The 60,948-nt window shown below is 46.2% G+C and overlaps 1 protein-coding gene and 1 long non-coding RNA gene across 4 annotated transcripts in view; both read right to left on the bottom strand.

The window, feature by feature from the left end:
- Positions 1-12,000: 12,000 nt before the first annotated feature.
- LOC144689266 (uncharacterized) lies at positions 12,001-31,224 on the bottom strand. Its single transcript, XR_013578612.1, has 3 exons — positions 31,104-31,224; positions 30,157-30,257; positions 12,001-12,977 (listed from the first exon to the last, which is right to left on the bottom strand). It is a non-coding gene; the product is annotated as an uncharacterized LOC144689266 (long non-coding RNA).
- Positions 31,225-46,037: 14,813 nt separating this feature from the next.
- Positions 46,038-60,948, bottom strand: part of LOC144689021 (vascular cell adhesion protein 1-like) — an 18,123-nt gene continuing 3,212 nt past the window's right edge. Inside the window, exons 4-7 of one of the 3 annotated variants that reach the window (XM_078556127.1) lie at positions 59,545-59,826; positions 58,059-58,331; positions 47,768-48,040; positions 46,038-46,992 (exon numbers count right to left, since the gene is read on the bottom strand). In XM_078556127.1, coding sequence (XP_078412253.1) covers positions 46,805-46,992; positions 47,768-48,040; positions 58,059-58,331; positions 59,545-59,826 — 1,016 coding nt within the window. In that variant the 3' untranslated portion in view covers positions 46,038-46,804. The remainder of the gene's footprint in view (positions 46,993-47,767; positions 48,041-58,058; positions 58,332-59,544; positions 59,827-60,948) is intronic. The other 2 variants (XM_078556128.1, XM_078556129.1) reach the window with 2 other exon arrangements.

The raw sequence follows: 60,948 nt of genomic DNA, 5'->3' as shown, positions 1-60,948 counted from the left end.
CGAGAGTACATGGGAACATATGAATTAGGAGCAACAATAGGCCATTCAACCCCTCAAGCCTGCTCCGCCATTTAATAAGATCATGGTTGATCTGATTGTAGCCTCAACTCCACATTCCACCTATCCTGATAACCTTGTTAGCCAAGAATCTATATACCTCTGCCTTAAAAATATTCAATGACCCTGCGTCCTCCTAGGAAGGGAGCTCCAAAGACTCATGACCATCTGAGAGAAAAAAATTCTTCTCATCTCCATCTTAAATGGGAGAGCCCTTATTTTTAAACTGTGTCCCCTAGTTCAATCTCTCCCACAAGGGGAAACATCCTCTCTGCATCCACCCTGTCAAGTCCCCTCAGGACCTTATATGTTTCAATAAGATCACCTCTCATTCTCCTAAACTCTAATTGATGCAGGCTCAAACTTTCCTCATAAGGTAACCCCCACATCCCAGGTATCAGTCAAGTGAACCTTTGAACCTTCTCTGAACTGCTTCTCCTGTATTTATATCCTTTCTTGAATAAAGAGACCAAAACTGTACACAGTAGTCCAGATGTTGCCTCATCAATGCCCTGTACAACTGTAGCAAAACTTCCCTCCTTTTATATTCCATTCCGCTTACAATAAATGACAACATTCCATTCACCATCCTAATCACTTGCTGTACCTGCATACTAACATTTTATGATTCATGTACCAGACCACCCAGATCCCTCTGTACCTCAGAGTTCTGCAATCTCTTTCCCTTTAAACAATATGATGATTTTCTATTCTTCCTGCCAAAGTGGGCAAATTCACATTTTCCCGCTATTAGGAAACCCAAGAACACTTACCTAAATCAGGCGTTTGGGAACTACAGTTCCCAGGGGGCCTCAGGCTTCCTGCGCATGTACTGACCAGGGAATGGCTGCACATGCACAGTTTGTTGATTTCACTGTATTCAGGCTGCGAATCAGCCCTGCGTGCCTGCACAACAGAAGAAAAGTGAAACAGCACAAAACTGCCGGTCAGGTGACCTGAAGAGGAGCGCCATTCAAGAGAAAGTGTCCCAGGGAGCAGGACATGGGGAAGGGGATAGGGAAAGTCCCAAACAAAGAAGAAGATCCCAGACCAGGGAGTGGGGCAGAAACAGGACCCAGAAGAAGGTCCCAGGTAAGGAACAAGGGCAGAGATCAGAAACAGATCCTGTTAAGTAAAATTGAGCAAAAGGAGCACAGTAATAGGCTCAGAATTAAAGAGAGACAGCTGCAGGGAGCAGACTTGAAGCAAAGTGAGCTTGAGAGAAGCCTGAAGATCTGAGAGAGCAGCTGAAGGTTGATGACTCTGTGCTGAGGGCCATAATGGCAAAAGCACCCATTTGGAGCAGTGGTGTTCTGCTTGGCATGGCTGAAGATCTGTAAGTGTGCTTGGAAGGTGAAGCTCAAATCTACGTGGAGGTCCAGAGGAAAGGAATCTCAGAATGCGAGATTGAAACCCTGGAGGTGAATCCTGGTTGAAGCTGTCCGAGCGGGAGTGATGTTTGGGGAGAATTCAAAGGTGAGTTCTTCAAACGTGGAGATTGGAAACCGTCGTGGGAAAGACAGAGTTTCAGTGAGCTCATGGTGTGACAAATGTCTGGGTGGGTTGTTGAGAAATCCATGGAATTTACTTTGGAGTGTGGTGCATCTGACCACAGTTCGTCAGTTGGTTCACATATACTGTATACTTATCCTGAGTGTAAACAGATATGGTAAATTGCTTTATCTTTCCAAATTTGCATGTGTCTGTGAGGAGATAGCTGGGGTGACTAATGAATACTTTAATCATTTTCTGCTGTTTTATTGAGATATTTCCAACCTTTTTGTCTAGTGTAATATAGTTCTTTTTTTTTCTTAAATAAATGTTTTGTTCTTTTTGTTAAAAGTTCATATGCAGAATCCTGTGAATTTGTTCAGTAACTTACCTCCACGGTTTCTGAAAAAAAAGTTAGGATCTATCAAGCCAGGCTTCACTCTGGGATCTAACTTGTCCAGTACTAACATCAGCTGGGATCGTAACAATACTCTGCCAAATGTTTGCGTACTCACTTAACCTATCTAAGTCCCTTTGCAGACGCCTTATGCCCTCTTCACAACTTACTTTCCTACCTAAATTTGTGCCATCAGCAAATTTAGCAACCATATATTCAGTTCCTTCATCCAAGTCATTGATATAAATTGTAAATAGTTGAGGCGCCAGCACTGATACCTGTGGCATCCCACTCGTCACATCTTGCCAAGCCGAAAATGTCCCAATTATGCCTACTGTCTGTTTCCTGTTAGCCAACCAATCCTCTACCAATGCTAATATGTTACCCCCTATGCCATGAGCTCTTATATTGCAGAGTAACCTTTGATATGGCACTTTGTCAAAAGCCTTCTGGAAATCTAAGTACAGCGCATCCACAGGTTCCCCTTTATCCACGTTGCTTGTTACTTCCTCAAAGAACTCCAATAAATTAGTCAAACCTGATTCCCCTTTTACAAAACCATGTTGACTCTGCCTGATTACATTGAGATTTTCCTAGCACCCTGCTATAACCTCCTTAATAATAGATTCCAGTAATTTCCCTATAACAGATGTTAACCTAACTGGCTTGTAGTTTCTTATTTTTCTGTCTTTCTCCTTTCTTGAATCGAGAAGGCACATTTGCTACTTTCCAATCTGATGGGACCTTTCCAGAATCTAAGGAATTTTGGAAAATTAAAACCAATTCATCTGCTATCTTAGCAGCCACTTCGTTTAAGGCTCTAGGATGAAGTCCAGCAGGACCTGGGGACTTGTCAGCTTTTAGCACTAATAATTTTCTCAGTACCATTTTCCTGGTGATTATACTTGTTTTCAGTTCTTCCCTCTCTTTCACTTCCTGCTTCACAATTATTTCTGGGATGTTATCTGTATCTTCTACAGTGAAGACAGACGCAAAATATCTGTTCAATGCATCTGCAATTTCTTTATTTTCTGTTATCAATTCCCCATTCTCACTCTCTAGGGGACCAATGCTCACTTTTCTTACTCTTTCCTTTTTAAATACCTATAGAAACTCTCACTATCTGTTTTGTGCAGAGTGTTGAGATAAGCAATGACCATTTGCTTGTGAGGCACAGAGTTGACCACAAATAATAATCACTGAGCTCAGCAAACACAAAACTGAAAACAGGAAGCAGAGGCTTCAAGTGACGTGGATCCTTCTGGTCTATGTGTTTCAGCACTGCGTATTTCCTCATTGAGACACATTAAAGAACTCAGTAGGACTCATCCAAATGATATTTTAATGTAAAACATGTTGCTAAGGGGCAGCCAAAGGACAATGTACAAATATAACACATGGTGGAGACTATCAGAAGTCATCAGTAGATAGAATCCTCACCAAATATGTGCAATTAAACCAAAACTTATTTATCCTTTTTTATTCATTCATGGGATTGTGGACTTTGCTGGCTGGGCCAGCATTTATTACCCATCCCTAGTTGCCCTTGAGAAGGTGGTGGTGAGCTGCCTTCTTGAACCACTGCCTGAACACCACCATAATGTGAAATGGTTGTGCAGTGATTACTTAACTAATTCAAATCCCACCATGGCAGTTTGAGAATTTAAATTTAATTTTTTAAAACTCTGGAAATTAAAAAGGTGTTTTCAATAAAGGGGCAATGACATTGTCAGACCATAAAAACCCAAAAGGTTCACAATGCCCTTTAAGGAAAGAAACCTGCCATCCTTACTTAGTCTGGTCTGTATGCTGGGGCCAACAATGTTGACCTTTAAATGCTCTCTGAAATATCCCAGCAAGCCACCCAGATATATTGAAGGAAATTAGAGGTGCATGTAACAAGGGTGATACAAGGGACTTCAATCTCCATATAGGGCAGGATTTTCCCAGATTTGCACTAAGTGCGGTAGTGGGCGGGTAAAACGATGTTTTACCAACCGGCCACAATGGGATACAGCATCATCCCAAACTCGCCTCATTATTTATGCATTCCCGAGAAACACACCATTTCCATTGGGTGCAGGGTCTCGTTTGCCCGCCCGCCATCACCCCGCTGCCACGGGTGCCATGTTTAAAGTCCAGCCATAAGCACAGCGCTCATTGCTTCCAGCTCACCGCTGCTGCACAGAAGACATGGCCAGAAAAGGAAAAAAGACCGCAGCCCCCTGCTTCAATGACGGGTCCCTTGAGGGACTGCTGGATGTGGTGGAGGCCCGCCGGGATGTCCTGTACTCCCACTCTGGCCACAGGACGGGCAGCAACATGACCAATGCTGCTTGCGAGGTAGTGGCAGTGGTGGTCAGCGCCAATGCCCTTCAGAAGAGGACAGCTGCCCAGTGCTGCAAGAGGTTGAATGATCTCCTCTGTTCCGCCAGGGTAAGTCACTCATCTCATCACTCTCAACTCACACACTCACAAACACATCACACACCCACAGGGCCCTCACTCACTGTAAGTGCAAGGGACATCACCATTCACTTTCTCAGAATCACCGTCATTGTCCTCATCCTGTCCATGGGACCACTCACCACCCACACAGATCAGGCATACTTATCATCTGGCCTGGCAGAAATCTTGTTTACTCTTTCTCCATCTCTATCCATTCAGGACAAGCTGTTACACAACAAGAGAGAGAGGCCGCAGACCGGTGGCAGAATGCCCGAAATCAAGGTTCTCACAGACTTTGAAAACAGAGCCATCCAGCTGGCCGGTGATGACCAGGACCGGTCCTGTGCTGACAGTGAGGTCGGCGCTGCTCTACCAACTGAGGATCCAGCAGTGCAACATCCATCAGACAACCATGCTGTTAGCGATGTGTCCTGTTTCACAGGCCACTGCCATGTACTAATTATCTCCCCTTGCTTTCATAGGCACATCTGCCAAACAGCCAACAGAGTCCATGACCCAGGGCCTCCAATCAAGCCCCAAAGAAACCTCTGAAGAGGAATCTGGAGGCACTCTTCCTGAAGTCCTATCACAGCGCTCACCCACACCCTCCGCCAGCGCAGAGACACACACCTTGGTGGTACCGAGCTCTAGAGTAGCCCCGGAATCACAATCTGGTGAGCACATCGCACTGTCTGATCCACAGCAGGTGGAGGCAGGGACATCCCAGGTCCCCGGCACTCAAAGGACTGCTGGAGGCCAGAACGTTGCTGAGTCCGAGGCAGATGATGAGCCTCTGGACTCGGTCATGTCACAGTTGCTGGAGCTGCAAAGGCAAGCTCAGGAACATCAGGAAGGGATGTCCGCTGCACTCCTCAGATTGCAAGGTACGATGGAGGAGTCTGTCCGCCTTCAGGCTGAGGTGATAGCGCTGGCATGCCCAGCACCGAGGTCCATCTCTATCCATTCAGGACAAGCTGGCAAACAACAAGAGAGAGAGGCTGCAGACCAGTGGCAGAATGCCTGAAATCAAGGTTCTCACAGACTTTGAAAACAGAGCCATCCAGCTGGCCGGAGAAGATCTGGACCAGTCCTGTGCTGACTGGTAGGATGGCGGCCGCCATGGAGACCTTGGTCCAGGACTTTGCTCCTGCTCTGCTGCGTGGGCTCAACTCCATCGCTGATGCCGTAGTTGGCCTCCAACAGTGTGTATTCGAGAGGGGTGCCGGGCAGCTCGATCTCACTCCAGCTACCCTTGCTCATAAAGGAGTCAGCCTGGAGCACCCAGACACCCATAGAGAGGAGGATCAGCAGGTGCACACTCTGGGCACATCCATCCAGGTGACTCCGAGAGTGTCCGGCCCATCCGAATCCCCTTTTCCTGTGACCTCAGCAGCTCCAGCTCCACAGGCCAAGGAGGGTGCCACTGCCACACAGCAGACCGGGGTCCTCCAAGTCTCGGTCCTTCAAAGGACACCCGCCAAAGTCATCACAGATGGGCCATTGCAGTCAGCAGTCTGCCTCTATCTCTGTTGTGGATGTCCGGGGAGCAACAAGACGTAGTGGCAGGGTTAGGAAAATTAAGGAGAGTTAGTTGCACAGCCTGGGGACGGGTGCTAATCACTTGTACATACTGTTCACTATTGTCAATAAACTCCCAAGAATGTCACCCTGCCTATGGCTCCTTGTTCTGATGAGCAGCATTTGTGTCACTTGGATGTGAAACCTTTCTACACAAGGTAAAGGCAGGTGTTTCAGTCCAGGGCCTCTTCCCTGTGCTTTGTGCAGCCTTCTGACCACAGTGATGGTCCAGCCTCACACTCACTGGCGACATTACTGATGTCTGCACCTCAGCGGTGCTGATCATTGCTGCCAGAATGTAGTGGTCAGGCGCCACAGAGTTCTCTCATTCTCTATTTGTGCTCTCTGCACCTTTAAGGAGATGTTGGCCCCCATTTCTTCAGCATCTGTGACCACTGATGCTGTGCTCCAGCTCCTGAAGGGCTCAGGTGCTGAAGACGGACACAGCATCAGATGCTTCTAAAGTTTTATGGCTGCACCTCGATGATATGACCCTGATCACAGAGCGCAAGCAAGCTGCCCTTGGCCAGACGGGAGTCAGACAGTCTCAGAGACTATGTGAAGATTTATGGAGTGTCCTCACTGCATGTCGCCATCATTCTCCTGCAATTGAGCAACTATTAGGGCCCCCACTGCATCTCTATGATAGGAGCATTCTCACAGAGGGTATTCGCGCTGCCATAAGCCAGACTGGAGTCAAATATTCACAAATGCGATGTGAGGATCTATGGGGTCACCTCGCTTCATGTTGTCCTCATCCTCCATGAATCTAGCAGCTATCAGGGCCTCCCGAGCGCACCTGCCTAGCCCCCGTCATCATTGCCACCGAGGACCTCCCCAGCCTCATTCCTGTCGGCATCCTCCGCATCGGAGGAGAAGTGCAGCTCCTCCATCTCCTCCTCAGTCAGCTCACCTCCCTATTGCAGCACCAGGTTATAAAGGGTGCAGCAGACAATGACAATGTGTGACACCCTCTGTGGACCAAATTGCAGGGCTCCACCAGACCGGTCCAGGCACCGGAACCTCATCTTCAGCACCCCGATGATCTGTTCCACCAAGTTGCGAGGTGCAGCATGAGCCTCATTATACCATCGCTCTGCTGCAGTCTGAGGCCGCCGCATAGGTGTCATCAGCCATGGCCTCTGTGGGTAGCCCTTGTCCCCGAGGAGCCATTCTTGCAGCTTCTGTGGACCCTGGAAGACTCCAGGGATCTGTGACCGACTGAGGATGTAGGCATCGTGCACACTCCCTGGAAACCATGTGCACACCTGCAGGATGCATTCCTTATGGTCATATACCAGCTGCACATTCAGTGAGTGGAATCCCTTGCGGTTGATGAAGTTCACCAAGTGTAGCGATGGAGACTTGAGCGCCACATGGGTGCAGTCAATCGCACCCTGTACCTGTGGGAATCCCAAGATCTGGGAGAATCCAATGGCCCTTGCATCCTGATTGTCCCAGTCCTGGGTGAAAGGCACAAAGGTGTGTGCCCTCAAGATGATGGCATTTGTGACATACCACAGAGGTCGCCTGTGGAGCCCTGAAAGAAGCCACTGGCATAGAAATTGAGTGCCACGGTCACTTTCACAGCCACTGGCAGTGGATGCCCTCCATGTCCCCTTGGCGCCAAGGCCTGCAGTAAGTGGCAGAAGTGAGCGACCAGGTCCCTGGACATGCGCAATCGTTGGTGACACTGGGTCTCGGTCATCTGCTGGAATGACAGGCGGCGTCTATAGACCCTGGGTGTCACTAGGCGCTGACCAGCCACAGCTCACTGTCACTCCTGGGCAGCGTGTGTGGGTGCCCCAGCAGCCCCTTCATCCTGAGGTTGCTGCTCCTGCCTTTGCGTGGCCAGATGTCTCAGTCTCTCCTCCGTCTTCTCCACTGTCTGTAGGCCATCAGGCATACAGCTAAGTCACCAGGGTCCATGATCCTGACATGGTCCTCCTGCAGCATGAAAGAGAGGGAGAGATACATGGTTATCATGGCTGTACTTAGCACCTTTCCTGGCCCTGTGTGACCGCCCCTGAACACTTCCTGGAGAGTGCTGGTCACCCCTCGGATGGCCAGAGATGATTGCGCTGCATGGCTGCCCTGTCAACCTGCGATATGGGGTCGCTGGTCCAAACCAGGGTGCTGAGATTGCAAGGGACTGTGAATGCCTCCAGCAGTGACTGCTACATGGCCAGTGTTGGCGAGGAGATTGTACAACGTGTACAGTCCAACTGCTCCACAGTCCAGCAAAGTGGCTGTGGACTCGCAGTCTGTGCCGGTGGGGGTGGGTGGGGGGGGGTAAGGTCTGGAATGCTTGGTGGCCCTTTGGTGTCTCCGCGTTGCTTGCCTGGGCGGGCAGTCTAGGTGCCCGACCCGAATCATACCACTGCACCTGAACTATCTCAGCTGCAGAGGAATGGTCAGTTTATACATGTGTCTCGACTGTGTGGCCACTTCCCTCGCTTACCCTGCCCCCCACCTCAATTTCTTGTGCGCAGGACCCAACGCCAGGGCAGCAGTTGCCCCCCACTCTCCCAACAACAGTCACCACCATGGCAGGACGGCACTTCACCCTGGCACCCCCCAACGCCCCTGAAGCCTGCTAAGTGGCTCTGGCGAGCTCTGCAGAATGATGCTGTTCACTCACCTCCAGTTCCTCCAAAGTGAAGGCTGCCAAGTGCAGGTCGCCTGTGTACTGTTGTGAAACATGTCGACGTGCTTTCCAGCCAATGTGGATGGACAATGCAACAGGGTTCCAAGAGCCCGGCGGGATGGCCTTTTAATGATATGCTGATGCATTACAATGAGCTCCCTGACCACCATTGGCAGGAAACGCGGCCCGCTGTCAGCGGGCTGAGCAGATGATCGCGACCTGCCTTCCCGCCATCGCGAAACTGATCACGCCATATTGTCCGTGCACACCACCTGTCACTCCCGCTGCCAGGAGGCACCGAAAATTCCACCCATAGACTTGATAAACCTAATTGGCACTAATGCCAAAGAGGACGAATTCCTGGAATGTTTACGCAATGGTTTTCTAGAACAGCCAGTTGAGGAACCAACTAGAGGACAGGTTATCTCAGATCTAGTAGTGTGCAATGAGAAAGAGCTAATTAATAATCTCGTTGTAAAGGAGCCTTTAGGGAAGAGTGACCATAATATGGTAGAATTTTACATGGAGTTTGAAAGTGATGTAGTTCAATCTGAAAGTAGAGTCTTTAATCTAAACAAAGGCAACTATGAAGGTTTGAGGGCAAGTTGGCTGTGGTAGATTGGGGAACTACATTAAAAGGTATAACAGCAGACAGGAAATGGCTAGCATTTAAAGAATTAATACATGGTTTGCAACAAATTTACATTTCTTTAAAAAATTAAACATCTTTAAACATTTACAAAAAGCCAGTAGGAAAAGTGATCCAACCATGGCCAACAAGAGAAGTTAAAGATTGTATTAGATCAAATGAAGAGGTTTATAAAGTTGCCAAGAAAAATAGTAAGCCTGAAAACTGGGAGCATTTTAAAACCCAGCAAAGGAGAACCAAAGAAATTGATAAAGAAAGAGAAAATCGAATATGAAAGTAAACTAGTGAGGAACATATAAAGAGACTGTAAAACTTTTTATAGGTATGTAAAAAGGGAAAGGTTAGTAAAGACAAATGTGGGTTCATTACAGGAAGAGACCGGGGAGAATTTATAATGGCGAATAAGGAAATGACAAAGAAACTAAACATATACTTTGTGTCTGTGTTCACAGAGGAAGGGACAGGAAACCTCCCTGAAATATTGGGGAGCCAAGGAACTAGTGAGATTGAAAGTAATTAGTATTAGTGAAAAAGTAGTGCTGGAGAAATTAATGGGACTGAAAGTTGATGAATCTCCTGGACCTGATGATCTACATCCCAAAGAGTGTTGAAAGAGGTGGCTGGAGAGATAGTGGATGCATTGGTGAGCATCTTTCAAAATGATATAGATTCTGGAACTGTACCTGCAGATTGGAAAATAGCAAATGTGACCCCACCGTTTAAGAAAGGCAGGAGAGAGAAAATAGAGAACTACAGACCTGTTAGCCTGACATCAGCAGTAGGGAAAATGCTAGAATCTATTCTAAAGGATCGATAACTGGGCACTTAGAAAATAATGGTGAGATTGGGCAGAGTCAACATGGATTTATGAAAGGAAAATCATGTTTGACAAACCCTTTGCAGTTTTTGAGGATGTTACGAGCACAACAGATAAGGGAGAATAAGTGGATGTGGTGTATTTAGATTTTCAGAAGGCTTTCAATAAGGTCCCACATAGGAGGTTAGTAAACAAAAATAGAGCATATGGGATTGGGGGAAATATACTGGCATGGATTGAGGATTGGTTAACGGACAGAAAACAGAGAGTAGGGATAAACAGGCCATTCTCAGGTTGGCAGACTGTGACTAGTGGGGTACCACAAGGATCAGTGCTTGGGGCCCCAGCTATTCACAATCTATATCAATCATACGGATGTGGGGACCAAATGTAATATTTCCAAGTTTGCTGATGACACTAAACTTGGTGGCAATGTGAGTTGTGGGGAGGATGCAAAAAGGCTTCAAGGGGATTTAGACAGGCTAAGTGAGTGGGCAAGAACATGGCAGATGGATTATAATATGGAGAAATGTGCGGTCATCTACTTTTGGTAGGAAAAACAGAAATGCAGAGTATTTCTTAAATGGGGAGAGATTGGGAAACATTGATGTCCAAAGGGACCTGGGTGTCCTTGTTCATAAGTCACTGAAAGCTAACATTCAGATGCAACAAGCAATCAGGAAGGCAAATGGTATGTTAGCCTTTATTGCAAGGGGGTTTGAGTACAGGAGTAAGGAAGCCTTGCTGCAGTTGTATACAGCCTTGGTGAGGCCACATCTGGAGTATTTGTGCAGTTTTGGTCTCCTTGCCTAAGGAAGGATATACTGGCCATAGAGGGAGTGCAACAAAGGTTCACCAGACTGAATCCTGGGATTGTAGGACTGTCCTATGAGGAAAGATTGAGGAGACTGGGCCTGTATTCTCTAAAGTTTAGAAGAATGAGAGGTGATCTCATTGAAGTGTACAAAATTCTAACAGGACTCGACAAGGTAGACGGAGGAAGGATGTTTCCCCTGGTTGGGGGAGTCTGGAACCAAGGGACACAGTCTCAGAATAGGAGTTAGGAAATTTAGGACCGAGATGAGAAGGAATTTCTTCAGTCAGAAGGGAGTGAATCTTTGGAATTCTCTACCCCGGAGGGCTCTGGAGGCTCAGTCATTGAGTATATTCAAAGCAGAGGCCGATAGATTTCTAGATATCAGTCACATTGAGGGATATGGGGATAGTGCATGAAGATAGCATTGAGAAAGAAGATCAGCCATGATCTAGTTAAATGGTGGAGCAGGCTTGAGGGGCGGAATGGCCTGTTCTTGCTCCTATGTTCCTATATTCCTATGAAGCACTGCAATGATTGAGGAAACCAACACCATCTCAGGGCAATAAAAGAAAAATCTGCATTTCTATAGCACCTTTCACAACTACAGAATATCTCAAAGCCCTTCCCCCTTCACAAACAATGAAGTACTTTTTCAAGTGTATTCATTGTTATAATATAGGAAACATGGCAGCCAATTTGTGCACAGCAAGCTCCCATAAACAGGAAGGTGATAATGATCAGATAACCTGTTTTGGTGATGGTGGCTGAGGGATAAATCTTGACCCAGACACTGGGGAGAACTACCCTGCTCTTCTTCAAAATGGTGGCCATGGGTTCTTTTACATCCACCTGAGGGGGCAAAAAGGACCTCGGTTCAACATCTCATCTGAAAGATGACACCTTTGACAGTGCAGCACTCCCTCAATGCTGCACTGGGAGAGTCAGCCTAGGTTTGTGCTACAAGACTCTGCAGTGAAACTTTCAAACCCACACCCTTCTGACTCAGAGGCGCAGGTACGACCCGTTGATTCACGACTCAGACATAAATAAATACAATCCATGCCAGCCACTCCTGCAACTTGAGAGTGGGTTTTAGATAAATGACTTTGAGCTCCATCACCTTCACATGGTTCATTCTGTATTGTACACGGATGTGGTATGCAGCAGAATGTTGTTTCTGTAAATACAGTTTGAGTAAAAATGTGTCAGATACATACAATGTTGCAATATCACAAGGTAACCTGTCACATGGATCTGTGCCTGTGCTGGCTTTCATGATCTCAGTGAGGTAGGGGCACTACAACTGGACTTAGTGCCAATGGTGGGTGAGGGTGGCAGGGTTCGAGGTGGGGGTGGTGAGGTTGAAGAAATCAGCCAGGGCTCCTGGCCGCTATCCGTGTTGCAGTGAGGTGTCGGCTCAGGTGAGGTCAACATCAGGGTCAGTTGTCCTGCCCGCCCTAGCGCAATAGTACATGTCACACTCAATGTCCAAACTCATGGCTGAAGAGTGAACACTTGCATGTTTGAATTCCAGCGGGGGGGAGGCCAAGACACCCCAAGAAGTGGAGTGCAGAGTGGGCCTTATTCCTTGTGGTTCGTGTTGAATGTGAGGGCCATCGCCTGCCCCTCAGGAGTGGTTCAGTAGTGTTTTGTTTCCTTATGGGAAGGGCAGGCAATAGAGACCCCCATTTCTCCAGGTTAACATCTTCCAGTTCTACAATCGTCCGAGATCTTTGCACTCCTCTAATCCTCACCTCTTGCAGTATCCCTGATTTTTATTGCTCCCCTCTCTCTACCTCTCTCCCCTCCTCTAAGATGCTCCTTAAATATGTACCTCTTTGACCTAGTTTTTGGTCCCCTGTCCTAATATCTTCTCACCTGGCTCGCTGTTGGACTGTGTTTGATAATCGCTCCTGTGAAGCACCTGGGGATGTTTTACTATGTATTGGAGGTGCAATATAAATGCAAGTTGTGGTTGGCATTGCTGAATTGGATAGTGCTGATGATCAATGTCTTCTACTCTGAGACACACATGGATTCTGATGTCCAATGCAAGATACTGCAGATGCTGGGAATCTGAAATAAAAACAGAAAATGCTGGAAATACTCAGCAGGTCTGGCAGCATCTGTGGAGGGAGAAACAGAATTAACATTTCAGGCCGATGAACACCCTTCCCCATTCTGATGAAGATTCCTCATCGAGCTGCCTCCCTTGGCGAAGGCCCACTGAATGAAGTGGCACTCAGGCACTTAGCTGGACAGCAGCAGGCCTTTCCCAGGATCAAGGACCCCCAGGGCGGAAGCCCAGCCCACCAAGCTGGCCAATCAGAGGATGGCAGCTGTTGGAAGCGCCACTGGGGAGGCGGTGCCTGTCTCTGATAGAACACCTACCCAAGGTCTACGATTGTCCCTGGATTCCAGGCCACAAGTATGCGATGGCTGGGTGGGGGGGTGTCATTGGATGGATGTCGCAGGGAGGGGGCGAGATGTTGCTAACAAGGATAAGGGGGCAGGGCCCCCCCCCCCTTCCCAATGCTGTCCTTCTCGCTCAATCACTGAGCGCTTTTGAACAAGCGACACACCCTGGGAGTTCACAAGCAATTACCCCTCATGGTGAGACCCCTGCTGGCCACTGCATTAATACCAGCAGCAGCAGGCTGAGGACCTTAAATGGGCATTAGCTGCTCAATTAAGGGCCTCAATTAGCAGGATGAAAAGGCCATCTATAGGCCTTCCGAGGTGTCAGCTGTGGCTCAGTTCATAGCACCCTCGCCTTTGAATCAGAAGGTTGTGGGTTCATGTCCCACTCCCGGAAACCAAGAACTGTGAATGTACTCGAAAGAGTTACATGCGATCTGTTGCTAACTCGAAAGAGTTACAGGCCTTCTGAGGTGTCAGCTGTGGCTCAGTTCATAGCACCCTCACCTTTGAGTCAGAAGGTTGTGGGTTCATGTCCCACTCCCGGAAAAAAAAAAAGTCAAGAACTGTGAATGTACTTGAAAGAGTTACAGGCCTTCCCACCACAGACTTAATCGGGCTGGAGGCAAGAAGCCGGCGGGGTTGGGTGGGTGGGGGGGAGGGGGGTAGAGAGGGGATGGGGAGGAGGTGGGTGGAATGGGGGGATGGGGAGGAGGGGGGATGGGCAGGAGGGTGGTCCCCTCTTCCTCTTCCCCCTCCCCTCTCCCCTGATTAAATGCCCCCCTGACACTGAGGGAGGGCATTAAATTCTGCCTGTTAACTTTGCTTCTCTCCCCAGATACTGCCTGACCTGCAGCATATTTCCAGCATTTCCTGCAGGCTCCTTATGTCACAGCCAAGGGTGCATAGGTTTCCTGTGTGTGTGTGAATGTCTGTGTGTGTGCGTCTGTTTCTTTGTGTGTGTTTGTGCGTGTGTGTGCATGCGTGTGTGTTTGTGTGTATGTGTTTGTGTGTGTATGTTTCTGTGTGTTTATGTCTGTTTGTATATGTTTCTGTGTGTGTATGTCTGTTTGTGTGCGTGTGTGCGTGTGTGCGTGCGTGTGTGTTTGTGTGTGTGTGTGCGCACGTATATAATGGTGAACAAGGGAAAAGTGAATAGAAAGAAAGACCTTTTGCAATTTCAGCCAATGAAGTACTTTTGTACCTGTTGTAATGCAGGAAACACAACATCCGTTTTTTGCACAGCAAGCTCCTACAAACAGTAATATGATGATGATCGGACAATCTATTTTTGAGCAATGTTGATTGAGGGATAGATATAGACTAGGGCACCAGAAAAAAACACTCCCCTTATCTTCTTCGAATAGTGACCACGGGACCTTTAATATGCACCTGAGAGAGGAGACAGGGCCTCAGTTTAACATCTCATTTAAGAGAGCACATCAGATAGCCCCCAAGTGCTGCATCAGAGTCTCAGCCTAGATTGATGTCCTTATGTCTATGGAGTGGGATGTGAGTCTACCACTTTCTGACTTCAGAGGTGAGATTGTTACCCACTGACCACAGCTAAGGGCAGAGCATGTCCTCATATACTGCATGGCCTAAGGTGATAGAACTGAGTGAATGAAGCAGAGATGTTCTAGCAGTCGCCCCTGCCTATCAGTTCCCAACAATAGCTAAACTTTTGAAATCTCAATAGTGTTAGAACAAGGGAGGATGAGACAAAAGCTTTAATTCACCACCGATTTTCTAAAGGGCAGCTCAGGGTTAACAGCACGACCAACTGGCACAGAGTAAAAAACATCTAAAAATAATCTGTGGTTAGGAGGCCATCAAACTTTGAGTATTTTCACACTGTGACTTTAAAGCACATTGCCAAGGACGACTGCAACAGGCTGAAAAAGTGCCAATTCTCAAATACAAGAGATTTAAACAATGAGACCTTGTTTTGAGCTCATTCTGCATTTGACAGACATCTGAGATGGTGATGATGATTTAACAGGATTCAATCATTCCACTCCTTATAACCATTTCTACATGAAAAAAATGCATCCTTATCTCCATCCTGGCTCTTTCGCCAATGATATTAAATCTGCATCCTCTCGTTACCAATCCTTTGGCCATAAGTCATAATCTATCAAAATCCTTCGTAATTTTGAACCTCTATTAAACCTCTCCTTAACTATTCTCAACCCTGAAGAGAATAATCCCAGCAACTCCAGTCTGACCACATAACTGAAATCCCTCAGGGAGATAACTGATAAATCCCAGTCTGTATGAGCTCCACATCAGACTACACACCTCAAGAAGGAGATATTGGCTTTGGAGGGAATGCAGCACAGACTCACCTGAATGAAAGAGTTAAATTACATAGTCTTTCCCCATCAGTTAGACAAAGGGAAGTCCCTCATCTAATTAATCTCTGGAACATTCTGAAGGACGTCAGATGTATGGTTGAACAACAACTTAAATTTATATATTTATGTATTTATATAGCAGCTTTAATGCAATAAAATGTCCCAAGGTGCTTCACAGGAACATTATAAATCAAAATCTGACATCAAGCCACATAAGGAGATATTAGGACAGGTGAACAAAATCTTGGTCAAAAAGGTAGGTATTAAGGAAGAGAGAGAAGTGGAGAGGTGGAGAGACTTAGGGAGGGAATTCCAGAGCTTAGGGCCCAGGCAACTGACAGCACAGCCACCAATGATGGAGTGATTAAAATTGGGAATGAACAAGAGGCCAGAATTTGATGAGCATAAATAGCTCAAAGGGTTATAAAAGTGGAGGAGATTACAAAAGGATTTGAAAATAAGGATGGAAATTTTAAAATCATTAAGTTACCAGGCCAGGAGCCAGTAGTCAATGAGCAGTGGGGGGTGGGGTGGTGGCGAGAGGTGGCAGGCGAATGGAACTTGGTGTGAGTAAGGACACGGGCAGCAGAGTTTTGGGTAGACAATGGGTTTAAAGGAACATCGAGTTCTCAGAACCATTAATACGTTTCTGCTTAATTAATCAGGGGGTTGTTTTGGAACTGATGAGATTATCACCTCCACTTAGATGACACAGGAAACTTCTAGAAAGCTCATCACAGTGGCAAAGCAGACATGAAAACTCACCCTTCCAACAGATTTCAAGGCTCCCAGGACAGGGCAAAGTTTTTTTGAATGCGTTCGCAGGATGTAAGCATAGCTGGGCTAGTGTTTACTACCCTTGAGGAGATGGTGGTGAGCTACATTCATGAATGCAATTGAGTGGTCTTCTGGGCCATTTCAGAGGGCAGTTAAGAGGCAACCGCATTGCTGTGGGTATGGAGACCAGGCAAGGATGGCAGATTTTCTTCTCTAAAGGGCATTAGTGAACCAGATGGCTTTTTACAACAATCTGTGTAGGTTCATGGTCACCATTACTGGTATAAATTTTTTATTCTAACTTTATTTAATTAATTGAATCTAATTTTCCCACCTACTATGATGGGCTTTGAATGTCTCCTGATCATTAGCTCAGGCCTTTGGATTATTAGTCCAGTAACATAACCACCATGCTACCGTACCTCATAATTCTAAAAGATGTCAAGCATTCCACAAATTGGGTAAGAGAATCAACATGAGCAAGGCATTCAATGCAAGGCTTTGTATTTTTCTTAGAATTGGAACAGAAATAGTTATAGAGAGCCGATACTGTCAACAAATGCGCTCTATTGTATAAACAGGGTGCCGTGTTTTGTCAGGCATTTCATCTTTTACTGACCTTCAGTGTGTATTTATTCATGCTGCTGGATTGACTCTGATGGTCATTTTTAAAAGTAATCAATAGTAGACTCTGGTCTCCCTAGGGAGTGCACAAATTGCAATGGAGAGGGTACAAAGGGCAGAAGGTAGTTCATTGGACCGTTGCCTGGCAGCTCCGAGTGATTTACTGGGCACTAGGCATTGAGCAAGGGAGGTCAAACAATGGCCCTGATTCTCTCCCCTCTCTGTGTAGGGTTGCAAACCCCCTAGGATTGCCCTGGGGTCTCTAGGAATTGATGATTCAGCTCCAGGAGACTGGATGCGAGCAACAACCAGGAGAAAAATCATAGGGGCATTAAAATAAATGCGCATGTTTTTCTTGAAGACTTTCAATTAATAGTTATTAGAGATGGCAGGAGTTGGTAATAAAGGCTGTTTGATTGACAGTCAAGAATTATCCAATAAGGTAACAAGGCTGTTCACTTTCCAATTGGGAAATCTGCTGGGAGAGCAATCAACCTATAGCTGGTGCATGGGGGGGTGCTCCACCATGGTGGATGTGTCCAATGACCAATGGAAGGTGTGTGGTGGGACTGGCCAGAGTCTATAATGAATTGTCCAGGAATTCATCCAACCAGAGTTGATGACACTACATCTCCAAGTTGGCCCTGATTGGTGGACAACACATTTATCCCCTAATTTTCCTTTATTTAACATTGAGCTATTTCCAGATTAGATGGGACAATTATCATGTGAAGAGAGATTCAGTCGAACGGGTTTATCTTGCATGGAGTTTAGGATAATGAGAAACGATCTCAAGAACGAGATGAAGTTCTTAACGTCCTTCACAGGGTTGCTACTGAGAGATTGCTTCCTCCTGGCTGGGAAATCTAGAACACAGGAGCAGTCTCAGAATAAGGTTTCAGCCATCTAAGACTGAGATGAGGAGAAATTTCTTCAGTCAGAGGGTTGCAAATCCTTGGGGTTTTCTACCCCAGAGAATTGTGGATGGTGCAGTTGATGAGTGTATTCGAGACAAAGATTGATAGATTTTTTTGCACTAGGGAATCAAGGCATGTGGGGATTCACCAGGAAATGGAGTTGAGGTATATCAGCTATGATCTTATATGAACATACATATGAACATACGAATTAGGAGCAGGAGTAGGCCACTTTGCCCCTTGAGCCTGCTCCACCATTCAATAAGATCATGGTTTTCACCGCCTTGTTAATCAAGAATCTATCTAGCTCCACCTTAAAAATATTCAAAGACTCTGCTTCCACCGCCTTTTGAGGAAGAGAGTTCCAAATACTCAGAACCCTCTGAGAGAAAAAAATTTCTCCTCATCTCTGTTTAAAATGAATGACCCCTTATTTTTAAATAATGACCCCTAGTTCTAGATTCTCCCACAAGAGGAAACATCCTCTCCACATCAACCCTGTCAAGACCCTCAGGACCTTAAAGGTTTCAATCAAGTTGCCTCTTACTCTTCTAAATTCCAGTGGATACAAGCCTAACCTGACCAGCCTTTCCTCACAAGACAACCTGCCCATTCCTAATATTAGTCTCTGAACTGCTTCTAATGCACTTACATCTTTCTTTAAATAAGGTGATCAGTACTGTACACAATTCTCCACATGTGGTCTCACCAATGCCCTGTACAACTGAAGCATAACTTCCCTACTTTTGTAATCAATTCCCCTCAGAATAAATGAGAATGTTCTATTAGCTTTCTAATTACCTGCTGTACCTGCATACTAACCTTATTGAATGGTGGAGCATGTTTGAAGGGCTGAGTGCCCTACTCCTTCTATTTCTTATGTCTTTATGTTTTCATCAGCAATGTCTCACCTTCCTGACTTCTGCTAATTCTTGTACAAGGGCTAACTTACAAACACAATAAGGCTGTCCACAGAGAGTAAACTTCAAGGCCAAGATCATTCCAGGTCTTGTGAAACTCAAAAAATTGGGAGGGGAATCTGTTAAAATAGAGCTCAGGTGACTGGTTAGGTGAAACTCCGCTTGGATCTGTAAAACACTGAAGATATTGGTCTGAGGAAGCTCAGCAGTTCAACAGGAAAAAATGAATCATAGAATGGTTGCAATGTTCCATCATGTCCTTGTCAACTCACTGCAAGAGCAACACATCTAGTTCCACTCCCCTGCCATTTCTCTGCAGTCCTGCAAAGACTTAGTTCACAGATAATTTACAATTCTGTTTTGAAAGCCACAATTGAATCTTCCTCCACCACACTGCATTGCAGTGCATTCTAGATCCTAACCACTTGTGCATACAAAAGATTTCAAATAGTCATCTGGGCAGCACTTACTAAACACTTACCAAGTGTGCTAAAAATTACATTAGCAACCAATTCATGATTATCAGTCGAGCTCACAATGAGCCTCACTTACATTTGCTGAAAGCCACATATATTCACACGCAGGGCCTTGTCCTCTGTAAACAAAAAGAACATGTCCTTAGACAGCACCTTTCAAACTCATGGCCACTACCATCTGAAGGGCAAGGGCAGCAGATAGATGGGAACACCACTATCTGGAAGTTCCACCCCAAGTCACTCACAGAGACTTGGAAATATATTGCAGTTCCTTCACTGTCGCTGGGTCAAAATCCTGGAACTCCCTTCCCAACAGCACTGTGTGTGTACCTACAACACACGGACTGCAGTGGTTCAAGAAGGCAGCTCACCACCATCTTCTGAAGGGCAGTTAGGGATGGGCAATAAATTCTGGCTTAGCCAGTGATGCCCACATCCTGCATTGTGCCTTTTTCAACTAAACAAAATCTTGGGGCACAACGGTTCATTGCACATTCCCCATGGCAGCGGCTCAACCAATCAGAGTCGACTTGCCTGATTTGAATTTAAACAAAAGATTGGGGGATAGCTGCTCCCAGTTGCATTCTCCATGGCAACACCTTGACCAATGAGAGTCCATTTGCCAACCAATCCGTACCCTTTCCTCATGCAGTATGGATTGTTGTTCCCTTTGAAATTTGGCATTCTTGCAGCTGTCCTGATGAAAAGTTTCAACAACATGTCTCTTTTTTCAGCAATATTCAAAAAAAGGTTTCCCTCATGTCACTGCTGGTTCTTTTGCCAATCACCTTAAATTGGTGAAATATGGTTTGCAACCCTTCCCCCAGTGGGAACAGTTTCTCCCCATCTACTCTGTCTAGACCTCTCATGACCTTGCTTGCCTCAATTAAGTCACCTCTCAAACTTCTATTCTCTAAAGAGAACAGCCCAGCTTTGCCAGCCCCTCTTCCCTGTAACCATTCTTGCAAATCTTCTCTGTACACTCTCCAATGATTTCACATCCTTTCTAAAATGTGATGCCAGAATTGGACACAATACTCGAGTTGAGACTGAACCAATGTTTTATAAAGGTTTATTATAACTGCCTTGCCTTGATACTCTATGCCTCCAAATCTCTGTGCTCTGTGCCCCTGAAGATAAGTACACAGAAAACTTCTTTATTTCACTTTCAGGTTGAAGGCATTGCTGGCAGGGTTAGCATTTATTGCCTATCCCTGTATAACTGAGTTGTATTTGGGCCATTTCCAAGTGCAGTTAAGATTCAGCCACATTGCTATGGATCTGGGCGTCACATGTAGGCCAGACCAGGTAAGGATGAAAGATTTCCTTCCCTATATTAGTGATGCAGATGAGGCTTATTATGGCAATCCAGTAGTTTCGTGGTCACTATTACTGAGACTAATCTTTTATTCCAGATTTATTTAATTAGAATTGCCAGCCTGTCCATCACACTCACTGTCTGACCAATAGTTAAAATATGTCTGGGAGATGATGGTGAGTGGTAATATTGTTGCGCAAATAATCCAAAGAATCAAGCTAATGCTCTGGGTACATGGGTTCAAATCCAACCATAGCAGCTGCTGGAATTTGAACTCACTTAATAATAAATCTGAAAGTAAAAGCTAGCATTGCAGGTATGACTCAAAACAAAGATATATCCCAGTGAGGAAGAAGGATTCTAGGAAGGGGATAAACCAACCATGGTTAATCAAAGAAGTTAAGGACTGTATCAAATTGAAAGGAAAAACACACAATGTGGTAAAGATTAGTGGTAACCCAGAGGATTGGGAACATCTTAAAAGCTGACAAAAGATGACCAAAAAAATAAATAAAGAGGGAGAAAATAAACTTTGAGGGTCAACCAGCAAGTAATAAAAAAACGGACAGTGAGAACTTCTTTAAATATATAAAAAGAAAGAGAGAGGCCAAAGTGAACATAGGCCCCTTAGAGAATGAGGCTAGGGAAATAATAAGGCGGAACCAGGAAATGTCAAATGACTTGAATAAATACTTTGCATCAGTCTTCATGGTAGGAGACACTAATAGCAATTCAAAAATACTAAATAATCAAGGGGCAAAAATTGGGGGGAGGGGGGGTTAGGAGAAAATAAATACAATAACCACCACTGGAGAAATAGTACTAGGGAAACTAATGGGGCTAAAGGCCGAATTGCATCCTAGGATATTGAAGGAAGTAGCTACAGAGATAGTGGATGCACTGGTAGTAATCTTCCAAGAATCCTTAGATTCTGGAAAAGTCCCAGGAGATTGGAAAACTGCCAATGTAACACCTTTATTCAAAAATGGAGGGAGGCAAAAAGCAGGTAACTATAGGCCAGTTAGCTTAACATCCGTCATTGGGAAAATGTGAGAGTCTATTATAAAGGATGTAATAGCAAAGCATTTAGAAATGCATAATATAATCAAGCAGAGTCAGCATAGCTTCATGAAGGGGAAATCATGCCTGACAAATTTATTAGAATTCTTTGAGGAAGTAACAAGCAGGATAAATAAGAAGGGACCAGTAGATGTAATATATTTGGATTTCCAAAAGGCATTCGATAAGATTCTGCACATAAGGCTATTTAATAGGATAAGAGCCCATGGTACTGGGGGTAGTATATTAGCATGGATAGAGAATTGGCTAACTAATAGAAGACAGAGAGTTGGGATAAGAGGGGGCATGTTCAGGATGGCAACCTGTAACTAGTGGTGTACCACAGGGATCAGTGCTGGGGCCACAATTATTTACAATATATATTAATAACTTGGATGGGGGAAGTGAATGTACTATCATCAAGTTTGCAGATGACACATAAATAGGTGGGAAGGCAAGTGGTGAGGATGACACAAGGAATCTACAGAGGGATATAGATAGTTTAAGTGAGTGGGCAAAAACTTGGCAGATGGAATATAATGTGGGAAAGTGTGAGGATATGCTCTTTGGCAGGAAGAATAGAGGAGCTAAATATTATTTAAATGGAGAAAGATTGCGGAAAGCTGCAGCACAGAGGGATTTGGAGGTCCTGGTGCATGAATCCCAAAGAGCTAATATACAAGTTCAGCAGGTAATAGGTAAGGCAATGAAATGTTGGCCTTTACTTCAAAGGGAATGGAGTATAAAAATGGGGAAGTCTTGCTAAAACTATACAAGGCACTAGTTAGACCACACTGAAAATACTGTGAACAATTTTCTTCCCCTTATCTAAGGAAAGATAGACTGGCATTGGAGGCAGTCCAGAGAAGGTTCACTAGGTTGATTCCGGGTATGGAGGGATTTTCATATGAGGTGAGGTTGAGTCGGTTGGGCCTGTCCTCATTGGAGTTTAGAAGAATGAGAGGTGACCTTATTGAAACATATAAGATTCTTAGCGGGCTTGACAGGGTAGATGCAGAGAGGTTGTTTCCCCTTGTGGGAGAGTCCAGGACCAGAGGGCATTTTCTCAGAGTAAAGGGTCACCCATTTAAGGCAGAGACGAGGAGGAATTTCTTCTCTCAGAGTGTAGTGAATCTGTGGAATTCTTTACCGCAGAGGGCTGTAGAGGCTGGGTCATTAAGTATATTCAACGCTGAGATAGACAGATTTTTAATCAGTAAGGGAATCAAGGGTCATGGGGAAAAGGTAGGAAAGTGGAGTTGAAGATTATCAGATCAGCCATGATCCCACTGAATGGTGGAGCAGACACAATTGGCTGAATGGCCTACTTTTGCTTCAAATCTTATGGTCTTACAACACGGGGTTAGATGCAGAGTAAAGCTGTCACTACACTGTCGCTGTCAAACACTCTGAGGACAGGTACAGCACGGGGTTAGATACAGAATAAATCTCCCACTACACTGTCCCCATCAAGCACTCCCAGGGCAGGTACAGCACGGGGTTAGATACAGAATAAATCTCCCTCTACACTGTTCCCATCAAGCACTCCCAGGGCAAGTACAGCACGGGGTTAGATACAGAATAAATCTCCCTCTACACTGTTCCCATCAAGCACTCCCAGGGCAGGTACAGCACGGGGTTAGATACAGAATAAATCTCCCTCTACACTGTTCCCATCAAACACTCCCAGGGCAGGTACAGCACGGGGTTAGATACAGAATAAATCTCCCTCTACACTGTCCCCATCAAGCACTCCCAGGGCAAGTACAGCAGGGAGTTGGATACAGAGTAACTCTCCCTCTACATTGTCCCCATCAAACACTCCCAGGACAGGTACAGTACAGGGTTAGATACAGAGTAAATCTCCCTCTACATTGTCCCCATCAAACACTCCCAGGACAGGTACAGCACGGGGTTAGATACAGAGTAAATCTCCCTCTACATTGTCCCCATCAAACACTCCCAGGACAGGTACAGTACAGGGTTAGATACAGAGTAAAGCTCCCTCTACATTGTCCCCATCAGGTGCATATGAAGTCACTTGCCTTTAAAGGCAATTAGCTAACCAGTACCAACAGGCTTGTTCATTAGAGTAGGGTTATATTGTATTGTGTAAGAATCAGTTATTTGTTACCCAAGGACATTGATTGTAGAAAGTACTCTTAGTCCTCTTTACCCATCACCTTCTGTGTTTGCTGATCCAAATTGGTCCCTTTTCCAGCAATGACTCAATTATAAAATCCTTGAGTTTAAATCCCTTCAGGGCCCTTCCCTATCTCCGTAACCTCTTCCGGCCCCACAACCCTCTGAGATCATTGCACTCCTTCAATTCTTGCTTCTTGCTCATCCCAGATCTCTAGTGCTCCCCAGTGATGATTGTGCCTTCATTTGTGTGGGCCCTAAACTCTGGAATTACCTCTCGGCCCCTCGACTGCACTCTCCTCCTTTAAGCTGCTTCTTAAAACCTACCTCTTTGATGAATCTTTTTGGTAACTTGCCCCAATATCTCCTTATGTGGCCCAGTGTCAAATTATGTGAAGCGGTTTGAAACATTTAAAGGTGCTATATAAATGCAAATTGATTTTTGTCTAGTGTTTGTTCATTCTGATCATGCTTCCATCATTCAAATTTATTCCCGGGATGTGGGAGCCACCGGCATGGCCAACATTTATTCCCATTCCCCTTCCTTACTTATCCTGTGAAGGTGGTAGTGAGTCTTGAACTGTGGCAATGTAGCTGTCTAATACAATTGAGTGTCTTCCTAGGCCCCTTCAGATAGCATTTAATCATAGTTTGTGGCGATGCAGTCACACAAAGGCTCAGACTAGGTAAGGAGGGCTGGTTTTTATTTTTAATGAATGAATCAATTAGAACAATATTTGATAGAGATGGCAGTGTAGGTGATGTTCCACAACTGCAGCACGTGGGAGTTTGTGCAGAACACAGCATTCCCAGCAAATCTTCAGTAAGTGGTGGCATCTCGAGCAACTTCAGCCCAAAGTTGTTGAGCCGGAGTCTGAACTGCAGAGAGGGTGGGGCATCAGGCAGGGAGAGAGTTACCTGGATACCCCTTAGGTTAGGTAGCGGTACAGGTTTGGTGGTACAGTGGTCGGGGACAGGTGGATGTGAATGGGAGTCAGGTAGGTAAGAGGACCCCAGTACTGAAAGGGCCTCAACCTTATCCAACAGGTGCAACTTTCTTGCTGCCAGTGTAGATGACACCAAAGTCTGCAGGGAGTATGCGTAAACTGACTATAGCACCAGGGTATAGGAGGTCATTTTAGTGAGGGGAGTAAAAAGGAATGTGATAGAGGACAGTATAGTCAGTGGGATTCAGTTAATTGAATAAAAAGCTAGCCTCAGTAATGGTGACCATGAAACCTGATTGTTGCAAAGACCCATCTGGTTCACTAATGTTCTATAGAGCAGGAAATCTGTTGTCCTTGCCCGGTCTGGCCTACGTATGACTCCAGACCCACAGCAATGTGGTTGACCCATAACTGCCCTTGGAAATGGCCAAACAAGCCACTGAGTTGCCTTCAAGAAGGCAGCTCACCACCACTTTCTCAAGGGCAATTAGGGATGGCCAATAAATGCTGGCCGAGCCAGAGCTGCCCAGTCCCACGAGTTAATAAATTAAAAAAACACTCTCAGTGCAGTAATGAGGGAGTGCTGCACTGTCAGTGACACTGTCTTTTGCATGAGATATTCAGCTGAAGTAAAAGCAAAAAACTGCGGACGCTGGAAATCCAAAACAAAAACAAAAATACCTGGAAAAACTCAGCAGGTCTGACAGCATCTGCGGAGAGGAACACAGTTAACGTTTCGAGTCCGAATGACTCTTCATCAGAACTAACGAAAAATAGAAAAGAGGTGAAATATAAGCTGGTTTAAGGGGGGTGGGACAGGTAGAGCTGGATAGAGGGCCAGTGATAGGTGGAGATTGCCAAAAGATGTCACAGACAAAAGGACAAAGCGGTGTTGACGGTGGTGATGTTAGCTAAGGAATGTCTGCCCCCTCGGGTGGGCATAAAAGGTCCATGGCCACCATTTCAAAGAGGAGCTCCCCGGTGTCCTGACTAATATTTATCTCTCAACCAATGTCAGTAAAACAGGTGATCTGGTCATTATCCCATTGCTGTTTGTGGGATCTTGCTGTGCAAATTGTCTTGCTGCACTTCCTACATTACAACAGTGAGTAAACTTCAAAAAGTACTACATTGGCAGTAAGGTGTTTTAGGATGTGCTGAGGTTGTGAAAGGCACACGAAATGCAAGTCTTTAGACCATAAGACCATAAGACATAGGAGCAGAAATTAGGCCATTCGGCCCATCAACTTATCGCCATTCAATCATGGCTGATAAGTTTCTCAACCCCATTCTCCCGCCTTCTCCCCGTAACCTTTGATCCCCTTACCAATCAAGAACCTATCTATCTCGGTCTTAAATACACTCAATGACCTGGCCTCCACAACCTTCTGTGGCAATGAATTCCATAGATTCACCACTCTCTGGCTAAAGAAGTTTCTCCTCATCTCTGTTCTAAAAGGTCTTCCCTTTACTCTGAGGCTGTGCCCTCGGGTCCTAGTCTCTCCTACTAATGGAAACATCTTCCCCACGTCCACTCTATCCAGGCCTTTCAGTGTTCTGTAAGTTTCAATTCTTCTTTTACTGATCCAGCTTTATATGTCATATCGCTCGTGCCTTGGCCAGATCCCACAGCCCAGTTGGCAAAGGGTTAATTCTCTGAAATGACTGCAAAGCTATGTTTTGGGAGGGGGGATGGGGGTAAGGGCAAAAGTGGTGGTAGAAGGAGCTTCCTGTTACAGTAGTCAAACCAGTGAGAACTCTGGTGCGTTGCAAAAAAATAACCAAAACCGCAGAACAACTCGTACTGCTGAGTGGGACGCTAACGTGAGTTATTTAAACCCTTCTACAAATCGCAGGTGGCAGGAAGCCGATCGGCCTATTTAAACATCAGCCCACCAAGGTTTAAAGGGGCCAGCAGAGAACGAGGCTGCAAACAGGCACAGAAGGCAGATCCAATCAGGGCAGCCGCTAAGCAGCGCTGGAGCCAATAAGACGTCGATGAAAGTCAGCTTAGCAACAGGGCTACTCGAGAGCCTGGCCAATCGTCGTGCGAGCTGCTGTTTGCTTGTCACCTCACTGATTCGATGCCGTCTGTAATTCTGAGGAGCAGCAAGATGAAAACACAAGATAATGAGACAACTTCCTGCAGCCCGATGAAAAAAAAGTTGATTACAATGGGGGAATTTTTCAGCTCTGTGTACGTGTGTTTGTGTGTGTGAGCAAGAGAACAGTATCAGCTCTCACACACAATCTCACAGTTCCTGATTAAGTCACGAGTTCGATTTCCAAAGAACCTTAAAAGCACGCATTCAAGTTTATTTTTTGCCAACTTGCTTTTTTCTCTCAAAGGTATCAGGAAAGTGTTGAGTTCTATTTTGGGTGCGCGGGGGTGGGGTGGGGGTGCTTCACAGAGTGAGAGTTTCTCCTATGCCTTATTCATATCTTCCATTCTCTTCACTTATGAACAGCAGGAGGCCATTTGATCCTAGAGGGCATCACACTGCAGCCCATTCCTGCCCCTAATTGAGGGTGGGGGTGGGACAAGGGGGTATCCTAGTGCTTTACATTGGCATTAGGAGCTGTGAGACCACTGATCCTTAGGAATTAATCTGAAGCTGCCTGTCACAGTGAAAACACAATCCCAGCGCTATATGCAGTATGCTTTGAACATAAGCGTTTCCCTTCCTTTTATGATGCCTAATATTTTCAGTAGAGGAATAGGCCATTCGGCCCAACTGATCTATACCCGTGTAAATTTAAGGCAAGATAAACACATGAGGGAGAAAGGAGTAGAAGGATTTGTTGATGGGGTGAGCTGAAGAGGGGATGGGAGGAGGTTCACGTGGAACATAAACAAAGTATGGACTTGTTGGGCCGATTGGCCTGTTACTGTACTGTAAATGTTACGCAACATAAAAGGAAGGGAAATGTTTATGTTCAATGCATCCAAACCTGTGGTAGTGAGTGGTAAAGAAGCTCCACTGGGTGTGTCAGCAATGGCTCAGTTCTGACCTCTGAGTCACAAGCTCCAGGTTCAAGTTCTACTCCAGGACTTAATTGAGTGTACACAGCAAGGCTGACCTCCCAGTGCAGTCCTGAATGAGCAGCTTGGTTTCCTATATAGGCCACAGTCCGCAGGTGGACAGGTTTGTACCCAGAGTTAACTGCCCAGATTCACAAGGAACAGCTGACACCTCCAGGAATATATCCAGCCAGAGTTGGCAACCCTACTGATATTGCAGGATTGGCCAGAATAAGCCATGGGCAATAGTTGAAGGAGGTGTATGTCAATTGTTAATTGGTCCCATCTTTTTGTTGGAAGTGTTTGATGCAATTTGAAGTTAAAATTAAGAGAGGTGATATAAATGAAATGGCCCAATTTTAAAGGAGGTGGAGGAATAGAGGTACATGGAAGATTCCATATGCAAGTCTTTGAGGGTGGCAGGACAAGTTGGGAAGACTGTTAAAAAAAATCTTATGGGATCCTTAGCTTCTTATTGGATGAATAGAATCCAAAAATGAGGAAGTTATGTTAAACCCTTTTAAGTCACTAGTTAGGTCTCAGTTGAAGTGTGGCTAATTCTGGGCATCGCAATTTAGGATTGTTCACATTAAGGCAGAGGTAGATAGATTCTTGACTGAAAAGGGAGTCAAAGGTTATCGGGGGTGGCAGGAAACTGGCATTGAGGCCACAATCAGATCAGCCATGATCTTATCGAATGGCAGAGAAGGCTTGAGGAGCCAAATGGCCTACTCCTGCTCCTAATTCGTATGTCCACATGTTTGTAGGATGTCAAAGCCTCAGGGAGGGCACAGAGGAGATTTACTAGGATGGTCCCAGAGATGAGGGACTTCGATTATTGCTGAAAAAAGACATGTCTAAGCTTTTCGTCTTGACCTCATCAGGACACACACAAGAATACCAATATAGGGGGAAAACAACAATTTATATTGTATGTGAAGAGAGTGCCAGTTGGTTGGCATGTGGTGTTGCCATGGATAATGCACCACTGATGATGACTGACAGTTAACTGCCAAGCATTGTTTGAAATTTAAACCAGGCAGCTTGACCCAGATAGGTCAAGTATTGCCCTGAGGAATGAGTCAGCGAATGGCTGCCACTTATTTTGTTTAGCTGAAACAGGCACAATGTGTGTATATGTTCTTTCTGTGTGCAAAGAACAGGGCCCTGTGCATTAATATATGTAGCTTCCAGTGCACACAAATGCGCCGCATTGTGAGCCCGACTGACAATCTTAAATTGGTTGTCAGCATAATTCTTAGCACATTGAGGATTATTTAGCAAATGTTGTCCAATTGCAGAATCACATCTAGTGTTGGAGACTGTGTTTTGTGTTTTGCAAGCACGGGCTGGTTGGGTATGGTCTGTACCCTGCCTGTTGCGAACAGCAGCTGGGATATGCAGTTTGATACGATCCGCCAGTCTTTGGGACGTACAACCTACATACCTAGCATCACACTGGCACTGAAATTCATAACCTACATTAGTCAATTTCAGCTAAACAAAATAAGCGACAGCCATTCGCTGACTCATTTCTCAGGGCAATGCCTTGACCAATCAGAGTCAAGCTGCCTGGTTTAAATTTCAAACAATGCTTGGCATTTAACTGTCACCATCAGTGGTGCATTCTCCATGGCAACGCCACTTGCCAACCAATCAACACTCTCTTCACATACAGTATAAATTGTTGTTTTCTCCCTTATATTGGTATCCTTGCGAGTGTCCTGATGAGTGCTGGATGAAAAGCTTAGACATGTCTCTTTTTTCAGCAATACTCAAGTTCTGTACTACCAAACAACTATTTGTATACCTGAGACTTCAGTTATGGAGAGACTGGGATTGTTCTCCTTAGAGCAGGGAAGGTTAAAGGGAGATTTAATTGAGGTGTTCAAAATTATGAGGAATTCTGATAGTGAAGCTAGGTTGAAATGGTTTCCACTGGCTGGAGGTTCAGTAACTGGAGAACACAGATTTAAAATGATTGGTAAAAACTTCAGTGAGGGAAGTGAGAAGAGTCTTTTTATACAGTGAGTTGTGATCTGGAATGCACTGCCTGAAAGGGTGGTGGAAGCAGATTCAGTAGTGACTTTCAAAAGAGGATTTGATAATACTTGTAAAAGAAAAAGATTTGGCGGGCTATAGAGAAAGAATAAGAGCTTGGGATTAATTGGATAGCATAGCTGGCACAGGCACAATGGGCTGAATGGTTTCCTCTCAGTTGTAATGTCTATGATTCTTACTGCTCTTATTATAGATAGCTAAACTCTGTGCTAAAGACCTGGAAGAAACTGGCACTGATATTCGGTTCGCTGGTTGCTGATCGATCCGAGACCTGTTCATCTGCCTGGCGTGCCCTTCCTTCATTTTGTGCCTCTTCTCCTGGGAATGACAATGAATAAAAGTAATTGTACCTTAAGATAAGCAAGAATGGCTGCCAATGTTCCCTCTCCCATACACCCAAAACCTTCTGAAGGCCCACCATGGCAGTGTCCTTGCACCCAGTTCAAACACAAAGAGACAGCACAAAGCCAGACGTATTGTTTAGTGATAAAAACAAAAAGCTAAAAGCTACTGCGGATGCTGGAAATCCAAAACAAAAACAGAATTACCTGGAAAAACTCAGCAGGTCTGGCAGCATCGGCGGAGAAGAAATCAGTTAACGTTTCGAGCCTCCATGGCCCTTCGGCAGAACTGAAGCTCTGCCGAAGGGCCATGAAGGCTCGAAACGTTAACTGATTTCTTCTCCGCCGATGCTGCCAGACCTGCTGAGTTTTTCCAGGTAATTCTGTTTTTGTATTGTTTAGTGAAATAGTTTTGCATCAAATTTGGGTCTTTAATGAGTTCCATGTGCATGAATTGGCCACACAAACTTTGACCCTCTGAAGATCAGTGCTGAAAAATCCTCGCAGATTTACCTTCAAACACCCGCACCTCTATCCTGCCCCAGTCCTGTGCCCCTCTATACTTCGTTTTGTACATGACGAACATCTCAGGGTTGGGCTCTCATGTTGGCATGCCCCTTTCCCCCAGATCTCACACACTGTTTTCTGTTCATCTCAATTCTATTTCTGAGCATTTGTTGTGCAGAAATTGCCGTGTTTCCTCCGTTACAACATGACTACACTTCGAAAAAAACGTATTTAATTGGCTGTAAGATGTTATAGACGTCTGGAGATATAAATGTAAGTCTTCCTTTCTTTCTCTCACCCATTTATTCAGCGATACCTGCGTGGGAAGATCAAGGTGATGACGGAGCGATATCCTGTTCTAATTTGGTACATTCATGCACAAAAACACATCTCCAGCTCCAACACAACGGGAGCAGCCGCATTACTTGAAACTGTGACACAGTGCAGCACAGGAAGGGTGCGGTTGAGTCACACAGGCTATGGCAAGTCTTTGTAAATTGTGTATTGTGGCACGGAATCACATGAGGGAGTGCAGTTCAGTTATAACGAGAGTCCTTAAATCAGCATCCATGGTTATATGGACTAGCAGTTTGGTTTAAAGTGGGGGAGAGTCAGGAACAGGGCCTGAGCAAATCTAGGGCACCTCTGGTGGGGATCAATGGTGAACATAAAAGATCCCACAGCACTATTCAAAAAAGAATAGGGGACCTCTCTCCTGATGTCCTGGGGCCAATACTTATTGCTCACCCAAAACTTAAATACAGGCTATCTGACCACTGCAGGTAGTAGGATCTTGCTTTGTGCGAATTGGCTCCCGCATTTTACACATTACATCAATGACTACGCTTCAAAGAATACTTCATCGGCTGTAAAGTGCTTTGGGGCATCCTGAGGCTGCGAAAGGTGTCATAGAAATGCAAGTGTTTTCTTTCCCTTTTCCCAAGGAGGGCACTCAGTCTGTCAGAATAAAGAGCAGGGGCAAAATCTGAGGTTAAAACTCAGCTGAGAACCGTGATCCCTTCACAAGCACTTCCAACTAGGAAGGTCCTTTGACGTCAGTGATGGAGGCAGCAGCTGTCAGGGGTATAATCCAGGGGCTGTGCACTTACCCCCAAGGACTCAGAGTGCCACCCTCTGAGGAACTTTCAATTCCTGCCTCCTCCCTCAAAGCTCCACAAACAGGAGGTGCCAACAGACACCATCAAAATCGCACCATCAGCCATTTTGTCTCTAGTGATGATGGGAGAAATCAGGGATGAACACTCATCGGACTCTAAAAAATGCTTTACTCCACATCCGTGCTGTGTCTGCCCTGGGAGTGTTTGATGGGGACCGTGTAGAAGGAGCTTTACTCTGTATCTAACCCTGTGCTGTGCCTGCCCTGAGAGTGTGTGATGGGAGGGAGCTCTGCTCCGTATTTAGTGCTGTGTATATTACACATGGAATGTTGCACAGTGGATCTGGTTATAAAGGATCTGCTTGGCTCAAACTGAGTAGTTTTAGCTTTTAGGTGGCATTGGATTGCGGTTTGGTTTCCACTTTAAGTCCTTTTTGGATCTCTCTTCGGGTAACTTGTGGACTCTTCTGGTTTGGAAGGTTTCCTGCTACCAATGAGTGACTTAACTCCGGTTTCTTCAAACACGTCTTTGTTTATGTTATAGTACATTCTTGGCCTCTAAGTAAGTGTGTCTCTCTCTTGTACATTCCATCTTCTCTTCTCAGTCTCTTCCCCATGACTGTTGATATCACTGTTACGTCATGATTAACATCACCATCTCATTACCATAGCTATCAACCCATTATTCTACATCTCCGCCAAGTATCATCTCAACTGTTCATTTAATAAAAATCTTAAACTATGTTCTTAAACTGCTTACATTACATTTTCGAGCTTCTGTAAGCCCCCTGTACCATTACAGATTCTATCCCACTCCCAAACCCAACCCTGCTCGATACCTCAGGAATTGTTTTTTCCACAACTCCCAACGCTGGCCTCTCTGTGGATCTTTGAGGTTTGCAAACTCGAGGCTGCGGAAGAGGCAGCGACTGCTCAACCGGTGCTGACATCGCTACTGATTCTCAGTGTGCCTCGTGCCAAGGGAGGTCTTCTGATTCTTCCTTTGAAGTAGTCTTCTTCTGATTTCTTCCCTTGGACATTCTGTTGATGACACCAAATCGTTGTTAGATTGGTGTCACCACTGCTGCTATGGTTTGTGATTTGGTTTCTACTTTGAAAACTATTTGGCCTGTTCTGGATTGGGAAGGTTTCCCACTACTTATTAGTGACTTAGGTATAACTCTGGTTGGCTTCTTCAGGAACTCAATTTATTTTCACGATAGTACATTCTTGGCTTCTAGGTAAGTACATCTCTCTTTTGTAAAGACTATTCCATCTTCTCTTCTCAGTCTCTTGCACATAACCGCTGATGTCACTGTTACATCATGATACACATCACTATCTCATTACTATAGCTATTAACCTATTATTCTACAGATCACCTCCTGCACTCTGCACATTGGCATACATAAGCATTGATTGCAAGTTTGAGGTGTAAATTGACGTTGCACACTTCTCTAGCTGCCACATCTTCCACTGAATTATATCAGGTACTGAAACAGGCCATTCAGCCCCACTGGTACATGCTGGTGTTTATCCTCCACATGAGCCTCCTCTCACCCTCTCTTCATCTCGCCCTATCAGCATGTCCTTCTACTCCTTTCTTTCTCATGTATTTATCCAGCTTCCCCTTAAATACATCTACACGATTCACCTCAACCACTCCCTGTGGTAGTGAGTTCCACATTCTCACCACTCTCTGGGTGAAGATGATTCTCCTGAATTCCCGATTGGGTTTATTCGTGACTCTCTGATATCCATGACCCTAGTTTTGGTTTCCCCACTAGTAGAAACGTCTAATCAGACCACCCTCGAATTTCTCTTCAGAAGGGTTCAGCCTTTGCTGATTGGTGTAGCAGGAAGTGCAACGAGTGGATGACATGGTGTAAGATGATTATGCTGCCCGCCTGAAATTAAACTTAGACACAGTGAGCCTGGGCCTGTGTGAGAGAGAATTTGTGAGAGTTTAGTCATATCTTTGTACCTGAGGTTTTCAAAAGCAGATTTCTCCTAAAATGCAGAATTTCAGAAATTAAACTTCCATTTTCCACTCTATCAGCCTGCAGTCTTGGGGCAGAGGTGATGTGCAGACATTTCTGAGAGAGTACAGACCTGGGGTCCTCTGCACAAGGGTCCTGGGTTTGCATTATTCACGTTCCTGGGTTTGTGTTATGCAGAGTTGCACTGGGACCGTCACAGAGAGTGTGCACAATGCTGCCACCATCAGCTCACACTGTGCCGGTGCTCCTATTTTTTTGTGGCTAACTCAAAGTCGATGTACGGGGAATTCCAAAAGATTTCCCAACTGGCTTTATTCCTTATTTTTCTGGTAAGATAGATTATATTGAAGCATCACTTTTCTGCTCTCAAAAAATAGGCACATAAACAGAACAACGATGGTTTGTGGTTATCAAGCCTTGGACGTAACTTGCAGTCTCACTGGTTCATATAAACTTTGAGGGTAATTGTCAGCTGTGACTCAGTGGGTTACACACTCAGCTGAGAGTCAGAAGCTTCTGAATTCGAGCCCAACTCCAGGGGTTTGAGCCTATAATTCAGAGTGATACTGCCAGTGAAGTACGGAAGTTGTGCCATATAGTCAGTGATGCTTCCTTTCAGATCAAGAAGAAAGACTTGTGTTTATATAGCGCTTTTTACAATCACTGGACTTCTCAAAGCACTTTACAGCCAGTGAAATGCTTTTGAAGTGTAGTTACTGTCATAATGTAGGAAACGTCAGGCAATTTGCGCACAGCAAGCTCCCACAAACAGGAATGTGATAACGACCAGATCATCTGTTTTTGTGATGTTGAGGGATAAATATTTGCCTGAGGAGCAGGAACAACCCCCTGGCTGTTCTTTGAAATAATGCCATGGCACCTTCCAGAGCTACCGGAGAGAGCAGTCAGGGGCCTCAGTGTAACGCCTCATCTGAAAGACCGCACCTCCAACACTGCGGCACTCCCTCAGTACTGCACTGCAGTGGCAGCCTTGTTCCACGTGCTGAAGTCCTGGAGTGGGGCGGGGACTTGAACTCGGAAGCTTGTGATTCGGAGGTGACACGAAACTGATGCCCTATTTGCCCTCTGAGGGGAATGAGAGAAATCCCAAGGCCACCACTGTGCAGTAACCATTCAAAGATTCATTGATCCCATTCTGAAAAAGAGCAGGAAGAGTTCTCTGCCGTGTCATAAACAATATTAATTGTGAATAAGGTGATGATTTGGTCAGTTAGCTTCTTGCTGTTCGTGTGATCTTGCTGTGCACAAATTGACTGTCATGCTTCCTACGTTATAAAAGCGACCACGCTTCAGAAAGCACTTCACTGGCTACAAAACGCTTCAGGACATCCCGAGGCTGTGAAGGGTGCTATAGAAATGCAAGTCTTTTTCTAAATTTGAGAACAACCTGCTTAGATTAACGTTCCATGAACCTCACCAAACTGTATATTTGGGGTTCTGTGAGGTGGTGAAGTGTGGGAGTGAAGTGTGGATTGATCTGGTCAGTCTCCTGGTGGACAGGTTTGTTTCAAATTAGCCCCTCACCCCAGCCCTGGTCCTTGGAGCCACCTGAAGCACAGAGTCAGGGAGCGGGGAAGTCCCAGCAACAGTTTGTGTCAAGATTGTTGATCTCAGTCAGAAGAGCTAGTGTGGGCTGGAAAGGGGGTTTGGAGGGTGTGACGGAGGTGGTGGGAGAAAGTCTCAGTTACCCCAGGACCCCAATAAGAGGTATGATCAGTTGGGGCAACAACAAGTGCTGGAGGTGAGGCAAGAGGGCAAGATCAGTTTGGGTTGTGATGGTAAACCCACCGCTTCCCTTTCCCCACCCACCCCTCTCATTGCATTTGAGATTTGGGAAGAGGAAACCCCCTGGGGAGATGCAGTGAAGGACTCCTCAAGGAGAGACAGGGGATATAGTTTACATAACAGCAGACAGAATGTCAGGCAACTGAAAGAGCCTCGCACACAGCTCAGGAGACCTGCTTCGATCAATAATAGCGTCTTAATTCCACGTAAACATCCTTCCCAGAGACAAGGTCCCTAGGTGCTTTAGCACAGTTTGCTCACTATCTCTTTTTATAGCCAACCCACTGTATGCCCAGTGACTATTTACTTGGCAGGCAGACAACTGGCGGCCCTCAAGGTTCCAGCTTGTGCATGTGTTCACGGGTCAGTGGGTTTAACATCCTCTCGTGCGTGAACTCAATACCCCATCTCTGGCCATAGTCCAACCTCGCCAGCCAGCATTGTGCCCGGAATGAAGAAGTGAGCGCAGCAATGGCATCTGGTGAGGCGATTTCTAGCCTTGCGCTCAGGCTGAGAAATTGTGACACCGCCCGTTTATTCTAACACTACTGTATTTGGCAAACTCACTCAGGGTGCTGCACAGGGAGGCAAGGCCCTGAGCTGAGATAACTCGATGGGACAGTGTAGAGGGAGCTTTACTCTGTATCTAACCATGTGCTGTACCTGCCCTGGGAGTGTTTGATGGGGACAGTGTAGAGGGAGCTTTACTCTGTATCTAACCCCGTGTTGTACCTGTCCTGGGAGTGTGTGATGGGGACAGTGTAGAGGGAGCTTTACTCTGTATCTAACTCCGTGCTGTACCTGCCCTGGGAGTGTTTGATGGGGACAGTGTAGAGGGAGCTTTACTCTGTATCTAACCCCGTGCTGTACCTGTCCTGGGAGTGTTTGATGGGGACAGTGTAGAGGGAGCTTTACTCAGTATCTAACCCCATGCTGTACCTGCCCTGGGAGTGTTTGATGGGGACAGTGTAGAGGGAGCTTTACTCAGTATCTAACCCCATGCTGTACCTGCCCTGGGAGTGTTTGATGGGGACAGTGTAGAAGGAGCTTTACTCTATATCTAACCCCGTGCTGTACCTGCCCTGGGAGTGTTTGATGGGGACAGTGTAGAAGGAGCTTTACTCTATATCTAACCTCGTGCTGTACCTGTCCTGGGAGTGTGTGATGGGGACAGTGTAGAGGGAGCTTTACTCTGTATCTAACTCCGTGCTGTACCAGTCCTGGGAGTGTTTGATGGGGACAGTGTAGAGGGAGCTTTACTCTGTATCTAACCCCGTGCTGTACCTGTCCTGGGAGTGTTTGATGGGGAGAGTGTAGAGGGAGCTTTACTCTGTATCTAACCCCGTGCTGTACCTGTCCTGGGAGTGTTTGATGGGGACAGTGTAGAGGGAGCTTTACTCTGTATCTAACCCCGTGCTATACCTGTCCTGAGAGTGTGTGATGGGAGGGAGCTCTGCTCCGTATTTAGTGCTGTGTAGATTACACACGGAATGTTACACAGTGGATCTGGTTATAAAGGATCTGCTTGGCTCAAACTGAGTAGCTTTAGCTTTTAGGTGGCATTGGATTGCGGTTTGGTTTCCACTTTAAGTCCTTTTTGGATCTCTCTTCGGGTAACTTGTGGACTCTTCTGGTTTGGAAGGTTTCCTGCTACCAATGAATGACTTAACTCCGGTTTCTTCAAACACGTCTTTGTTTATGTTATAGTACATTCTTGGCCTCTAAGCAAGTGTGTCTCTCTCTTGTACATTCCATCTTCTCTTCTCAGTCTCTTCCCCATGACTGTTGATATCACTGTTACATCATGATTAACATCACCATCTCATTACCATAGCTATCAACCCATTATTCTACATCTCCGCCAAGTATCATCTCAACTGTTCATTTAATAAAAATCTTAAACTATGTTCTTAAACTGCTTACATTACATTTTCGAGCTTCTGTAAGCCCCCTGTACCATTACAGATTCTATCCCACTCCCAAACCCAACCCTGCTCGATACCTCAGGAATTGCTTTTTCCACAACTCCCAACGCTGGCCTCTCTGTGGATCTTCGAGGTTTGCAAACTCGAGGCTGCGGAAGAGGCAGCAACTGCTCAACCGGTGCTGACATCGCTACTGATTCTCAGTGTGCCTCGTGCCAAGGGAGGTCTTCTGATTCTTTCTTTGAAGAAGTCTTCTTCTGATTTCTTCCCTTGGACATTCTGTTGATGACACCAAATCGTTGTTAGATTGGTGTCACCACTGCTGCTATGGTTTGTGATTTGGTTTCTACTTTGAAAACTATTTGGCCTGTTCTGGATTGGGAAGGTTTCCCATTACTTATTAGTGACTTAGGTATAACTCTGGTTGGCTTCTTCAGGAACTCAATTTATTTTCACGATAGTACATTCTTGGCTTCTAGGTAAGTACATCTCTCTTTTGTAAAGACTATTCCATCTTCTCTTCTCAGTCTCTTGCACATAACCGCTGATGTCACTGTTACATCATGATACACATCACTATCTCATTACTATAGCTATTAACCTATTATTCTACAGATCACCTCCTGCACTCTGCACATTGGCATACATAAGCATTGATTGCAAGTTTGAGGTGTAAATTGACATTGCACACTTCTCTAGCTGCCACATCTTCCACTGAATTATATCAGGTACTGAAACAGGCCATTCAGCCCCACTGGTACATGCTGGTGTTTATCCTCCACATGAGCCTCCTCTCACCCTCTCTTCATCTCGCCCTATCAGCATGTCCTTCTACTCCTTTCTTTCTCATGTATTTATCCAGCTTCCCCTTAAATACATCTACACGATTCACCTCAACCACTCCCTGTGGTAGTGAGTTCCACATTCTCACCACTCTCTGGGTGAAGATGATTCTCCTGAATTCCCGATTGGGTTTATTCGTGACTCTCTGATATCCATGACCCTAGTTTTGGTTTCCCCACTAGTAGAAACGTCTAATCAGACCACCCTCGAATTTCTCTTCAGAAGGGTTCAGCCTTTGCTGATTGGTGTAGCAGGAAGTGCAACGAGTGGATGACATGGTGTAAGATGATTATGCTGCCCGCCTGAAATTAAACTTAGACACAGTGAGCCTGGGCCTGTGTGAGAGAGAATTTGTGAGAGTTTAGTCATATCTTTGTACCTGAGGTTTTCAAAAGCAGATTTCTCCTAAAATGCAGAATTTCAGAAATTAAACTTCCATTTTCCACTCTATCAGCCTGCAGTCTTGGGGCAGAGGTGATGTGCAGACATTTCTGAGAGAGTACAGACCTGGGGTCCTCTGCACAAGGGTCCTGGGTTTGCATTATTCACGTTCCTGGGTTTGTGTTATGCAGAGTTGCACTGGGACCGTCACAGAGAGTGTGCACAATGCTGCCACCATCAGCTCACACTGTGCCGGTGCTCCTATTTTTTTGTGGCTAACTCAAAGTCGATGTACGGGGAATTCCAAAAGATTTCCCAACTGGCTTTATTCCTTATTTTTCTGGTAAGATAGATTATATTGAAGCATCACTTTTCTGCTCTCAAAAAATAGGCACATAAACAGAACAACGATGGTTTGTGGTTATCAAGCCTTGGACGTAACTTGCAGTCTCACTGGTTCATATAAACTTTGAGGGTAATTGTCAGCTGTGACTCAGTGGGTTACACACTCAGCTGAGAGTCAGAAGCTTCTGAATTCGAGCCCAACTCCAGGGGTTTGAGCCTATAATTCAGAGTGATACTGCCAGTGAAGTACGGAAGTTGTGCCATATAGTCAGTGATACTTCCTTTCAGATCAAGAAGAAAGACTTGTGTTTATATAGCGCTTTTTACAATCACTGGACTTCTCAAAGCACTTTACAGCCAGTGAAATGCTTTTGAAGTGTAGTTACTGTCATAATGTAGGAAACGTCAGGCAATTTGCGCACAGCAAGCTCCCACAAACAGGAATGTGATAACGACCAGATCATCTGTTTTTGTGATGTTGAGGGATAAATATTTGCCTGAGGAGCAGGAACAACCCCCTGGCTGTTCTTTGAAATAATGCCATGGCACCTTCCAGAGCTACCGGAGAGAGCAGTCAGGGGCCTCAGTGTAACGCCTCATCTGAAAGACCGCACCTCCAACACTGCGGCACTCCCTCAGTACTGCACTGCAGTGGCAGCCTTGTTCCACGTGCTGAAGTCCTGGAGTGGGGCGGGGACTTGAACTCGGAAGCTTGTGATTCGGAGGTGACACGAAACTGATGCCCTATCTGCCCTCTGAGGGGAATGAGAGAAATCCCAAGGCCACCACTGTGCAGTAACCATTCAAAGATTCATTGATCCCATTCTGAAAAAGAGCAGGAAGAGTTCTCTGCCGTGTCATAAACAATATTAATTGTGAATAAGGTGATGATTTGGTCAGTTAGCTTCTTGCTGTTCGTGTGATCTTGCTGTGCACAAATTGACTGTCATGCTTCCTACGTTATAAAAGCGACCACGCTTCAGAAAGCACTTCACTGGCTACAAAACGCTTCAGGACATCCCGAGGCTGTGAAGGGTGCTATAGAAATGCAAGTCTTTTTCTAAATTTGAGAACAACCTGCTTAGATTAACGTTCCATGAACCTCACCAAACTGTATATTTGGGGTTCTGTGAGGTGGTGAAGTGTGGGAGTGAAGTGTGGATTGATCTGGTCAGTCTCCTGGTGGACAGGTTTGTTTCAAATTAGCCCCTCACCCCAGCCCTGGTCCTTGGAGCCACCTGAAGCACAGAGTCAGGGAGCGGGGAAGTCCCAGCAACAGTTTGTGTCAAGATTGTTGATCTCAGTCAGAAGAGCTAGTGTGGGCTGGAAAGGGGGTTTGGAGGGTGTGACGGAGGTGGTGGGAGAAAGTCTCAGTTACCCCAGGACCCCAATAAGAGGTATGATCAGTTGGGGCAACAACAAGTGCTGGAGGTGAGGCAAGAGGGCAAGATCAGTTTGGGTTGTGATGGTAAACCCACCGCTTCCCTTTCCCCACCCACCCCTCTCATTGCATTTGAGATTTGGGAAGAGGAAACCCCCTGGGGAGATGCAGTGAAGGACTCCTCAAGGAGAGACAGGGGATATAGTTTACATAACAGCAGACAGAATGTCAGGCAACTGAAAGAGCCTCGCACACAGCTCAGGAGACCTGCTTCGATCAATAATAGCGTCTTAATTCCACGTAAACATCCTTCCCAGAGACAAGGTCCCTAGGTGCTTTAGCACAGTTTGCTCACTATCTCTTTTTATAGCCAACCCACTGTATGCCCAGTGACTATTTACTGGCAGGCAGACAACTGGCGGCCCTCAAGGTTCCAGCTTGTGCATGTGTTCACGGGTCAGTGGGTTTAACATCCTCTCGTGCGTGAACTCAATACCCCATCTCTGGCCATAGTCCAACCTCGCCAGCCAGCATTGTGCCCGGAATGAAGAAGTGAGTGCAGCAATGGCATCTGGTGAGGCGATTTCTAGCCTTGCGCTCAGGCTGAGAAATTGTGACACCGCCCGTTTATTCTAACACTACTGTATTTGGCAAACTCACTCAGGGTGCTGCACAGGGAGGCAAGGCCCTGAGCTGAGATAACTCGATGGGACAGTGTAGAGGGAGCTTTACTCTGTATCTAACCATGTGCTGTACCTGCCCTGGGAGTGTTTGATGGGGACAGTGTAGAGGGAGCTTTACTCTGTATCTAACCCCGTGCTGTACCTGCCCTGGGAGTGTTTGATGGGGACAGTGTAGAGGGAGCTTTACTCTGTATCTAACCCCGTGCTGTACCTGACCCGCGAGTGTTTGATGGGGACAGTGTAGAGGGAGCTTTACTCTGTATCTAACCCCGTGCTGTACCTGCCCCGCGAGTGTTTGATGGGGACAGTGTAGAGGGAGCTTTACTCTGTATCTAACCCCATGCTGTACCTGCCCTGGGAGTGTTTGACGGGGAGAGTGTAGAGGGAGCTTTACTCTGTATCTAACCCCGTGCTGTACCTGTCCTGGGAGTGTGTGATGGGGACAGTGTAGAGGGAGCTTTACTCTGTATCTAACCCCGTGCTGTACCTGCCCTGGGAGTGTTTGATGGGGACAGTGTAGAGGGAGCTTTACTCTGTATCTAACCCCATGCTGTACCTGCCCTGGGAGTGTTTGATGGGGACAGTGTAGAGGGAGCTTTACTCTGTATCTAACCCCGTGCTGTACCTGTCCTGGGAGTGTTTGATGGGGACAGTGTAGAGGGAGCTTTACTCTGTATCTAACCCCGTGTTGTACCTGTCCTGGGAGTGTTTGATGGGGACAGTGTAGAGGGAGCTTTACTCTGTATCTAACCCCGTGTTGTACCTGTCCTGGGAGTGTTTGATGGGGACAGTGTAGAGGGAGCTTTACTCTGTATCTAACCCCGTGCTGTACCTGCCCCGCGAGTGTTTGATGGGGACAGTGTAGAGGGAGCTTTACTCTGTATCTAACCCCATGCTGTACCTGCCCTGGGAGTGTTTGATGGGGAGAGTGTAGAGGGAGCTTTACTCTGTATCTAACCCCATGCTGTACCTGTCCTGGGAGTGTGTGATGGGGACAGTGTAGAGGGAGCTTTACTCTGTATCTAACTCCGTGCTGTACCTGTCCTGGGAGTGTTTGATGGGGACAGTGTAGAGGGAGATTTACTCTGTATCTAACCCCGTGTTGTACCTGCCCTGGGAGTGTTTGATGGGGACAGTGTAGAGGGAGCTTTACTCTGTATCTAACCCCGTGTTGTACCTGCCCTGGGAGTGTTTGATGGGGACAGTGTAGAGGGAGCTTTACTCTGTATCTAAGCCCGTGCTGTACCTGTCCTGGGAGTGTTTGACGGGGACAGTGTAGAGGGAGCTTTACTCTGTATCTAACCCTGTGCTGTACCTGTCCTGGGAGTGTTTGATGGGGACAGTGTAGAGGGAGATTTACTCTGTACCTAACCTTGTGCTGTACCTGTCCTGGGAGTGTTTGATGGGGACAGTGTTGAGGGAGCTTTACTCTGTATCTAACCCTGTGCTGTACCTTTCCTGGGAGTGTTTGATGGGGACAGTGTAGAGGGAGATTTACTCTGTACCTAACCTTGTGCTGTACCTGTCCTGGGAGTGTTTGATGGGGACAGTGTTGAGGGATCTTTACTCTGTATCTAACCCTGTGCTGTACCTGTCCTGGGAGTGTTTGATGGGACATGGAGTACCAGATGTGTGGAACACTTCAACTCCCAAAATCACTACAACTCACATTGTCATTGATGCAGAATTGAGCAGCTTTTCTCAGACAGAGAGAGAGAGAGAGAGAGACACTGGATGTTTATCTGGGATGTTTTCAGGCATGAGTGCAACAGTCAGATATTTATAATTTGTTTTTAATGAGCCCAACAAATCACTGTTGAAGAGGATAATTTCAGTTTCCAAGTAAGGGTTTGTGGTTAATTATAGAGTTGTCACAGCTCCCGTTTGGATTATTTTGATTGCTGTTCTAATCCAGCAGTGTAAGGGAATCTGTGTTTATTTCATTCAAGGTTCGGATTTCTGGGAACTCTCACTAACCGTCTGGTTGTCTTGGCTGTTTAGAACTGGGTTGCTTCCCACAGGTGAAGTGTTGTAACTACTGTGCGCAGATTGGTATCTCCAGTGCAGTCTCCCTTGGTTCAGCGGTTCCTCAAGATAAGGAGCCAATTTGCAGCAGGGCATGAGTTTGAGAATAGGTGTCAGGCGAGGATTGTGTTCAATCTCCAAGTGATGCTCCCACAACTGCGACTCCCCCACTGTGAGCCGAGGATTGGACTCGCCATCCACGAGGGAAAACAGGGATGCAAGGCAGGATCCCGGTAAAACCAGGCAGCCATTCCTCCAACCCCCATTGCTCACTGGCCAGCTCCCTCAGTTAATGGAAGGCCAAGGTCTGAGTGGCACCAACTAGCAGCCCCAACCTGGGGAAATTCAGCCCAAATAACACCACACCACCCCCCCTCCCCCCCACCCCACCCCCGGGTCCCTGCCCATTGTCTTTACGATGGACGATTCCACTGGCTTAACTTAATACACCACAATTAAATTACCTGTTCCAAAATAAACAGCCCCAGCCTATCCAATCTTTCCTCCTAGCTAAAATTCTCCATTCCTGGCAGCTTCCTCATAAATCTCCTCCATTCCCTCTCTAGTACGATCACATCCTTCCTGTAATGTGGTGACCAGAAAAGTACACAGCGCTCTAGCTGTGGCCTACTTAGTGTTTTATACAGTTCTAGCATAACCTAGGGGCTAGAGGAAGTTAGAGATGGGGAAGGTGATAGGGGCTGGGGGCCAGTGAGAGCGAGAAGCGGGCATTAACCTGCCAAAGATACGCCAACCCTGAACCCAACATTACATTCGTATGTAACCCTCCCTATCTCTGTAACCTCCTCCAGCACCTACAACCCTCCCTATCTCTGTAACCTCCTCCAGCACCTACAACCCTCCCTATCTCTGTAACCTCCTCCAGCCCCTACAACCCTCCCTATCTCTGTAACCTCCTCCAGCACCTACAACCCTCCCTATCTCTGTAACCTCCTCCAGCACCTACAACCCTCCCTATCTCTGTAACCTCCTCCAGCCCCTACAACCCTCCCTATCTCTGTAACCTCCTCCAGCACCTACAACCCTCCCTATCTCTGTAACCTCCTCCAGCGCCTACAATCCTCCCTATCTCTGTAACCACCTCCAGTCCCTACAAACCTCCCTATCTCTGTAACCTCCTCCAGTCCCTACAACCCTCCCCGAGGTGCCCCTCCCACAGCCAAATCTGTGGATGCCTTGAGAACGGTGACCTGAACAAGGCACCAGAAGGAGACTCACAGCCATTCGGTCCTGAGTCTGAGTGATGATCAGTGTTGAGAATCCTCCTCGCCCACAGCCTTTGAACCCTGACCTGTTTCCTAGTGACTGATGTAATGGAAAATATCTCTGGAGAAACAGAGGAGGCTGCCTGGGGTGGGAGTTGGGTGTGGGGGGTGGGGTGCGCTCTAAGGCCCTGAAGGTTGCCATAACAGCAGAGTCCATGGCCTGTGAGGGATAGTCAGTGACAGTATTGGTGGGGGTGGGGGTGGGCGTGTATGGGGGCAGGGGGGCACGGGAGGGGGTGGTGAATGAGCAGGAAGGGAGTGGGAGAAGTTTATGGGAGGTTAGAGGAAGTTTGTCACAAACCCACGCCCCTCTCCCTCCTCCTTTGCAGGCAACTTGAAGCCTTTATTGTTGCATCCCGGGACCCGCTGCCAATTTCCACATAGCGTTACCGGGAAGCAGATCCTAGGGAAGTTCTCCAGGGATTTGCCACTGCCCCTCAGCCCCTCTCACAACCCCAAATACATTGGAATTTGAATACAGTGTGTGGGCCGGAACTACACAGCAAGGAGTGTGGGGGAGGGGCAGGGAAGACAAGGCTGCACCTCTGTAATGTTTCCACATTCCAGGCTGTGGTCCCTTCTGATTTTGGAGAAGTCTGAACAGTGGCTTAGGGAGGGGAGGATAGGCGAATTAGTCCCCCTGTCACCCTCCCCATCCTAGGTCCCAGTCCCCCTAAAATCACTGGGCTCCTGATAGCGTTGTAATCGCAGTGGGTAGGGGAAGAGGCCATTCAGCCCCTCGAGCCTGCTCCACCATTCAGTCAGGACATGGCTGGTCTGCGTCTCAACTCTGTTCACCCACTTAACTCAATATCTCACACCTCACAAAAATCTCCGAATCTCGGAGTTGAAAGTTTCAATTGACCCCAAGCATCCACATCCTTTAGAGGGTCAGCAAATCTCAGATTTTAACTAACCTATTGTGGATAATGCATGTATCAATTCTGGTTCAGTGTGTAGCATTCCTACCATTGGGTCTGAGGGTTCCGAGTCTGAGCTCCACTCCAGACACTTGAGCACAAAATCCAGATTGACACTCTCAGTGCCAGTACTGAGGGAATGCTGCACAGTCAGAGGTAAGACCCCCATCTGACCTCTCAGATGGATGCAAAAGATTCCCACGGCCACTATTTCAAAGAACAGCAGGAGAGTCCTTCCTGGTCTCTGGGGCAATATATATCCCTCGATCAACATCACTAAAAAACAGATGATCTGGCCTTTATGACAATGCAATGTTTGGGAGCTTGCTGTGCACAAATTGGCTGCTTACATTACAGTGACGACAATTCAGAAAGTACTTCATTGGCTTCGGGATGTCCTGAGGTGATGAAAGGTGCTATTAGAAGCCCTTTTCTCCTTAATAGGGTCAAGAGATGTGAAATTGTCAAAGACTTTTTTACTAATTGTTCTATATTAAGGTTCGTGGAGTTAAAAAAAACTATCCCAACCAACAACAACTTGCATTTGTGTCATGTTTTTAATACAGTGAAATATTCCAAGGTGCCTCACAGGTGCTTTATAAAACGCGCAGAGCTGCATACGACAGATGGCTGAATACTTGGTCAAAGAGGTAGGTTTTAAGATAAAAGCAAAACACTACAGATGCCGGAAATCTGAAATAAAAACAGAAAATGCTGGAAAAAAACTCAGCAGGTCTGGCAGCATCTGTGGAGAGAGAAACAGAGCTAACGTTTCGAGTCCGCATGACCCTTCTTCAGAGCTTGGAAGGAGAGTCAAGGTAAGGACCATCTTACAGAAGGAAAGTGAGGTAGAGAGGCAGAGAGGTCTAGGGAGGGAATTCCTGAGCTTGGGGCCGAGAAAGCTGAAGGCAGGGCCACCAACAGTGGAGCGATTAAACTCGGGGATGTTCAAGAGGCCAGAATCAGAGGGGCAGAGATCTGGGAGGGTTATAGGGCAGGAACAGGTTATAGCGATAGGGAGGGGTGAGGCCATAGAGGGATCTGGAAAACAAAGCTGCAAGTTTTAAAATCGAGATGTTATTGGACCAGGAGCTGGTGTAGGTCAATGAAGCAGGTGCCACTCCTTAGAAATAGTGCAATGCACTTGGCCTTTGAAATTCATGTCTAAATTGCTGAGTTTCAGCTGCAATATTACAGCAGCTCAGCTAATCATTTTTGACATTTAGCAATTAACCTGAGTTGTCTGCAGCACCTCATGGTGGTCACCTGACCCAGCCCCATTGTCCAGGGGTCCTGAGGGCCATTTCAGCAAGGACTTGACTGTGTGACTGGGCCTTTTGATGTGCTACCCTCTGGTCTCAAAAGTTTTCTCTTCATCAACTCTTTGAGCAGGATTTTGCGAATTAGGTAAATCAGAAATCCAAAGCCCGACAAACTTGCCAGAGGGACACTGAGGCCCAGAACGATAGCTTTCTGTTCAGGCTTCACTGTAGCTACAAAGAGAAAGAACTCATTAATCAAATACCACATCGTAACTGGAAAAAGGTTTAGTACCTTACCCACTGTAACTAGAAGGGAGTTCTGACTCAAGGTCATCGATCTAAAACGTTAACCCTGTTTCTTTCTCGGCTGGTGCTGCCTGACCTGCTGGGTATTGTGCAGTATTTTGCTGTGAATTCCATCGATGTGTTGTCCACACTAACTGTGCCAACAGCGACTACACTTCAAAAGTACTTCGTTGGCTATAAAACCTGAGGTTGTGAAAGGTGCTATAGAAATGCAAGCTTGCTCGTTCTGCTTTTTAACCTTCTCCCTATGCGGCCAGTTCTCCCCCTGAACTTCCAAATCCCCCTCTCTACACGCTCTCCCCTCTCACTGCATTGAAATGATCATTTATTGCAATGTCTTTGACTTTAATGTTTTGCTCCCCAGAATGACTAAAACTGCAAATGCTTCCCTCCCTCAGTCTCCCCTCTTGCCACAGTCCACAGGTTTGTAAAACCCTGCCTTCATTAACCCCTTCGTTGACCTCAATTGAACCCCTACCCTACACAACCGTCGCCTTTATTACACACAAGGGGGGGGGGATTTTACGGTCCTGTCGCGGCGGGGGTGGGGCTGTAAAATACAGCGAGCCATTCAAAAGTCCATTGACCTTGGCAGGACCAGAAAATCCCTCCAGTGTAAAACTCCACCCAAGGTCTTGTCCCTCATTGGCTTTTCAGTGACTGTCTTGACAGATTCAATGTGAGTATAATAAACACATACCAAACACATCGACCTGAGCTTTCAGCCTCACGATACCCAATTTATTCTCCACCAGGCACTCGTAAATCCCCTGGTCCTCAGGTCTCAGAGCATCGATTCTCAGCTCCGACCTCCCCCGTGAGTTGGAAATCTTCCACCTCCGCCGCTCGCCGTGGTTTGTCCTCGCCCAGGTGATGTTGGGTTCAGGGTTGGCATGTCCCCGGCAGGTTAACACCAGCGCCTCGCTCTCCCGGGCACTGCCCCCACCCTCAATGGAAACGTTCCTGGGCCCGTCTGGAAATCAGGAAACAAACTTCAGCTCATCCGAAAACGCTGTTGCCCCGTATCCCAACGCACAGCAGCGCCTCTCACCCCCCATGTATGCTCTCTGACCTACACTGGCTCCCAGTCTAGCAACAGCTTGATTTTAAAATTCTCATCCTCGTGTCCAAATCCCTCCATGTCCTCTCCACGCATAGAATCACATGAATTTACAGAACAGGAGACCATTCAGCCCATTGTCTCCGCGCTGGCTGAGAAAGAATTATCCAGCCTCATCCTATTTTCCAGTTCTTGGTCCATAGGTCCTGTAAGTCACGACAACTCAAGTACAAATCCAAGAATTTTTAAAATGCAAACAGGGTTTCTGCCTCTACCACCCCTTTCAGTCAGTAGTTCCAGCCCCCCACCACCTTCTGGGAGAAAAGATTTCTCCTCATCTCTCACCCAATCCTCCTACCGTTTACTTTCTATCTGCCCCCTAGTTATTGACCTCTCTGCTAAAGGTAATAAGTCCCTCCCATCCACTCGATCCAGGCCCCTCATAATTTTATCCACCTCAATTAAATATTCTGTTCCAAAGTAAACAACCCCAGTTTATCCAATCTTTCCACTAACTAAAATTCTCCATTCCTGGCAACTTCCTCGTAAATCTCCTCCATTCCCTCTCTAGTACGATCACATCCTTCCTGTAATGTGGTGACCAGAAAAGTACGCAGTGCTCTAGCTGTGGCCTAATTGGTGTTTTATACAGTTCTAGCATAACCTAGCGACTGGAGGAGGCTACAGAGATGGGGAAGGTGATAGGGGCTGGGGGCCAGTGACAGCGAGAAGCGGGCATTAACCTGCCGTAGATACGCCAACCCTGAACCCAACATTACATTCGTATATAACACTCCAAATCCCTGTAACCTCCTCCAGCACCTACAACCCACCCAATCACTATAACCTCCTCCAGCCCCTATAACCCACCCTAACTCTGTAACCTCCTCCAGCCCCAACAACCCTCCGAGATCTCTGCGCTCCTCCAATTTCAGCCTCTTGCACATTCCTGATTTCCAGCGCTCCATCGTTAGTGCCTGTTTCTTCAGCTGCCTGGGCCTTAAGCTCTGGAGTTCTCTCCGTAAGCCTCTCTATCTTCACTCCTACTTTACGATGCTCCTTGAAACCTACATGTTTGACAAAAATTTTGGTCACCTGTCCCAATATCTCTGTTTTCGCAGTGTCAGATTTTCACTGATCGTCAGCACTGATTGGGTCCACTGCTCACAGGCAGCAGCTGCCAGTGTGTAGATGGAGGGGCTCAGAATGGCCAATTAATCCTCAAAATTCTCTATTCAAATCAGAAGCTGAGCCTGATCCTGTGGTCACTCATTCCTGGCGCTGTGCTCTCTCACTCACTCTCTCCACCGCATCCTCACTCTCTCTCTCTCTCTCCCCACCCCCCACCAACCCCCCCTCCCAAATCACTCCTCACTCGCTCCACACTTACATTTTCAGGTCAGTGATCAGGACTGTGACCCTCCTGGTCGACTGACTCCTCCCAAGTTAAGTATTGTTGAAAACAACAGACCCACAAACCTTCCCTGTTCATGTTTGGAAATTGCGCACAGACAGGGTTTAATCAGTGATTGCTGACCTGTGGGACTGAGTTACTCACTGCACCAGCTTCTGCTTTCAGCTTTTTCTGTGGTTCGATTTCCACGGATTATTAATTATTGTGCAAAGTTACAGATGGGAATGTGCTGGTCTGAATGAGGTTCCCAGAAGCTGTTTCTCCTGACTCACTCAGAGAGAGAAACACTTTTTAATTTAATCTCACTCATTCTGACCTCACTCAGGTCATTTCACAGCCCACACGCAATGACTCAGCATTCACTCCTGTCAACTCCGCATTTAATCCCAATCCACTCTGCATTAACACCACATCGATTCAGTCTCCACACCGCATCCAATCTGTATCTGCCCCACGTCCACTCTCAATCCACTCCGCATTGATCTGTATTCACTCTGTATCCACTTTACATTTACTCCAAATTTACTCTGCACTCACTCCGCACCCGCACTGCACTCACTCCGCATTCATCTCCACACTCCTTCCACCTTCCCTCCAAATCCACACTGCATTCAGGGTGGTGCAGTGGGAATGCAACTGAGCTCGAAATCTCAAGATCCAGGCTCCTGGTTTAGGGACATGGGTTCAAATACCCTCCATGGCAGCTGTTGGAATTTGAATTCAGTTCATAAACCTGGAATTTAATCATTAAAAACCCATCCGGTTCATTAATGTCCTTTAGGGGAAGAAACCTGCTGTCCTTACCTAGTCTGGTCCCCATGTGACTCCAGACCCACAGCAATGTGGCTGACTAAGCTGATCTCTGAAATGCTCAGTTTCAGGCTAATTAACACCTCAACCCCCTCCCATGGCACTTTCCCATGCAACCGCAGAAGGTGCAACACCTGCCCCTTTACTTCCCCCCTCCTCACCGTCCAAGGGCCCAAAAACTCCTTTCAAGTGAAGCAGCATTTCATTTGCACTTCCCTCAATTTAGTCTACTGCATTTGTTGCTCCCAATGCGGTTTCCTCTACATTGGAGAGACCAAACGCAGACTGGGTGACCACTTTGCAGAACACCTTCGGTCTGTCCGCAAGCATTACCCAGACCTCCCTGTCGCTTGCCATGTCAACACACCACCCTGCTCTAATGCCTACATGTCTGTCCTTGGCCTGCTGCATTGTTCCAGTGAAGCTCAACGCAAACTGGAGGAACAGCACCTCATCTTCCGACTAGGCATTTTACAGCCTTCCGGACTGAATATTGAGTTCAACAATTTTAGATCATGAACTCTTTCCTCCATCCCCATCCACTTTCCAATTTTCCCCCTCCTTTTTGTTTTTTCCAATAATTTATATAGATATTTTCTTCTCCCACCTATTTCCATTATTTTTAAATGTATTTCCATCCATTGTTTTATCTCTACCTTTTAGCCTTTTTCAATTCCTTCACCCCACCCCCACTAGGGCTATCTGTACCTTGCTTGTCCTGCTTTCTACCCTTAATTAGCACATTCCTTAGATAATATCACCACCTTCAACACCTCTTTGTCCTTTTGTCTGTGACATCTTTTGGTTATCTCCACCTATCACTGGCCCTCTATCCAGCTCTACCTGTCCCACCCCCCCTTAAACCAGTTTATATTTCACCTCTTTTCTATTGTTCTTTAGTTCTGTTGAAGAGTCATATGGACTCGAAACGTTAACTGTGTTCCTCTCCGCAGATGCTGCCAGACCTGCTGAGTTTTTCCAGGTATTTTTATTTTTGTTTTGGATTTCCAGCATCCGCAGTTTTTTGCTTTTATATCAGGGTAATTAGTAATGGGCAACAAATGCTGGCTTTGCCCACATCTCATGAGAAAAAAACTCCACACACACACACACACACACACACACACAGAATTTACTCCATATTCATTTGCTGTTTTCTTGCTTTCCTGACTGCTATTTTCTGGTCACTAACTGTTGCTAGTTCAGCCTTCAGCATTTGGTGTAAAACAGCCCCGCCTGGTGTTGGAAACAGGAAATGCTGGAAATTGCCCAGCAAGCCCAAGAGTGAAGAAAAAGAATATGTTAATATAAAAGCAAAATACTGCGGATGCTGGAAATCCGAAACAAAAACAAAAATACCTGGAAAAGCTCAGCAGGTCTGACAGCATCTGCGAAGAGAAAGACAGTTAACGTTTCGAGTCCGTATGACTCTTCATCAGAACTGAGGAAATATAGAAAAGAGGTGAAATATAAGCTGGTTTAAGGGGGGGTGGGGCAGGTAGAGCTGGATAGAGGGCCAGTGATAGGTGGAGATTGCCAAAGATGCCATAGACAAAAGGACAAAGAGGTGATGACGGTGGTGATCTTAGTTAAGGAATGTGCTGATGGTGACATTAAGGGTAGAAAGCAGGACGAGCAAGGTACAGGTAGCCCTAGTGGGGGTGGAGTTGGGGGAAGGGATCGAAATAGGCTAAAAGGTGGAGATGAAACAATGGATGGAAATACATTTAAAAATAATGGAAATAAGTGGGAAAAGAAAAATATATATAAATTATTGGAAAAAGGGGGATCGGAAAGGGGGTGGGAATGCAGGAGAGATTTCATGGTCTGAAGTTGTTGAACTCAATGTTAAGTCCAGAAGGGTGTAAAGTGCCTAGTCGGAAGATGAGGTGCTGTTCCTCCAGTTTGCGTTGGGCTTCACTGGAACAATGCAGCAGGCCAAGGACGGACATGTGGGCATGAGAGCAGGGTGGTGTGTTGAAATGGCAAGCGACAGGGAGGTCTGGGTCATGCTTGCGGACAGACCGAAGGTGTTCCACAAAGCGGTCACCCAGTCTGCGTTTGGTCTCTCCAATGTACAGGAGACCGCACTGGGAGCAGCGAATGCAGTAGACTAAATTGAGGGGAGTGCAAATGAAATGCTGCTTCACTTGAAAGGAGGCTGGGCTGATAAATCTTGGAACTCAGCACTCGTGAATGCAGTGCCATTATCGGATACGACTACCTCTGGTAGTCCATGGATACGAAGCTTTGGTGTAGTTTCTCTATTGTAGCGCCCGACGTTGGTGACTTCACCTCATAAACATCTAACCACATGGAATGGGCATCTATAATCAGTAGAAACATGGTTCCAAGGAAGAGTCCGATGTACTCGATGTGTAACCGCACCCAGGGTCTACCAGGCCACTCCCATGGGTGCAATGGAGCTGCCAGTGGCAACTTTTGCCGCTGCTGAGATTGCACACAGCGCTTTACCACAATTTCAATATTGCCATCCATCCCTGGCCACCATAGGTAGCTGTGCGCTATGATCTTCATTCGGGAGATCCCTGGATGGGCACTGTGTAGTTTGACTAAAAGTGGCTCCCTTCCCTTTGGAGGAACTATTACCCGTGCACCCCACAATAGAATGCCATCTTGACTGCTCATCCATATCTTCGGTTGAAGAACATTTTTATTTCATCGGAGCCTGGCCCCTGGGACCAACCACGTAACACTTGGTCTCGTACTTGAGATAGGACTGGGTCCCGACTCAAGACTGGACGTCTTGGATCTGTCTGGCACATACTGATGAGGAATCTAGAAAATTTAACAGTAAAACAAATCCCGGTGGAACTGGGACGTGTTCCTCATTCTCTTGTAAGGGCAGGCGACTCAGGGTATCAGCATTTGCCATGTGAATGCCAGGCCTATATACAAAGGTGTATTCATAAACCAGCCAAAATCAGGGCCCATCATTGTATTCTTGCTGAGGCTATAGCTGGTATAGCCTTTTCCTCACTAAACAAACCCAATAGTGGTTTGAGGTCTGATACATAAGACCATCATCCATAAGACGTAGGAGCAGGAGTAGGCTGTTTGGCCCATCGAGTCTGCTCCGCCATTCAATGGGATCATGGCTGATCTGATAATCCTCAACTCCACTTTCCTGCCTTTTCTCCATAACCCTTGATTCCCTTACTGATTAAAAACCTGTCTATCTCCACCTTGAATATACTTAATGGCCCAGCTTCCACAGCCCTCTGCGGTAAAGAATCCCACAGACTAATTTCCCTCTGAGAGAAGAAATTCCTCTTCATCTCTGTTTTAAATGGACGACCCCTTATTCTGAGATTATGTCCTCTGGTCCTAGAGTCTCCCACAAGGAGAAACAACCTCTCAGCATCTACCCTGTCAAGCCCGTTAAGAATCTTATATGTTTCAATAAGGTCGCCTTTCATTCTTCTAAACTCCAATGAGTACAGGCCCAACCGACTCAACCTCTCCTTAAAAGAAAATCCCTCCATACCTGGGATCAACCTAGTGAACCTTCTCTGGACTGCTTCCAATGCCAGTATATCTTTCCTTACATAAAGGGGCCAAAACTGTTCACAGTATTCTATGGGCAGGGTTTTACCATCGGCGAGCAGGTGGCGGGTCCCGCTTGCCGACGCATAAAATGACAAGGGATGATGTTGGGCGGAACTCCCAACGTCATCCCGCCCCATTTAAATTTTCAGGAAGGCGGGGGCGCAGCAAAATCAGCTGTCCACCCGCCAACCTGTCAAAGGCCAATTGAGGCCACTGACAGATCAATTAAAGTAATTAGTGGGCCTGCCCGTCCAACCTTAAGGTTGGCGGGCAGGCCAGGAGCCCTGGGGGGAAGTAGATAAAACATGAAACCTCATCCACCGGCGGGATGAGGTTTCATGTAGGGTTTTTAAAATTTTAATAAAGTTTTGTTGGAAATTATGAACATGTCCCAACTCATGTGATATTGTCACATGAGGGGACATGTAAGAGAATTTTTTTTTTTCTATTTTTAATATTTTTGCCCGTAGAGCTGATCTCCCTGAGGCTGCACTTAGCCTCAGGGAGATGAGTGCGCTCTTTCGCATAGCGCTTCCCTGCAGACGTCACGCTGGGTGGGCCTTAATTGGCCCGCCCACGTAAAATGGCGCCGCGCCTCCAATCAGAGGCACCAATCAGAAGCGCGCCCGTACGCGCCCGCCCATCAACTTCCCCCCCAATAGGGGGAGAAAATTCAACCCAAATATTGTCTATCTAGTGCCTTGTATAGTTTTAGCAAGGCTTCCCAACATTCCATTTGCCTTCCCTATTACCTATTGAACTTGTATGTTAGCTTTTTGGGATTCATACACAATGACTCCAAAATCCCTCTGCAGCCTTCTGTAGCCTTGCTCCATTTAAATAATATTCAGCTCCTCTATTCTTTCTGCCAAAGTGCATAACCTCACATTTTCTCACATTATATTCCATCCGCCAAGTGCTTGCCCACCCACTTAATGGCCAGGATTTTCCTGTCGGCGATTTGGAGGCGGGGCCCGCTCGTCATCCCGGTCCCTTTAAATTTTCAGGAAAGCGGGTGGACAGCGAAATCAGCTGTCTGCCCATCGACCTGTCAATGGCCAATTAAGGCCATTGACAGGATAATTAAGATTGTTAAAGACCTGCCCATCCAACCTTAATGCTGGCAGGCAGGCCAGGAGCCCCAGCAGGCTCCTGATAGTAAATGAAGTCTCATCCACTGGCGGGATGAGGTTTCATGTTCCTTTTTAAAAACTTTAATAAATGTTATGTTATATCTATTAACATGTCCCATCTCGTGTGACATTGTCACATGAGGGGGACATGTTCATATGTTTTATATTCTTCTATTTTTAATGTTTTTGACACTGTCACTAATCTCCCTGAGACAGCACTTTGCCTCAGGGAGCAGTGCGTGTACTTTGACAGATGGGGAATCCTTCCCCCCCTCCGCACAGGAAGCGCATAGCACTTCCCATCAGGCAGGCCGCTGGGCGAGCCTTAATTGGCCCACCCACTCAAAATGGTGGCAGGCCCCGTTTCGGCAGCGGAGTTCAGCTGCCCGCCCGCCGCTGAGCTGGTGGGGCCCGCCCGCCCATCGAGGTAAGAATTCTGCCCAATCTGTCTAAATCCCTCTGCAGACTCTTTGTGTCATACTCACTGCTTACCTTCTCACCTATTTTTGTGTCATCTGCAAATTTGGTGATAGTACATTCACTTCCCTCATCTAAGTCATTAATATATATTGTAAATAATTGTGGCCCCAGCACTGATCCCTGTGGCACTCCAATAGTTACAGGTTGCTATCCTGAAAATGCCCCCCTCTTATCCCAACTCTTTGTCTTCTATTAATTAACCAATCCTATATCCATGCTAAGATACTACCCCCAAAACACCATGGGCTCTTATCTTATTAAGTAGCCTTATGTGCAATATTTTATCAAGTGCCTTTTGGAAATCCAAATATATTACACCTACTGGTTCCCCTTTATCTATCCCGCTTGTTAACTCCTCAAATAATTCTAATAAATTCGTCAGGCATGATTTCCCCCTCAGGAAGCCATGCTGACTCTGCTTGATTATATTATGCATTTCTAAATGCTCTGCTATTACATCCTTTATAATAGACTAACATTTTCCCAATGACAGATGTTAAGATAACTGGCCTATAGTTGCCTGTTTTTTGTCTCCCTCCCTTTTTGAATAAGGGTGTTACATTGGCAGTTTTCCAATCCTCTGGGACTTCTCCAGAATCTAAGGATTCTTGGAAGATTACTACCAGTGCATCCACTATCTCTGCAGCCACTTTCTTTAATACCCTAGGATGCAAGCCATCAGGTCCAGGAGAAGTATCGGCCTTTAGAGTCCCTTTGGTTTCGCTAGTACTTTTTCTCTAGTGATAGTTATTGTATTTATTTCCTCACCATCTTTTGCCCCTTGATTGTTTAGTATTTTTGGAATGCTTTTAGTGTCTTCTACCGTGAAGACTGAAGCAAAGTATTTATTCAACTCCTCTGCCATTTCCTGGTTCCCCATTATTATTTCCCCAGTCTCATTCTCTAAGGGGCCTATGTTCACTTTGGTCTCTCTCTTCCTTTTTATATATGTAAAGAAGCTCTTACTGTCCGTTTTTATGGATGCAGCCGCAGAAGGTGCAACATCTGCCCCTTTACTTCCCCCCTCCTCACCGTCCAAGGGCCCAAATAGTCCTTTCAAATGAAGCAGCATTTCACTAGCACTTCCCTCAATTTAGTCTACTGCATTCGTTGCTCCCAATGCAGTTCCTTTACATCGGGGAGACCAAACGCAGACTGGGTGACCGCTTTGTGGAACACCTTCGGTCTGTCCGCAAGCATGACCCAGACCTCCCTGTCGCTTGCCATTTCAACACACCACCCTGCTCTCATGCCCACATGTCCGTCCTTGGCCTGCTGCATTGTTCCAGTGAAGCTCAACGCAAACTGGAGGAACAGCAACTCATCTTCCGACTAGGCACTTTACAGCCTTCCGGGCTGAATATTGAGTTCAACAATTTTAGATCATGATCTCTCCTCCATCCCCACCCCCTTTCCGATCCCCCCCCTTTTTTCCCAATAATTTATATAGATTTTTCTTTTCCCACCTATTTCCATTATTTTTAAATGTATTTCCATCCATTGTTTTATCTCTACCTTTTCGCCTATTTTGATCACTTCTCTTCACCCCACACCCACTAGGTCTATCTGTACCTTGCTTGTCCTGCTTTCTACCCTTAATTAGCACATTCCTTAGATAATATCACCACCTTCAACACCTCTTTGTCCTTTTGTCTATGACATCTTTTGGCAATCTCCACCTATCACTGGCCCTCTATCCAGCTCTACCTGTCCCACCCCCCCTTAAACCAGCTTATATTTCACCTCTTTTCTATTTTTACTTAATTCTGTTGAAGAGTCATTCGGACTCGAAACGTTAACTGTGTTCCTCTCCGCAGATGCTGCCAGACCTGCTGAGTTTTTCCAGGTATTTTTATTTTTGTTTTGGATTTCCAGCATCCGCAGCTTTTTGCTTTTAACTCTAGGTAAGTGTTGGGGACAATTCAGTAAATAAACCACTGAGTGATTGATTCTATTCTGGCACGTCGGTTGCAAAAGGAACCTCTTATTCCAGAAATCCAACAGGAATCATTCAGCAGCAGTCTGTTCAGTTCACATTCCTGGGGCTACTCCTGCCCATTATATTCTTTCCCAGAATAATCCCTGTTTCCCATTTAGACACATGGATTGATTCCACATCGGCAATGCATTTCCCGTTTAAGGAGTGCTGAAGGTTCCTGTATGGTGTGAAATGTGCCCTCATCTCTCCCTGGGAGGGCACTGCGCGCAAAATTAGCAAGTGTGCCCTATCAGGAAGAGTGTTCAGAAGGAAATTGGATAAATACTGAAAAAGGAAAATATTTCTAAGGCTATGCGGAAAGGCAGAGGTAGTGGGACTAATTAGATGGTTCCTTCAAAAGGGCCAGCACAGGCATGATGGGCTGAATGGCCTCCTTCTGTGTTGTTCTATGATCCTATACAGACTCTTTATCAGAACCGTGTGAACTCTTACCTGTGTGTTATCCCGTGTGTAACACACACTCTCTTGGCTTTATGAAACCCCGCCCTTTATAACCTCGTGTGTGTATATAACAGAGATACTCACATTCCACATCGACCTGAGCTTTCAGCCTCACGTCACCCAATTTATTCTCCACCAGGCACTCGTAAATCCCCTGGTCCTCAGGTCCCAGAGCATCGATTCTCAGCTCCGACCTCCCCCGTGAGTTGGAAATCTCCCACCTCCGCCGCTCGCCGTGGTTTGCCCGCGCCCAGGTGATGTTGGGTTCGGGGTTGGCATGTCCCCGGCAGGTTAACGCCAGCGCCTCGCTCTCCCGGGCACTGCCCCCGCCGTCAATGGAAACGTTCCTGGGCCCGTCTGGAAATCAGGAAACAAACTTCAGCTCATCCGAAAACGCTGCTGCCCCGTATCCCAACGCACAGCAGCGCCTGCTCGCCCGTCACCACCACCCACCCCCTTGTAGGCTCGCTAACCTCGGCTGCCTCCTGATTCTGTTTCTCATTGAAACGTGTACCGAGGGCGCGTGAAAACCTTTGGAAAAAATAAATCATCAAGTTTTAGTCACTACGTGGACCAGGGGCTGCCATCCCTCCAGGATTGGTCCTGGAGTCACCAGGAACTAAATATTAATCTCTGAGATACTGTGAGTAACAGCCTTCAAACAACTGATTAAAGAAAGATAGAACTTGCATTTATTTAGCGTCTTTCACAACGTGAGGACACCCCAAAGCGCTTTACAGACAATGACGTTTCTTTTTTTAAAAATGTGCAGTCAGGGTTGTAATGTAGGAAATTAGTTCTAAACCTATTGGAGATGGGGGGAGTGGGAAAGGCTGAAACAGAAACAAAAATAGCTGGAAAAGCTCAGCAGGTCTGACAAGCATCTGTTAGCACAGATAACGTCCGTGTGACTCTTCATCAGGACTGGGGAAAGCTGTTTGACTGGGCGAGGAGGCTAGAGATGGGAGATCTGGGCATGAATCCTCCAGGAATACTTTCAAGCAGCATTGCCAACACGAGGGAAATGTTGGGGAGAATTCCGCGATCGCAGTTCTCAGTGCTCGATTCTGTTCTGTCATATCGGCTCCAAAGGAAAGCCCTTGTTCCAGAAATCTGACAGGAAAACATCAACCGGGATCGGTCATTGTCTCAGTAACCCAGCTCTGCCTTTTTTTGTGGCGGCTGTGTCTGTCGGATTCCAATTCCTGGACTTTCCCCATCCCTTAATATCCTCTCCTTCCGAGAAAAAAAATCCCATTTAAACACGTCGATTGATTCTAAGAAGTGCTGGAGGGCACAGCATTGCGTGCAGTGTGCTATCCCAGGCTGGGCGGGCACTGCGCGCCAAATTGGCTAGAATGTCTTGCAGGGGTAACTTTCGATAGGGGATTTGGATAAATACTCAAAATAAAAAACGGGTCAAATTTCCAGGACTGTTTGCAAAGCACAGGGGGAGTGGAACTAATTGGATGGCTCTTTCAAAGAGCTGGCACAGTCAGGATGGGCCGAATGGTCTGCTTCTGTTGCGTGCAATCCTGTGTGTATTTTCTGAAAGGGTAGAGATGCTCACACCAAACATCTACTGAGCTCTGACGTTCGGTGCTGTTTCTGCCATTGCTGACTTCACAGATGTAAACTCCTCCATCCTGAGGTTCCAGCTCATTAATGTACAGCGTTGAATGGCCGGTCCCCCTGGTGATGTTCCAGTAGGGCGGGGTCCTGCTTCCTGAGTCAGGTTTCCTCCAGGTGATTTCAGGTACAGGGTCACCGCCCCCACTGCATGATATTGACAGCGGATTTCCTGCTTGTTGTACCGTATGGGTTGGTTCGATTTGGATGTTGTACAGCCCAACTATATTTAACAAAGAGAGTATTTCAATCAGGAGTCAACAAAGAGACTCGATAAAAACATTAAAGAAAAATAAAACAAGCTCACAGAGGAGTTCAATGTAACTGGAAAGTGGCAGGAATTTTACCGTGGGAAATGGTGATTTTTAAATATTTTTGGGGGAATATTCTGTTATTCTGTGAAGAATGCTGTGTGTGTGTAAATTATTTAATTAAGCTGGGGAAGATTACTAGCAGATAGATTGTCTGGGGGGGTTTAAAACATGAAAGGATAGAGGTGTTGGGTTTGAGGTACAAGTGAATAGGTTAGATCTAGCATTTGTATTTTTAGATAAGATGAGAGTTTGTTTGAATATCAAAGGGAAATCAGGTTACAAGAAACATGTTTGCATCTTGCAGGAGTTCTATAGGTAAACAGAAGAGAGTATATTACATTTTATTGACCTATATGCAAAGACAAAATAGAAACATGAAAGATTTTATACTTGGAAGGATTTGAGTTTTAAAGAGGTATGAGAACAATGGAACCTGAGATGAAAGGGGAAAAGAGGTATTTTAGAGTTACAATGGAGAGTTTAGGGTAACTGTGAGATGGAGCTGTAACCTGGTAGCTGTTAGGTATAGCTGCAGCTGTGGGCAGTTGGCTGTGTGAGGAAGATCTCCTGGAAACAGCAGTTTGAATCAGCCATTCAGTCAAGCCAGAAAAATCTTGGGATGCAACAAGCAGTCTTGTTCTGAAGTTTTGGATTGCCACAGCAGAGGGGGAGAGAGTTTAAGGGGTCATGCATTATGCCTCAATTAAAGCTACAGCAGTTTGCCTTGGATAATATTACTGGATTTCTATAGCTAAACATCTATTACGGAGTGTTGCCTGGAAGGTGTTTACTTATGGTTCTGACCAAGTAGGGAGTCTTTTGGGGGAATGTTTTGTCAGACTAATTTTTAGATGTGCAACTGTAATCTTGTGTGCTTAAGCTTTCTTTTAATCTTGTTAATAAAACTTTTACTTATAATTTTTAAGATCCCAAAATGCATTAGTGGACTTCTTGCTGCTGAGATCAGTGAGTTTTCTTCTCATTTACAGAATACAATACAAAGGGCACGGCCCATAAGCCAATTTTCCCTC

This window comes from Cetorhinus maximus, chromosome 13 (genome assembly GCF_964194155.1).
Source record: "Cetorhinus maximus chromosome 13, sCetMax3.hap1.1, whole genome shotgun sequence".
Classification (NCBI taxonomy): Eukaryota; Metazoa; Chordata; class Chondrichthyes; order Lamniformes; family Cetorhinidae; genus Cetorhinus; species Cetorhinus maximus.
The sequence above is the reverse complement of the archived record's forward strand: the minus strand, read 5'-3'. Positions and strand labels throughout refer to the sequence as shown.